Source organism: Pleurodeles waltl, chromosome 7, assembly GCF_031143425.1.
Source record: "Pleurodeles waltl isolate 20211129_DDA chromosome 7, aPleWal1.hap1.20221129, whole genome shotgun sequence".
In the NCBI taxonomy this organism is placed as follows: domain Eukaryota; kingdom Metazoa; phylum Chordata; class Amphibia; order Caudata; family Salamandridae; genus Pleurodeles; species Pleurodeles waltl.
This window is the reverse complement of record NC_090446.1, coordinates 911,061,294-911,133,382: the sequence shown is the minus strand read 5'-3', so window position 1 is coordinate 911,133,382 and position 72,089 is coordinate 911,061,294. Positions and strand designations below refer to the sequence as shown.

General features: G+C 46.1%; 1 protein-coding gene across 1 annotated transcript; it reads right to left on the bottom strand.

Moving 5' to 3' along the window:
- Positions 1–11,934: 11,934 nt before the first annotated feature.
- Positions 11,935–62,835, bottom strand: MYOZ3 (myozenin 3). Its single transcript, XM_069199559.1, has 6 exons — positions 62,677–62,835; positions 54,058–54,147; positions 49,937–50,103; positions 47,583–47,814; positions 44,888–45,074; positions 11,935–16,528 (listed from the first exon to the last, which is right to left on the bottom strand). The coding sequence occupies exons 2-6, from the start codon at positions 54,137–54,139 to the stop codon at positions 16,345–16,347; spliced, it is 852 nt and encodes a 283-aa protein (XP_069055660.1). The 5' UTR covers positions 54,140–54,147; positions 62,677–62,835; the 3' UTR covers positions 11,935–16,344.
- Positions 62,836–72,089: the final 9,254 nt, after the last annotated feature.

The following is a 72,089-nucleotide window of genomic DNA, read 5'->3' as shown; positions in this document are numbered from 1 at the left end:
GCTGCTTCTGCCAGAGTAAGAGGGCAAAGACTGGATTTTGTGTGCTTTCCATCTTGTGAAGAAATCTCCAAGGGCTTGATGTAGAACTTGCCTCCTGTTGTTTGAAGTCTCAGGGACAGCAAAGGCTTCTCTCTGCCAGCACCTGGAGTCTCTGGAGAGACTCCTGCTCTGACAAGTGGTGCCCTATCCAGTCCCTGGGCCCTTGAAAAGAAAGCTGGTGGAAATCCAAGGAAATCGACTTCGGACGACTCCGGACCGACGCCGCTGCTGAATCCGGTAACGCCGCCTGCACCTGACGCCGTGACCTTCGCTGGAACGCGACGCTCTTCGCAGGCCCGACGCCGCTGCAGCCCCGCTGAAGTCCGCGGCTCCGTGGAAGTCGGCGCACCCCGTCGTGACCGACGCCGTTCGAAGCGCGTGGATTCAACGTTTCGCACAGACGCCGCGATCCCCGACTTGGCGTCACCGCTTGTTTTCACTCTTCACCAAAGGTACTGTACTTGAGGGTCTACACTACTCCGTGTCCGGCGCCACTGGTGTCGGCTTGTAGGGAACGACTTCGTCACAACGCCGTGTTAACACCTCATCGAAGCATTTTTGTTTCTAAACGCTATTTTTGAGTTTAATCTTTAAAAATTAATAACTTGACTTGTGTATGTCGGATTTTTGTTGTTTTGGTCTTGTTTTTGTTTAGATAAATATTTCCTATTTTTCTAAACTGGTGTTGTGTCATTTTGTAGTGTTTTCATTAAGTTACTGTGTGTGTTGGTACAAATACTTTACACCTAGCACTCTGAAGTTAAGCCTACTGCTCTGCCAAGCTACCAAGAGGGTAAGCAGGGGTTAGCTGAGGGTGATTCTCTTTTACCCTGACTAGAGTGAGGGTCCTTGCTTGAACAGGGGGTAACCTGACTGTCAAACAAAGACCCCATTTCTAACATTGGTGATCAGCGGTTGGGATTTGTACTTGTATTTGTACTTGACATACAGTAATTATGTTTACACTACTGTTTGAGTTCAGACCACTACGTGACCACGTACTACTTGTTTGGTGATCTTTTGCTTTTTATCTTAAGGACTCCTTTTTGTTCTACTTCCATGATTTTGCTGATCCCTTGATGGATTCTTTTTACTTCATTGGGAACTTATTTTCTGCCTTTGGAACTTTGCACTTGTGACCATCATGTCTCAATCTGGAGATGCAACAGCTGGAGCTGTGTTCGAAATAGAGAAACTGAAGGAGTACTCAGTTGCTCAATTGAAACAGTTCCTTAAAGATCTTGACTGTCCCACTGAGAGCTCCACCAGGGAGGGGGAGCTGCAAAAGGCACAGAGGGCCTGGGAGACAGTCAAGGAGGCTGGAGGGCACACAGAGGAGGAGAATGTGAGTGGGGAAGTGCAGAGGATACACAGTGGTGTAGTGGAGGTACCTGTTACGCCTTGGGGGAGGGTCCCCAGGAGGGGTAGCAGGGTGTCATCCAAGGGTCTGACTCCTGAAGAGTTACAGGACAGACAGGCAGAGAAGGCTCACCGGTTGAGGTTCAAGGAGTTGAGGTTGCGAAGGGAGAAGGAGTTGGAACAAAGGAGGAGGGACTTAGAGATCAAAAAAAGAATTTGGGCTTATGAGCTCATAATGAAGGAGCTGGAAGTCATAAGGGCTGAGTCCAGCTGGAATAGTGGCAGCAACAATTTTATATCCAGTGCTGCTGAAGAAGTGCACATGCCCAGAGATGTGGTGCCCTACTTGAGGGAGGGAGTTAGCACACGCCAGGAGGTTCAGGGGTATGAGGTAGCTCCAGTGATGCACAGGGTCCCTGAGGTGGATTGGGGAACTGGCATGGGGAGTCATATTCCTACTGGTGGGAGGGACACTCTACTGACTCTAGGTGAGAGTGACAGGGAGAGGGGTTCCCCCCAGGTAGAAGTCCTGGTTATGGAGCGTGAAGACATCCCAGAAGAGTGTGGGTTGAGTGTCAGGGACAGTCAGGTACTGTCTCACCAGTCTCAGGAGGGTGATGTGGGCTGCTTTTTCAAAGCAGAGTCACTGGATGGTTGGGTGAAGGGTACTTTGGTTAATTCATGTGAGGGGCTGAGTGATGTAATTGCTGGAGAGCATATGTCTAGTCCTTATTTTCCAGAGCTACGCCAACACTAGGTGGAGTGTGAGTTCTCTGACCCCAGGGAGCTTACAATAGAGGCAGACTTCTGGGTGAGTACCAGAGAGTCTGAAGAGGCATTTAGGGGTGCTCCTGAGAGGAGTGGTCTAGGTAGTTCCCAACCAGGTGAGGTAGGGAAGGATTGTAGTGTCCCAGGTAGGTCCCAGTGTAGTGGGATGGGTGAGGGACCCCATGTCCAGTCTCAGAGGAGAGGGAATGGGGATGGGTTGAGGCCCAAGGTGCCCGAGATCCGGTCTCAGGTCCTGGAGGGTTCCACGAGGGAACACCAGGAGGGGAGCCTAGCCTGTACCATAGGGCCATCTGTTGAGGGAGACCCCACAGTGTCAGGAGAACTTGGGGGGGGGGCGGCTGTAGCCAGCGTCCCACCAGTTCTGGTGTCTGGCAGTACCACTCCTAGTGAGGGGGTGCAGAAGTCCAGACAGAGGGTTGAGAGGGAGTGGCGGACCCCAGTGGAGAACCTGGAGGGTCAGGGGTCAGCTCTGAGAGCAGAGCCCCCAGGAATGACCTTGGTGAGACCATTTCTGGGTTGGGGGGAATCCAGACTCTGTCAGATGGGCAGAGGTCAGGGGACCTGCGCCAGCCAGACTCTTGTGTGGCCCTTGGGGACAGTGTGTCCCTTGAGGGGGGTAAGTGTGCCCCCCTGGAAGTCCTGGGGTGCCAGGCAAAGGTTCAACCACAGGGTGGTGACTCTGGGTTGGATGACCAGGTTCAGAGGGTAAACTCTGACCTGGTGGGGGGTAGGTATGCCCCCCAGGAAGTCCTGGGTTGCCAGGCGGTGGTCCAGTCTGTGGCTACAGACCCTGGATTGGAAGGCCAGGTTCAGGGTGCCCCCCCCTGACCTGGAGGAAGGGGCTACTGCTAACAGTGCCCGTACCATGTTGTCTTCTGGGGGGTCCACTCCTAGTTGGGGGGTGCAGGACCCCAGAAGAGAGGGCAGGGGGAGGGAAGCATCACCCCTGGCCCTGGCCCTGGTCCAACATGAAGGTACAGACCCCAGGTTGGAGGACCAGTTGTAGGTTAACATCCCTGCACTGGTGGGAGAATTTTGCAGGACTGCTTCTACAAGCATCCTGACAAATGGGTACTCTGGGGGTGCCGCTCCTAGAGGGAGGGTACAGAGCCCCAGAGGGGAGGACCAGGGTCAGGTTGTCATCCCTGACTTGGTGGAAGGGAGAGTGGTCAAAGGGTGCAGGCACCTGGGGCTACCGCCCCCCACTCTCCAGTCACAGTGGTTGGAGAGGCCTGGCTCTCATCCCTGACAGTTGTCAGGGGTCACTGTGACTTGCTGTCCTGGTGGACAGAGTTGCTCCTGGGGGGGGACGAGAGTCACACCCCAGGGGTGGAGTGGGCAACACCACTGTGTTGGCCCTAGTGGTGCTATCTGCCCATTGGGATACATCTGTGAGCAAAGTAAAGTTAGGTGCTGGACAGATGGTGTCTGCAGATGTGGAGAAGGATTCTCCATGGGTTAGCTTAGTGGACCCTGAGAGTATGGACAGAGCGTATGGATCCCAACTGGAGTCAGGAAGGCGTAGAACTGGAACATGCCCCTGCTGTTGTGGGCCTGGGTCCTTGTTCTATCGCCCCAATCAGGGAAGTACATCAAGGTATTGATTGTTCTCCCCTGGCTTTAGGCTGGTAGGGGGTCGTGTTGGACTTTTTTGCTTATGCAGGGTCATCCTCAATCTTTTTTGCCTCCTGCCTCCTATTTTTCTGACCTGTTGCTGTTGGATTTTGAACTCTGAGCACTTTACCACTGCTAACCAGGGCTAAAGTGCATATGCTCTCTCTGTAAAATGTGTATGTGATTGGTTTATCTGTGATTGGCATATTTGATTTACTAGTAAGTCCCTAGTAAAGTGCACTAGAGGTGCCAGGGCCTGTAAATCAAATGCTACTAGTGGGCCTGCAGCACTGGTTGTGCCACCCACATAAGTAGCTCTGTAATCATGTCTCAGACTTGCCACTGCAGTGTCTGTGTGTGCAGTTTTAACTTTAAATTCGACTTGGCAAGTGTACCCACTTGCCAGGCCTAAACCTTCCCTTTCCTTACATGTAAGGCACCCCTAAGGTAGGCCCTAGGTAGCCCCAAGGGCAGGGTGCAGTGTATGGATAAGGTAGGACATATAGTAATGTGGTTTATATGTCCTGACAGTGAAATACTGCCAACTTCGTTTTTCACTGTTGCAAGGCCTGTCTCTCTCATAGGATAACATGGGGGCTACCTTTAAATATGATTAAAGTGTAGATTCCCCTAGAGAGTAGATGGACATGTGGAGTTTGGGGTCCCTGAACTCACAATTTAAAAATACATCTTTTAGTAGAGTTGATTTTAAGATTGTGCGTTTGAAAATGCCACTTTTAGAAAGTGAGCATTTTCTTGCTTAAACCATTCTGTGACTCTGCCTTGTTTGTGGATTCCCTGTCTGGGTCAGTTTGACAGTTGGGTTGTTTTTCACCTCGCACTAGACAGATACACAAAGGGGGCTGGGGTGTAACCTGCATTTCCTGATTAGCCATCTCTGCTAGGAGGGAGGGGTGGAGTGGTCACTCTCATCTGAAAGGACTGTGCCTGCCTCTGACAATGTCGGCTCCAACCCCCTGCTGTGTGTCTGAGGCCTTGCCTGGGCAAGGCAGGATTTCTCAAGTAGGTGTGAGTCCCCTTTGAAGCAAGGTGACTTCAGAGACTAAAATGGGTATAATGGCACCCAAATCTACAGACTTTAGCAACACTTCTGGAACCAAGAGGAACCTCTGCCTGGAGAAGAGCTGATAGCTGAGGAAGAAGTGCTGCCCTGCCTGTGACTGTGCTTTGTGGAGCTTTCCTGCAGTGCTGCTTCTGCCAGAGTAAGAGGGCAAAGACTGGACTTTGTGTGCTTTCCATCTTGTGAAGAAATCTCCAAGGGCTTGATGTAGAACTTGCCTCCTGTTGTTTGAAGTCTCAGGGACAGCAAAGAATTCTCTCTGCCAGCACCTGGAGTCTCTGGAGAGACGCCTGCTCTGACAAGTGGTGCCCTATCCAGTCCCTGGGCCCGTGAAAAGAAAGCTGGTGTAAATCCAAGGAAATCGACTTCGGACGACTGCGGACCGATGCCGCTGCTGAATCAGGTAACGCCGCCTGCACCTGACGCCGTGACCTTCGCTGGAACGCGACGCTCTTCGCAGGCTCGACGCTGCTGCAGCCCCGCTGAAGTCCGCGGCTCCGTGGAAGTCGCCGCACCCCGTCGTGACCGACGCCGCTCGAAGCGCGTGGATTCAACGTTTCGCACAGACGCCGCGATTCCCGACTTCGCGTCACGGCTTGTTTTCACTCTTCACCAAAGGTACTGTACTTGGGGGTCTACACGACTCCCTGTCCGGCGCCGCTGGTGTCGGCTTGTTGGGAACGACTTCGTCACGACGCCGTGTTAACACCTCATCAAAGCATTTTTGTTTCTAAACGCTATTTTTGAGTTTAATCTTAAAAAATTCATAACCTGACTTGTGTATGTCGGATTTTTGTTGTTTTGGTCTTGTTTTGTTTAGATAAATATTTCCTATTTTTCTAAACTGGTGTTGTGTCATTTTGTAGTGTTTTCATTAAGTTACTGTGTGTGTTGGTACAAATACTTTACACTTAGCGCTCTGAAGTTAAGCCTACTGCTCTGCCAAGCTACCAAGGGGGTAAGCAGGGGTTAGCTGAAGGTGATTCTCTTTTACCATGACTAGAGTGAGGGTCCTTGCTTGAACAGGGGGTAACCTGACTGTCAACCAAAGACCCCATTTCTAACAGTATCCATATTTATTTTGTGCTTAGTGTTAAAAATTAAGCTGCGATGAATATATTTCCTCAGTTATTTAACCAACAAATATTTACTGATGTTTGATCGTGTAGTGGGTTTTGATATTTACAGTTCAATACGTTCATCGGAAAACCTTTGCATTGTAGAACAGCTAAACCCACTGTACTGCTGCAGTTACTTAAGCTTGTTAGGAAATATGTTTTCTTCTCTACACAGCCCACCGCTAAATCTGTCAGTATTTTCCACAGGTAAAAATAAATACAGACAGGGTAATAAATGGCTTCCTGTCTGTTTTTAAAACATGGAAAACTGTTTGTCTTAATTATAATGGCAAAACTACCAGAAAGCCAATGAAAAGGAGGAGCTGGTAAACTGATGCGCCTGGGGTCGGAGGGCAGGGTCGGACCTACCTCTGAGGCATCCAGGCAGCGCCCCAAGGGCTGCTCTGACAGGTCAATTGGGAGTGAGGTTTATGGCCGACCGTGAGCCTGTTTTATTGTCTGACGAGCTGGTATTTAGTGTTGATTTCCGCCCGCCGAAAGCTCCAATCCACGCAGTCCCCACACATAGCAAAACACTCACGCGGCGTGTCTTTGCCAGTTGGAAACTGCCCCGTGTGCAAACATAGACCACTTTTTTAGCTATTTACGCGGACTCTTTTATTTGGATGCAGGCCCTGTTTTCTCCACCAGTCCAAACCTGTCTGTTAGAGACCCAGAGAGCTGTGATGCAATTATGCTGACTACGCAATGAGATTCAACATGAAATGGGCCCATTTTTCAGAGCTGATATATAGAAAAGTGCAAACCACTGTTAGCTGATCCTAAGTAGAAATAATTTTAGTGCCCCATTTTATAATAAGCCCAAAGAGCAAGCTTAGCCTCGGCTGATGGGCTTCTGTGACACTGATCCCGCCCTCCTTGGAACGTGCTGCGCCGCATGAATTTGATGTGGCGCCACAGGAAGTGACTCTTTAAAGCAGCAGGTTCTGTCCTTGGTGAGGTGAGAGGGCCATGGAAACCTGAGCCTGCACAACACTTGTGAATACCCTGCGGCCTCGGAGTTTGTGGGTATTTTTGCATTCTGCATGGCCACCTGTTGAGACTCACCATTTCCCAACTGCAATCCTAAATATACAACAGTTGGGAAACTGCCAAACTCGTTGGTGGTGCATCTAAACTTACACCGATTCACACCTCTGATGTGACATTTAGAATCATCGCTGCTTTTTTTGTGCAAATAGACCCAGATTTACTAAACTTTCATGCAATGCAACTTAATGTGCTGTGTTGCACGGAAGGGAGAGAGCAGAAACGTGCCGTATTCATTAAGATATGGTGCACTTCTATTCTCTCCTTGCGCTGGCGCACTTGTGTCAGCCTAGCCCTAACGAAGGCACTCGTGTCATGCCGTAAGTGTGCCTGCATAGCGGTCAGTATAGTTTTTGTCCGGGAAGGAATACCTTTCTGCACAAAAACTATCCTTAGAGTCGGACTCCTCTGCAGCACACATATAAATAGGAAGCAAATGTAGATATGTCTGCTTGCTACACCAAGGTCAATTAGGTGCACCGTTTTGGTGCAAGCCCAGGTTTACTGACTTTAGTAAATCTGAATTTACGTCAAAATACGTGGGTGGATGCACAGGTACGCCCATGCTCCCCCTACATAAGGCCTCCCATACGCAGGGTAATGCAATGCAGTGAAAAGAGTTTCATTGTATTACTTTGTGGGTGAAAAGTCATGCAAGACCATGAAAATATCGATTTGCGTAGCTTTGTAAATGTCACTTAAGCACTTGGGCTGCCTTTCATCAACTTGTGTGATGCAAAGACAACGCAAGTGCTTAGTAAATCTGGTCCCTAATTTGTATTAACATAAAAAGTAGCGAAATGGACCAGTTGGTTCTTTTCTTCTCTTTGAACTGTTTTGCTGTGCTCGATTTCCTCTTGGTCAGTATTGATTGAATAATCTGGAGAAGAGAGATATCTTCCAAGTTAGTGGGTATGTTTCACACAGAGTTGACAGATTAGTGCAATCCTTGCTTAAATAATATGTCTTCCTACTCCATCTCTGTTTATCTCATTAGTAGGGTCAGTGCCAGTGTTGGACTGGCCTGGTGAGCATTCTGTCACCAACAGATGAGTCGACTTGATAGGGCCTGTGGGTGGATATTTTTAATATACTGTCACTGTCCATTAGACCAGTAATCCGACCTACACATTGGCTCTTCCAAGCCAACTCTTCTGGCGGTGTCAGAGTTCCCTATAGGCCAGTCCAACACTGGTCACTGCCTGCTTGTCTGATGTAAAACAAAAAAGGTGTTTTTTATGATTGTAGCAGAGGCAGGGAAAACAACCCATCAATCACAATTTTGAGAACATTTCCCTCCAGTGGCTCCTCTGTTTCTAATCACATCGAAGGCAGTCTCTGGGCTGAGTTGGGTGTTTAAAACCTCTCTCACCATGCCATGCTCCAGAGAGAGGCATCTTATTTTGGAACTTTATATAGTACAAACTAGACCCTACCAGTGTCAGAGTGTTGTTTTTATAAAAAACAATTACAACACATAAGCTCTTTAGGGTAAGATTCAAGTTCCAAGTTACTGTCAAGAAAATCCGATTATTTGAGGCAATTCTTAAATAGACTTCATTGTCCTCTCTAACTCAGATTGTATTGTATGCCATTTTCCTATTTCTTGTCGAGACCAAAATGTGCTTTCCAGGTCAGGCGAGTGACTACTACATCTGTAGGGCATGGATGGGAGAAGGGTGTTGGTAGAAAGTACACCTTGTTCGTTGAGCTTTGGTGTCTTGAGTGAGGTTTGTCCGTAGTGCACCCCAGACATGGGCAGCATTATGAAGAAGCTGCTTATGCTTGTAGTTGTAAGCAAAGGATCTCACAAGCATCTTCAAACCACTCAAAGCTTTTGGCATGGGTTCCCTTGATCCCAGCCTATGGTAAAAAACCCAAGCCTTTGTTTAACTCTGAATTCTAGATGGTTGATGATGGGTCCTTATCTCCTTCCGAGAGCCTGCATGACAGAACAGGCAGGGATCTCACACCCAGACCAGGGTTTTTTCCTTAAAATAAATTGGGGATTATCAGCTGTGGAGGTTATGCATGATGTAAGCATTCTCCTTTGGTTATATGATCTAAGTTTGGAAGTATGCCAAATTCTGCAATAAAAGAAAAAGTCAAAATGTCATTAAAAGATTAGCAGAAAATAGATGAGTTATAGAAACACAGAAGGCAATCGAGCTTTCATTTTTATTTGTTACCACTTATATTTTTGTCTTGTATGTAAAGTGGTTTCTAAAGCTAGAAGCGGATTAAATACTAATATGTTGTTAAGCACCAGAGGTTTCACTTATTACATTTTTGGATAGGCGAACAATTTAAATTATCAGGACACTGAGGATGACTCGTTAGCACTAGAGAGGATAACTTTACATTATGGGTAGTTAACAGAAACACATCTGCCAAAGCAGCCTGAGAAGGTCACGGTGCCACAGAAGTGCCAGGGTACTGCTGCTGTGATCCTTCAGTCGGGAGAAGGCACTGCTGGAAGAAACCTGCACCGCTGGGGTCTACACTCAGCAGAGGGAAGTTTTGGTGTCCCACTGAAGCGACTGGGCACTGCTCTTGGGAGGTTTCAGTAGGGCTGCTGGGAGCGGGTGACACTGTGGTCCCTTGTAACAGGCCATGGCCCAGCATGGATAGAGGAAGCATATGCTGCTGGGTGCTAGTGGAATGGGTGAGGTGAGGGCATTACTGAAAAAAGCTTGCTTGTGGGGTCTTATAGCAGCGAGATGGCACTACTGTACTGAGCTCGCAGTGCTAGAGGACTTTGTCAGTGAGAAGGCATTGATAGCGGAAGCGGTGGAGACTAGCTGTGGCAAGAGGGCACTGCAAGGTGAATTTTGCACTTGTGCAATCTCGCAGCACTGACAAGCCTCTGCTGGAGTACAGACACACCGTGGTGTCCCATAGCAGTGACATGGCACTGCTGAGGGAAGCTCACACTTGTGGGGTTCTTTGAAACTGACATGGCACCACTGGAGGCTGCAACCACTGGTGATGGCCACCAGCTGCCAGCTCACCACTATCCTCAATGCTTCGTTAAACATGGCCCCTTTTCCAGAAGCCTGGAAACAGACCTCTCCCCAAGAAGCCCTCTGCAGACGCCAGCGAGCTCCTGATTTACAGCCTGATCTCTTCGCTCCCGTTCCCCAAAGGGTGTAGGAGCCCTAGGAGCTGTTGTGAGATAGAATAGCTACCCCCTCCTCCAGGGGGTTCATTGGCTGTTCTGTGATGTTTCAGCAGCATTGGGTGCTACACTCCAGGTGATTGATTGGCAGCTTCTTGATCTCTGCCCCATCTAGGGGTTGTCAGTGCCTGGTGTTTGGTTGAAAGCTTGACACACATCCTGAAGGTCTAGCAGGAAACAGAGGAGTAGACTTTCACTCAGCTTATCTCCAATCTGATACATTCAGACAGATATAAATAATAACAAAATATAATGTTTATTGAGTTTGTATTCTTTTCAGACCAGTAAATATTAGTTAACACACAGACAGACATGGGGGTCCATTTCAGAGCAGCTTTGGAGGATGCTAAATTCAGACTGCCCTCGTGATCGCTGGAGACATTCGTGTGCATCGTGAAATTGAGGTTGTGAGCCAGTAATCCTGCCTGCTGTGGATATAGCGGTACCCCGAGCTGTAAATAGGTCTTGGTGCCTCTAATGAGACACGCATAGATGAGCTGGAGATAGAACCACACCTGAAATATATTCCCCAGAACGTTAGGCATCCCTTGCAGCGAGCCAATCGGTAAGCCATCCCAAATGACCCGAGTGTACCCGAGCTTGGGTTACCCTGGTGAAATCGTATTCCACCGCTGGCGCTTCTTGACAGAGATGGTGACGCACAGATATATTTCGGACAAATGTCTGAGAGGAAACGCTTACTTGGTACTTTACTATTTATTGCATGCTAAGAGTGTCCAAGAAGGAGTATTGAACTCTGGTCCTAAAGTATGCCGGATTTTCAGGATAAAAACTGCAAAAATAATTTCCATTCAATTACTTGCATGGTCACTTCTCTTATGTGATTATCACGACGTACAAATATGACTCTGGACCACTGCAGTTGGGCAGCCCTGTGTGAAACATGATTGATTTGGAAAGTGAGGATGCAATGACGAACTTCACTTACTAAGGCCCATGGTGTCAAAGGTGCTTAGCTGCTGGACAAAGTGAATGTGATTCTCACCTGGAATGGAGTGGCCAATTGAAATATTTGGTATTTTCAGTGCATTCGCTTTCTTTTCTCTTCAAATGAAATAAGACTCTAAACATGAAAATGCATGAAGCCAAAACCAGATTTTCAGATCTGCATGGTATATAAGGGAAGTTACACCTCTTAACTGTATGATTTGTTTATGTTTTTTGCATTGGGGGCTAAACAGGAAGCTGACCCAACAATGAATGGAGTGGTACTCATAAAAGAGGCCATCTTTCACCTTGAGATTTAACCTAGTAGGCCAATCGCACCTTCTTGTGGCTGTTTCTGGGACACTACCACCGTTATAAAAGCGGTGTTCTTTTCCAGATGGAATTACCCTAGACCTTATGAAAAATGGCAAAAGTTCTTGAGAGCCATGGAAACAGACTTCCATGGGCGTAAAAGAGGGAGCAGAGAGGAATCCATGAATTTTGTGTAATGAGAGAAGTTAGTGATTGCCTTCTGATCAAGAAGGATATACAAATATAATCTTTAAAATTCAGGAAAAAACAAGGCAAAGGTTTCTTCTCTGGGAAGGTGACTACACAGGTACTTGCAGTAGTTGGTGTACTTTCTGGGCACTGAAACCTTGGGCACTTCCTTCTGTTTTCTGCAATTCATTCAAATAGCATTCATAATAATTTACACATAATAATATTATCACAAAGTACATGTAACGGCCCACGCCTTTCTTAAATCTTTGTATTGTTTATTTTGTACATTAAAACAGGGTTTTGGAAAAACTGAAGATGGTGGTCCTGTGATTTCTAATGGTGTAATTGGTGCTCCGTTGTTCCACACGTTGATAAATATTGTCCTTTTCCACGACGAGAAGAATCAAATTATGCAGACCGTGCTTCTGAGGTGCCCGGGTAGAGCTGAGATTCGGGGAGAAGGAGCTCAATCAGTCACAGGTACATTACTGAGCGCATCAGGCCGGGAGTGACCTGCAGTTCTTTGCAGTTGTGGATCCACAAATGACCATATTGTATGTCTTGGATTCAAAGTAAGCAGGCACAGGAAGAGACTAGAAGGGATGTCCAGAAGGCAAATTGCCAAGAAGGGCTGTATCGGCAACCAGTGAATCTCGAAGGAATGTCCAGGCACCCAAAGAGCCTAGAACGGATGTGAAAACAACTAAAACCCTTAGAAGGAACCATTCAAGGTTCTGAATCTAGCATTCATATTATTAGCTGCAAAAATGTAGGCGACACTGATGTCCACCAGACGTGGTGTTCTAAACATGCTGCTTGCTTGCCACTAGATGGAATAAGGAGCACGTGAGCGTCCCTAACTATTCACCACAGAGGCCCTTGTTACCCTTAGTAATAGCCATCAGTGCTTCAGTGTCTTTTGTCTTATGTACTGAGTCTGACATAAGTTATTAGCACCAAAAGCAGTCAGAGAGACTGCTGTCAAAATTGGAAAATAACAAAGAGATCATGCAGAATTTACCTGCTCAAGCAGATTTCGGGACAGTGGGAAAGGTAGGCCTTTTTTCAGATGCCCCACACCCCTGGCTTTAGACAGATAGCTGCCTCCATGCAAGTGTCTTAACTCAAAAGTATTGCCCTTGTATGGTTTTACCTGCTGGACCTTTTCATTTGATAAGTGGGTGTGGGGGACCAGGCCCTCAACCTTGGCATTGGATCAGCACCATAAAAATCAGTAATGATGTCTATTTTATCGACATAACTTTGTTCCATCACCTGATAATAGCCTGATGCATAATAATGAAAAATTGTGATGGGAGACATGTTCCATAAGTTACATTGTAATGAGCCGGCTCATTTAAAAACACTTCTTCAAAAGCAGATTACAGTCTCGCTGCTGATGACTTGCCCAAGGCCAAAAACCATCAGAAGAAACTGTTACATTTAACAGATGTCTACAACACGTTAATTCTTGCACCTCATCTTTTTCCAAACTGCCTTTGAAGTTTCCCAGGTCGTCTGCCTTTTTTTACTTCAATTTCCAGTTAGAGGTGGGCGAGCCAGAGAATTTCCTGGATGAGCCGAGCCAGTGGTCAAGCTTGGCTCTAGTAGCCTAAATACGAGCTGAGCCAGAAACAAAGAAGATTGAGGCGGTGAAAGGGATATGGACCCACATTTACAACTTATGGATGTTTCGGCATCTTCTCCCTGCCATCTCCTTTTATGCCTCCTTGCCCCTTAGTGCAGAACAAACTTCACTGAGACTTCAACGTGCCCTTCCTCCTTTCCAACACCCAGAATGACCCAATGATGAAGTTTTTGGTGCTGACTCGAATGACTGTGTTTGCAGTATGTTGGGCACACACCACATGCATAGGCAAGGTAGTTCCTGGTTAGTGCACTCGCCTCAGAAGTTTGAGTATGAGCTGCGGGTCACTGGTTTCAGTTCCTACACTTCCAAGGTCACTGTATGCACCAATGAGCGCAATAACAGTTAACTCTGTGGGTTAGCACACCTGCGACAGAAGTCTGTTCCATCTTCAGGTTGTAAGCTCAGCTAGGCATATTCAACCTTTTATACTTCCAAGGACATATGTACCAAGGACCTTTGTAACAGCAAAGCAGTAATCACAAAGGTGTGAGGCTTTTTCATGCTGAAGTTTAGAATTAAGGGTCCTGTGAGGTTTGACCATTATTGAGGGGTCAACCTCAGCTCGTTTTGCGCTCGAGGGCACAAAATGACCCCGAGAGTAGCCAGAGCCAGGCATCTGGCTCTAGCTTGGCTTAAGCCTTCAAGGGCTCGCCCACCTCTATTTCCGGTTGACCTTCTCATCTTCCTTGCTATAATACATACACTTCCTCACTCTGTTCTACCAGTGGCACCTTTGCGGCATCCGCCTGGCTTGGTTGGGATGACTTCACCAAAACACTGCTTCTGAAAAAACGTGTTTCTTTCTAAATAAACCACTGACACTCAAAACTGAAGATATATCTTGGCTCTGCCGGTGCTAGCCCTCTTGTCTCCTCGTCCTCTATTCTCACTCTTTTTAAAATCGTGCACTGCAGAAGGACATCTACAATGTGGAAACTGGACAAAACATTTCTTTTTCCTGTCATGCCCAAGAAATGGGCCAACGCAGGCTCCAAGCAATGATTGCACCACATCAAAGAACTGATGTTTGTTTGAAACATATTTAGGGGCCAATTAACTAAAAGCATTTAGAAATATGGGAAATAATACTACAGGAGTGATTTTATGTACTCTTCCACCCCTTTGCAAGTGAGACCTGAAATGTCCATCATCCTATTAGCAAAAGTGCAAATAGTTCACCATCCTTTCTATTTGTTCTAAATATTCCTATATTTCCTGAATATTTCCACTTTACATGTTTTGAGGCCAATTCAGATAGGCATGTAGAGAACGTAAAAGAGTACTCCTGGTGTACTACTTTACTTCATAGGTTTCATTGGCTGTGTGTTCACAAACTCTCCTATCATTGTAGGAAACCTCTGTGCTAGTTCAATATTTGTGGGCCCTGTGGGGATAGAAAGGCGAGGTAATTGATTTGTCCAGGGTAGATGACAGGGAGAAAACCCGAGCTTAGCAGGATCTTTATAAGCGCTTTAGGAGATATGTTTAATGGACCTGAGCGGTGCTTCAATAGGGATCTACCACTTTTTTACAGAAAGATTTGGTGCCCACATTTCTAGGTAATGTTAATGACTGTGAAGTTTTCTCAATACTGACCATTTATGAAACACATGCACCATTTGTGTAAATACTGACGCCGCTAATGTGTCCCACCACACCTCTCATCTCCAGATACTTGGATTCTAGAGGATGGATTTATGAAATTGTTTTATTTTCACTAAAATATCTAAGCTAATCTGAGGGAATAGTGTAAGTTATTTTCTTTGCATTTATCACCCAGTCATGATGAAGTTTGCCTAAAAAATTATTTCTCTATACATCAAGCGACCACTAGTGCAGCAAAATATTTTGCAGCTCTGCCATTTAGGGGACCGATAATTGGCCTTCTCAGTCTTTTGAGGAACAGGTTACTAAGCAAAGGAGGCCAGGCACCAGTCCACTCTTCTCACCCTCTTTCACTATTCCTCTTGTGTCTTGAATATGATTAACTCCCCTTTTGTAGAGAATACAAGCAAACAGGATAAGATGGCTATGTTGTTGTCATGATTGTGTCACAGCTGAAGTACATACTATTTCCTGGTGTCTAGGTTGGCTGTTTATTTGCATTGTATTGAGCACAGTCTCCAGTGTCTTGAGCTACAGATCAGTCAGTATATATACATCCTTCACAGAAAGACTTCCTTTGTGTGACAGGCAGTCACAGAACCCACTTCCTTCAATCTGGAACACTAAGCAAAATGGTGGAGCATTAACCATGTTCTTGTGAGACTCCAGTAGAAGACTTATATGTAAGATGTGTCCCTGGTTTCAAGCTAGGACTAGAACTGTTGCTTTGGAAGGAAGTACAACCAGGGGCAGAAACTAAAGTGAGAATCTAAAAAGCAATGCTTGCACAGATGTATGTGATGCCTGACAGCAACAGTCTGTGTGTAAGTTTAGTCAGAGTCCTTGTATGAACCGTGATCTGAGGGCTCATTGTCATAGTGATACACCATACCTATTAGCAGCAGCAGTCTACATGACTCCAGTGTGGAGCTGGGAGATAACATTTAATGTAAAAGATCCTCTTATGTCAAATGGTCGAGCAGGGGTTTGCACAGCATAGAGAAGAATGTTCGATGTGGCCCCTGAAGATGGGTAGTTTAAGGTAGTTATCAGAGCAGGATGCGCTGTTGGAGAGTTGGCCTTCAAGCTCTTGGCACACGTGTGGGTAAGTATATGCTTTGCTCCCAAATAGAACATTTGAATTTGGGGAAAATTAGATAGCTTCACAACTTCACATTCTAATTAAAATGGACTGCAGTCTTTTCAAGTTGAGTCCATGAAAGCGTCTTTCAAGGAAGCAAAAAATTTAGTCCTACTCCGTCAGAGCAAGACTGGTCATAGCTTATGCAGCACCTTCCCTTCCCCACTCTGTTATGATCTCTGCAGCCATTGCTTGGTGATGACTTGCATCCGGGGGAGGGAGGAGTCCCTTAGGCCCTTGAGTGGTCTATCTCATAGAGGGCCACAGCTACAAGTCGTCTGACTCTGGGATGTTCTTCATATTCCATCCTCGGGGCGCTTGGTTGAAGCTTCGTCTCTTGCCCATGAGTTCCAGGCTCGATGGGGGTTCTGGCTGTGGTGAGGGCTCTTCAAACAAAGGTAAGAGCACCATCCTCTGCCTGGGTGTGCTCCCTCCAAATGGAATCGGGGCCCTGAAACAAACAAGTGAAAACAGTCAAGTTAGCACCGTCCATAGCCACTGGTTCCCTGGCCACATTGCCAAGCTGGGAGGCTAAAGTCACAACTCAAGACCTTGTTTCCTCTCCTGGCCAATCTCTTTCCTAGCCAGTGTGTTCTGTTCAACATATCAGAGAGTTGGTTATTTCAGTATGTTCATTACTTTCCCTTCTTTCTGTAGAGGTACATAGCAGTGTCTTAATAATGGGTATTTTTCAGGCTGCATCAGATATTAGCTGATTGTGTTCAAAGAAACATGTCTGCAAACAACCTGATAAAAGCTACTTCTTTCTCATCAAGGGTGAGTGGTGGAGTTCTATGCCTGCTGGTATTTGCCTCTAGAGCAGTTTCTACTCTGACTTCGGCTGTGCTCCCAAACCATCGTGTGGAAAATACATTCAAATTACACAAGTCTCAAAGCTGGACTTTATCTGTTAAGTTAAACATTGTACTTTTCAAGATTGTCTTGGGTCGTTATAAAGTTACAAGTCTTTAGGATGGTCTGTGATTAAAACTACTAAATCCACACTCTTCTACAAAGCTCTGCGTTCAAGGTAGAAGGCTCACGTTGCCCTGTTACCAAACCACAAGACCTGCACTGTCCCACCAAGGTCTCTTACCAACCTCTACCTTTACTACTGTCCTGAAGTGCACTTACCTTACCAAGCTACATGTCTAAGACTCTTCAACAATGCTACAACTTCAACCTGGAAGGGTGATATTTTCCAGTAATGCTCTCTTACTGGAACTGAAGCTTAGCACTGTCCCTTACTGTTCACGTATGAGGCTAGAAGGTGTGCACTGCCCCTCCATGTATTTTACCTACCCAGGAGGCTCAGACTAGCCCACGGGGTGAGGGGATCCACAATTTTCTCATTCTAATCTAGACGTCTAGCATTATTCTGTGGTGCTCTCTTGAAATAATGTGTATTCAATCAAGGGTTCAAAGAGTCACATAAAATCAATGTTACCAGATTTGAGTGAATCAATGAATATTTAAGGTTGGTGAAAGATACACTAAGGGGCTGCAGCAGGTGCAAGCAACCTGTTCAGGGGGAGGGCAGCAAGCTGCCATTGCATCTCCTCCTGAAAGGATGGGTAAGGATAATGCAAGAGTTGATCAGGTTATGCGTTCGTGGACGGCTGAGGGTGGCGCTGGGATCTGATTTGTTGGCCCACATAGGTGTGTATATGAGAGTAGAACTTGATAGTAGAAGTTAGTCCTGATGGGAGTCAAGAGCTAATCTCTTGAGGGAGAGGATGGTGCACACAAAAGATGCATAGTCCGTCCTACCAAGCTAGGCATGGGTAGCAGAGTCCTAACATCAATTCTGACAGTAAGGGTCTTGTTAGTCTAGGGTCCCCAGGAAGACTAAATGGCTCTACTGAAGAGAACCCAGTGGCTGGAGAGTCAGGCACTAATCCTTGTTAAGCCACTCGTGGGCTGACTTCCTGCATCACCCAGTGTTAAGCAGCCTGCCCTCAAGAGGCACATGGAGGGGTTGACAATGGAGAGTAGTTCTCAGCCTTGGCAGTGAAGACATTGAGGGCGGGATGCAGAGCTAGTTACCTCTAAGAGAGGCACACCCTGTGCCTTAGTTACTGGGCACAGGGTGTGACTTATTTTCCTAAGGGGGTTGATTCCCACAAAACCTTGACACTACATCTCTTTCAAGTATCTTGTATTTCTTGATTTGGGAGCAAAGGCAGAGCCCTAAATTGTGGTGAATCGAAGAGGGATAAATGGGCTAGCACACAGAACACAACAGGCTTAGGACACTTCTAGGAGCTATTTTGCCATCCATCAGGAAGGTATGTGGGTCCGGCCAAGGGCTGATTGAAAAGCAGAGATATTACTTCACTATTGTGTGTAAGCCGATAGACCAAAGAGAGACATAATAAGTGCGTAATTTACTATGAATGCATGTTGTACCTGGCTTTCAGAAGTTATGTGGTCATAAGGAGTTTTCTGCATCAAAACCCAGAGTAGAGGTACTAAGATAGTTTACTAAGGCATATCATGGCCTTATATTACATTTAAAATGTACAATGAAGTGTGAACGCAGCTGTAAAGGTTAGTTCAAACTAGGTCCATGTGCAATTTTTATTATAAGAGCCTGCACTTGTGTAATTCAAGGTACTACGCTACCTGTAATTTCTGTAATCTCCTCTTTTCCTTACACCTATGCAGACCGCGTAGCTTTCGATAATAGGAGAGTTCATTCTAGCAGAAATGGTTCACGGCATTGAACAGTTGTAAGGGAGAGGTATATGAGGTGAATAATTCTCATGATCCAGTTATGACAATATTGATATTGCAACGAAAAGTATAGTAAAAGTAATATTTGTGTGGATGGAGCACTTGAACTAAAGCTCGCAGTTCTCACGAGCGCTATGTGTGCTAACCAAGAAAAAATACCTCACTTTCCAAACTCTGGGGTGCCATCTCTCGGTGTGGTGGGGAAGCCAGAGCCACCACTGGAATAGTTCAATCATCTACATCAGTTGTTCGCAAACTTTTGACTTCTGTGGACCACCACTTTATCATTACTGGAACCCGGGGACCCATAATGAATTATTATTGAAATCCAGGGACCCCCCCCCACGGAGTCATTACTGAAAGTTGGGGATCTAATCTGTTAATACTATTTAATTTTTTAAGCAGTTGCGGACCTCCTGAGGAGGCTTCATGGACCCCCAGTGGCCTCCGGACCTAAGGATGGGAACCACTGATCTACATCGGTACCTGTAATCATGTGAAATGCGTTCTGACAGACTTCAATGTATCAATGGTTGCTCGTGTAAGTTATTGTACTGGATTCACAATGGAATGGTTAACAGTGGAAAGTGTGATAATAATATATGTTGGATCTGTACATTGGAAGCAGAAAACCCTTTAGCGTATGGTGGTGTTAAGTGAAACAACTTTAGGAAGGAAGTCTTCATCAGAACCAAGGCCCATCTCTCATGCTTTAATTATTGTCGAGGCCCTGTCTGGGCTGGAGACTCCAACTGCAGATAAATGCCCCTTTGTTCCGACAAGTACCGTGGTTAACAATCGTTCTTACATGTTGAACGTATTATTGACACTTGGGTGGAACTTTAAGTGAACAATTGGCGTCTAAGGGCTGTTTTGAACAACTAGTCACATTTTTCCTTGGGGTGTATTGCTGATCAGAAAGCAAAGCTCTTCTTATATCTTCCTACCACATTCATAGGGGACTGTTATCTCTACCCCTTTTTCCACTTAGTTTATTTATTACTTAGATTTTTTTCTTTCATTATAAGCGAAAGCGTTTTTAAAGCTACTAACGTTTGTAATTATGAAAAATAAAAAAACAGCCCGGTCATTGGGTTGGATTGGTGGACTCTTGAAAAAAGCAGACGGATTGTCGACTATCACTCGGTCTCCTCCTCTGGTCCTCAGTCACGCTTCGAGGAAAAGGTGCTGAATGCAGGGAAGTAAAGAATTCTTTCTGTGCCTAAACCCTCATGTGAAGCGGTTCTTTAAGGCCTTAGTCCCTCTGGAGGAGGGCACAAGACACCTGGCGTGGAGGGCTAATGGCCATACTCATGCCATACCCATGGGCAAAGCAGAGGTTGCTGCCTCCTAGACCTATCCTCCGAGGGCATGGAGGGAAGGGGTCTGTCTGGGCCATGGGGTTTATCACGGAGTAGTTTAATGAGCTTTGTAACTATTTTTCCTTTCTATCAAATTTTGATTTGCTGTGATCAACACCGAGGCAATGAACAATAATAAGGTAGGCATAGTTTGGATCTCGGTTTTGATGTTTTTGGACAAGCTTGGCTCCCCATCTTATATCTGTCTATTAAGGCATAAGGAAAGGCCCCAAATCTGCCATCTAATAGAACGTTAGATGGGTGGACCCCGAAATGCAAACATAGAGCAGTAACAGTGAAGACTCATGTGAGCCTAACCTCTAAGATGTTCTTGTAGCCTTTTTATTCTTTTCCATGGATAAAGTACTTTCTCCCTACGGGTTTGTGGCTAAACGAATTGGACAATTACACAGAAGGTATATTCCTGAGCGGAATAAGGAAGCAGCACAAGGCAATGAAAAGTCATCTACATTGTACCTGTGCATAACGAAAGAAGCACCAACTAACTATCTTTCTCCAGGGTGAGAGTACAGATCATTTCTGCAGTAGGGGTGTGGGCTGTTGACAAGAGGAATTGAGATTCTGTGCACCATACAAGATCTCCATTTGTTCATCCTATCCCTCCCCAATGAGGCCCTCACTGATCCAATCGTGGTTCAGATGGCTTAGATCCTCTTTCATGAGAAGAATGTAGATTGACTGAATGAGGTATACTTCCACGTTCCCATCTGGGAGTCCTGTACAATGCTCCTGTAGTTTACGGCAGACAGTCAACGATTATAAGATATTCAAAGTCATATTTATGCTTGTTTTGCACCAAATTTGCATCATTTTTTTTAACGCAAATTCGGTGCAAAACTAACTCCGTATTTATACTTTGGCCCAAGATCCGTCTAGTGCCAAAGTTATGGAGTTAAAGTCATTTTTTGGACGTGGAATGCCTACCTTGCGTCAATGAGATGCAAGGTAGGCATTCCCGTGCAAAAAATGACTCTATGGCTATAGCACCATATTTATCCCCGCATGCTAAAATCATGTATGGGGGTGAGGAGAGGTCAACTATGGTGCAAAGCTTGCCTTGGTCAGGACAGGCGTTAGGGAACCTGGGGGCCTATTTCCATGGTGGAACACCATGGAATAAGCCCACAGGTGCCCTCCCCAGGCCAGAGGGACACCCCCACCCACACCAGAGAGACAGCAGAGGATGGGGGACCCCATCCCATGTAAGTATAGGAAAGTAGAGGTAAGTATATATTTTTTTAAGTGCCATTGGGGTCCCTGAAATGGGCCCCCCTACATGGCTCTGAGTGCAATGACCATGCCAAGGGGACCCTGGTCCCCTGTGCTGGCCATTGGGGTGGTGGGCATGACTCCTGTCTTTTCTAAGTCAGGAGTTGGGTGGTATGGATGGTTTTGCATCAGAAAATGAAGCTAGGTTAGTTAGAGTCATTTTTTTTACTCTAACGTGCCTAACGTCATTTTTTGGTGCAAAACCCCCTTCTCCCATATCGCCACCCCACCCGGCTAATGTCATTTTCTTTGACGCTAGTCTACCCTTAACGCCGCCTTGCACCATTCCATAAATATGGTGCTCAGCTGGCGCTCAAGAATGGTGAAAGCCAGTGCAAAACATTTTGATGCAAAACTGAGTTAGTGCAGATTTGCACCAAAAAGTATAAATATACCCCTCACTCTCTGACTTACTTCAGAATCTTCTTTGTGTTTTTAGCAAGGAGATGACTTCACAGATAGACTCTGTCTCTCATCAGGTATCCACATCTACCACATCTACCCCTACGTGGATATACACATCCCCTTGGGAGCCCCTTTTCAACTCCATCATGTTATTTCTCTTCTACTTGACCTTGAACTCTCAGCTTGCAGCCAAACTTTCATGGTTTCAGCCTAGTGCACTTCCATCCTCTAGGTCACCCTGGTCAGAACTGCGGCTAGAATACTTTCTTCTAGACAGTATTCTACCTCTCTGCAATCTTAAACATGATTCTGGTCACAGGACAACCCAGTGGTTTAGGATAAAGTTTAGAAGGCCAAGCCACACTGACTGCAGGCTGTCAATTGAAAATATTAGCATTGTAGAACAGAATTTAGGGATGCACAGAAAACTACTCCCATTGGCATGTCAGGAATTACTGGCATTGGACCTCCACTCTGATCAGGTCACCACTTTGTGGGCAGTACAGTGGGGCAGCCTGCGTCATCAGAAGTAGCTTGGTTTCACTCTACGGACCCCTAAGTAGTTTCCCTTACCTCGGGCTCCATGGATGCAATTGGGGAGACCCCTAGATGATGTTTTACATATAAACAGTTTGGAACTCAAGACCAGGATTGAACCTTTTAGTACCCCCAAACAACAGCTCATTAATAATTTACAGTAATAAATAAGTCAAAAGTCCATTGCACAATTTGCACCAGCTGAATGTTGAAGTGTACTCTGATACGAGTTTGCTGCTTATTGTTAATACATCTAGTGGGCACCTCCAACACACAAGCACAGCGTCTAAGCAGGGCGACCTATGTCCAACACGAGTACAAATTCAGCAACTCAGTGGTGTCATTGCAGCCAAGCATGTCACTGCTTTCCTATAGAGACCCTCTCTCTGGCAGATGTGCCTATGGACTTATCCCGTAGCCCAGGTTTAATGCAGACCTCAGTTATGCTCTTATGAACTGCTCTTGTAGTGTGCAACATAAAAAAGTAGCAGAGTTTTTATTGGACCCTATGTCCTATTCTTTGGATGATGTATTGCCATTTGTACCATGCCATTTGTACCACCCTGGCATGGCCATGTGTGCAGCTAGACTCCTATCGGATCCATCTAGCTGAAAAAGGGTTATGGAGAAACTCAGACATTTTCTTCATTGTTGTACAGGGGCTCCTGTATTTATTTCTCTGTATCCGGAGTCCTCACTGAGATTAGGACTAACTCTGTTAGTTCTGTGTTGATTCATACACCCTTTGAACCCATGGCTCCCACTGATATTAAACTGCTGACTGGGAAACCTGTTTCCTTGGAATGCTTTTATATCTATCAGGATTGCCAGTAGGTTGTATGTGGTAACTTTAATAAAGCATGTTAATGTGTACCATAAAGTTGAAGAGGGTGTGAGTACTCATCTTTATACTTTCCCAAGGTTCCTTCCATTCTCCATATTACGTGGTACATCTATAGTCCCTCCTTCTCCTTTACCCCTGGTTTGAAGAGGAGACGACATAGCATAACTGTCCCGTCTCCAGATCTCTCAAATTCTTTCTAGATGGCACTATGCCCATTTGCTATTCTGAAAGATCCTAATCAGTGTATGGTGGTGCCTCTGATAACAAGTGGGCCTTAATAAATCCATTGTTTTATAGATGGTGTTCCATATTCAAGTATGCTGTGCACAGAGCGGAATCTCTCCTCAGAGGATATCCAATTACAAATGAGTGGCAAGTTAGCTTCTACGTCTTTATAGACAGACCCCATAGAGCATTGTTCCTAGGACAATTTAAACCCCATAGGGCATATTCTCTAAGGTAAATTTAAAAATGAATACATCTACATGTGTAAATTTACTCATACACTTTGTAGCAAATTTTGGCTATTCACCATTTGAATGTAAAGTTACTACAAAGTGTAGACCTGAATTCAGAGGGTAGCGTCAAATTTACAAGTGTAAAGTTACTGCTAGTAACTTTTCACACATATGGGGACATCACTGCCAGCTAGGCGGAGATCTCCCCATGGTAAAGTATAGGTCAATTGTAAAACATTTGTTTCACTTTGTGGAAAAAATAGTAAAAATATTTTTACTTCACATTTTCATTGTAAATAAAAATTGTATATATTTACTTTATATGAAGAACAAAAGAAAAAGGCTACAGCAATATTAACTTAATTTTTAATTAAATATTTATTTAATTAAAAAAAAAGTTACATTGTATTACATATTTTTGAAGATTTATTAAAAAGATGCTCACCTAAAGAAAAATATTTATATTTATTTATTATGTAACACAAATACTAAAAGTTATGTATAGAAGAAATGTAAACTAATGTAATCATTTTTTAAAACAAACTTAAATTTATTTTTAAATTAAAAATGATTATTAAAATATTTCAAATAAATATTATTTGATTTTTATAAGTTTTTTAATATTAAATTAAATGTCTCTATATTTTTAAAAAGTAGAAATAAATGAATGAAGCACAGTTACAATTGTTTGGGGTCCATTTCGGCAGTGATATCTTTAGAAGCGCAGTTTTGTGAATAGGAATGGGCTTACTCTTGTCGGTAGGTGCATCTACATCCATCAATTTGTCCTTAATCCTTGCTACACCACTTCTTACTCTTCCGTAACCCCTTCCCGTTTTCTAGTATTTCCTACTTTTCTCCCACATTTACCATAAAACGTAGGCATGGTGTGCATGGATCTCAGCAGTTGGGGCAGAGCTCTCTACACATAAATGATAAGAGAGGCAGAGACCTCTGCATGTCGGTTCGTAAGTTGCATTCTGTAGTACACGAGTAGCACTATTGTAGTACCACTAAACGTACTACACAACGCAGTTTGTGAATAGGCTCCTGTGTGCTTTGCAATTTCAAGCTCTGCACTTTGCATGTTAGTACTAGGTGTGGTGCTGAGTTTGGCAAAGCTCTTCTAAATAATATTTTAAAGGCTCCCAGTTTTCAGTTCTTACTGATTTTTACAGATAAATACAGATGGAAAACCATCTATTTTCCTATCTGTATTTATTTTTAAATATGGATAAATACAGAAAATGCATTTTCTTTTGGATGATACACACTACTGTCAATCATGAGTGCTAGGTCAATAGCTGTGTAGACTGACAGGTAGGGAAGATAGAAAATAAAAATATTTCCTAATGTGTCTTAAATAACTGCAGCAGTACAATAACTTATTCTGTTCTACAATGCAAATATTTTTAAACGACTGTATTGTACGAAATGGCTAAAATATACTGGGCATTCAAACATGAGTAAACATTTGCCTGTTAAATAAATGTGGAAATATACCCATTGCAGCTTCATTGTCAACATTAAACACAAAATAAGCAAAAAAGAAATATGGATAAATGCAGATATAATGCCCAAAAATAAATATGGACAAATACAGATGGAAATGTCAAAAAAGTGAATACCATAAAACTGGTTGCCTTAAATATTTTTTGATACATTTGGTTTATTTGACTGGATCCGACCATACATGGGCTTTCCAATCTTTCCATAAGTCTGAAGGAACAGTAGCTAAATGCACAAGTAAATGTAAATAGCACACTACTGTAACGTTTTTACTGACAGTGCTTAGTTTCCCTTCCTTCTTCCTCCAGACAATCCCACAACTTCTTGTCTCCTTTGTGTCCTTTTGGCATACACAATGGGAAAGGACTGAGTTAATGGGACCCTGGTGGATTGAAGGCATAAGGGGGGAGACCCTGGCTGCCGAGCATCCACAGTAGGCTCCCAAGCAAACGTTTTATTCATTCTGAGCCACTGCAAACCTAGGTTTTGGTGGAATGAGAACTAAAGGTTATCAGTACAATGCACAATACTCAGGATAGTCTCCAATATAGGTAAAGAAATCTCACTGCACCTTGATTATATAATCTATAATAGATAGGACTCCCTTCTTTTTGGTATTTATGTTTTTTAACAATTCCATCTGTATTTATCCATATTTTTTTTTGTTGCCATTTTATTGGTATTCATTTATATTTATTTTATGTTTTGAGAATAAATGGAGTCATAAAATAGTATGGGCCATATTTATACTTTTTGACGCAAAACTGCGCTAACGCAGTTTTGCGCCAAAAAAATTAGCGCCGGCTAACGCCATTCTGAAGCGCCATGCGGGCGCCGTATTTATTCAATAACGTTAGCCGGCGTTAGCCGCCGGCGCTGTCTGGTGTGCGTTAAAAAAAACGACGTACACCAGGCAGCGCCGGCGTAGGGGGAAAATGGCGTATGGGCGTCCACAAATGGTGCAAGTCAGGCTGAGGCAGAAAAATCGCCACAACCCGATTTGCGCCATTTTTTTACGACGCCCATCCCCCATTGAAATGACTCCTGTCTTAGCAAAGACAGGAGTCATGCCCCCTTGCCCAATGGCCATGCCCAGGGGACTTCTGTCCCCTGGGCATGGTCATTGGGCATAGTGGCATGTAGGGGGGCACAAATCAGGCCCCCCTATGCCACAAAAAAAAAGAAGAAAAAATACTTACTTGGACTTACCTTAATGTCCCTGGGGTGGGTCCCTCCATCCTTGGGTGTCCTCCTGGGGTGGGCAAGGGTGGCAGGGGGTGTCCCTGGGGGCAGGGGAGGGCACCTCTGGGCTCATTCAGAGCCCACAGGTCCCTTAACGCCTGCCCTGACCCAGGCGCTAAAATCCGGCGCTAATGCGGGTTTTTTAGACCCGCCCACTCCCGGGCGTCATTTTTGCCCGGGAGTATAAATACGACGCATATGCATCGGAGTCATTTTTTAAGACGGGAACGCCTACCTTGCATATCATTAACGCAAGGAAGGTGTTCACGCAAAAAAATGACGCTAACTCCATGAACTTTGGCGCTAGACGCGTCTACCGCCAAAGTATAAATATGGAGTTAGTTTTGCGTTGAATTTGCGTCGAAAAAAACGACGCAAATTCGGCGCAAACGGAGTATAAATATGCCCCTATATTTCCACATTTAACTGATAAACATGCACTCATACTTTGATGCCTGTCACGTTTTAGCAAATTAAGCAGCCAAGTATAGCCAAACACTACAGAGCAAGGCAAATATTAGCATTATATACAAATATATGTTAACATATGCCGGTATTTACAGGAATCTCATTCTGTTTTTAAAGCCCCATGGTGTCTATTGGTTTACCAGTTGATCTGGATTTCATGAAGGACATGAAGAGTCCCTCAAAAGAAGCACAATTTGCTGTATTTTTCCACTTTTAAAAATAAATACAGATGGAGATGACTATCTCTACGACAGAAAAAAGAACACAAGGAATGCTGGGTCCTTCCACCCACTCCCTCCATTTTGTAATACATAAACTTTACTTACCCAGCATTCTGCCTGGACTACCCAGCCACAGAACAGAAGGCCGCTGTACGGGAGGGAGAGCGGGGTGTGATGAATGGGACAAGGACAACAGGAGTAATGAAGATTACTGGTAAGTAATAGGACATTAGCCCTGGTCCCTCTCATCCTCGTCCGATTCATCACGGTATGGAGAATACACAAGCAGTCAGAACCATCCTTCTGAGAACCGGACACCACTGAAAATAAACCACAAGAAGGGAGACCATACAACAAATGCAGTAACCAAAACAGTGCTTCATTAACAAGAGAAAAAACACCAAAAAAGTCAAGAACAGACTGCTCTCAGAAGCCATAGGCCAAACTTATGGCCTGATTATGACCTTGGCGGATGGGATACTCTGTCCCAAGCGTGACGGATATCTCGCCCGCCATTTTACAAGTTTCATGGGATATTATGGAACTTGTAATACGGCGGGCTGGATATCTGTCACGTTTGGGACAGAGTATCCCATCCGCCAAGGTCGTATTGAGCCCCTTAGTGTCAGTAACCAAAATATTCTGTAACCAATAGTGCCTGACAAAAGTATTTGAGGAAGCCCAGGTAGAAGCCCGACAAATCTCATGACTGGACACTTTTGCGTAGTTCAACCCAGGAGACTGCCACCCCTGTGTAGACCTGCCCTGGACCCCAGCAGGAGGAGGAAACCCTGACACAGAATAGGTCAGCGCAATAGTCTGCTTGATCCACCGGCCAATAGAAACAGAAGAGGCCTTATTATCCCAAGAGGCAGCCCCAAAAGAAACAAAGAGAGATTCAAATTTTTGGAAAACCTGGGTATGATCCAAATACAATCGTAGAGCCCTCTTCACGTCCAGCAAAGACCAGTCCAACTCAGAGGCCTCCCCAACCTCCGACCCCAAGGCAGGTAAAATAACTTAATTTGAACAATGAAACTGGGAGGGAACCTTAGAAACAAAGGAAGAGTCCAAATGCAAAACCCACCCCATCCTCTGTGAAAGGCAAGAAAGCTTCCCTGGCCATGAGGGCACTCAGATCCCCAAGACATCGGGCCGAAGTCATGGCCACCAAAAAAATCAACCCTAAAGGTGGCAAATTTAATATCAGCCCCCTCTAGAGGCTCAAAGGGAGACAAAACCTAAACCCTCAAAACCAAAGTCAAATTCCAAAAGGGGAAAGAAGGCTTCATCACTGGCCGCTCCAGAGAAAAACTCCTGAGCACGCAAACCACCAAATCATCCACATCCTGCAGATTTCCCTAAGGAGACCGGAAAGCTTTGATTGCAGTCCACTGTGCACAGAAAGTGGATACTGCCAACCTCTTCTCAAACCCCTCCCACAAAAACTGAAGGACTATGGGCAGAGAACAATCCAAAGGAGAGACCCCCCACAGGTTCACACCACTTCTGAAAATTGTTCCTCCCATGCATGCCCAGAACACTATCTGTCTGGTAGAGGAGGTCAAGTAAGTCCCAGGCTTCCTGTTTCCTCTGCACGTCTCCCAGCAGCCCAGCCGGTTGGGAGATGTACTTGTGTGCCACAATGCTCATCGCCTCCTTGGCTCCCCAGAAGAATGGCCCGACCAGTGGCCACATCCGGGCACATACAGCACTTCCCCAGTAAGCCCGGCAGACAGTGGGGAAGCACAACAACCACACGAGCAGCCGCCCAAGCACAGCAGGAACGACTCCATGAAGTTCCCGGTTCCCATTTGTAGGAAGACAGAAAAAAAACAGGGGGAATGCTGGGTAAGTACGGTTTATGTGGCACCAGAAGGAGGGGGTGGGTTGGAGGACCCAGCATTCCTAGTGTTCTTTTTTTTGTGTTGTGAAGATCGTTATCTTCTTACCATGATGAATGGGACAAGGACTAGAGGGACCAGGGGGTAATAGATTGTTTTCTGTCTGCATTTATCTGTACAAATCAGTGAAAAAGGAAAACTGGAAGCCTTTATAATAGACTATGGCCCAGATTTATGAAACGTTTGAGCTGGCACTCACATGATGGAATCTGGCACAAAGTAATGCAAAACTTCACAAGCAGCAGCAACAATCAACTACTGTGTGTAAACCATATGTGCGCTGAAAGATGACCCATGTGCAGCAAAAGGTGGGAATGTCTGGAACAGGACAGCACTAAGACCACAGAGGTTTGGCTCAAAGACAGATCTACGAAAGTAGAGTGATCTGGTTTTGTACCAAGTCCTAGTGCCAAATAAAACCAGGTGCACGCAAGGGGGAAGCACACAACATGATAGACCTATGTGCAACGGGTGCTTTACACTATCTCATATGTTTTGACCCCCTCTTGTGCTGTTGTCTTCACATATAATTTGTACAGGTGGGTGTACCTACAAACTGTCCACTTCTGGCTTGTCTCTGTGTCACAGTGCGAAGCTACATGTCATGCAGAAAGAGACCATTTTTAGCACGTGTGGTGCAGATGAGGTCATCAGTAAGTGACCCTTCCTGGGGCTATTGCTATTTCTGTCCTTTGGAATGCGACACTGCAATTTTTCACTCAGCGCTCCAGTACTTGTAAATTGTAAATCTGGGCCTATGTGCCTTGCAGCGGTGCACCCCAATCCAATCCAATGCACCCCACTCCAATCTGCCCTACTCCAATCCAAAACAATTTGCCCCAATCCAATATGCCCACTCTAATCTGCCCGCTCTAATCTGGCCCATTCCAATCTACTCCATTCTAATCCAAAACAGTCTGCCCACTTCAATCCAAAATAATCTGCCTCACTCCAATCTACCCACTCCCATCTAAAACAATCTGCCCCACTCCAATCCACTCCAATATGCCCCACTTTAATCCAAAACAAGCATCGCCACTCATACCTACCCCACTCCCACCTAACCCACTCCAATCCCAAACAACCCACTCAAATCCAAATATAATCTTCCCCAGCCCAATCCAATCCACCCCATTCCATCCCAAATCACCCCACCCCACTCCAATCCACCACAACTCACTCCATTACAAACCAGTCCATCCCAAATAAATCCAATCCACCCCCCACCAATCCATTCCACCCCAATCCAGCTAAATCCAATCTACCCCACTCTAGTCCAATACACCTCACCCCAATCCAATCCACCCCTCCCTACTCCAATAAACTCCATTCCAAAACACCCCACCGCTCAAGTCCAGTCACACCTACTCCATGTCAATCCACCCCACTCAAGTCCAGTCCACCCCAATTAAGTCAAGTCCAATCCACCCCGTTCGAGTCCAGTCCACCCCGTCCAATCCAACCTACTCCAATCCATCTGACCACAGTCCAATCCACCCCACCTCAGTTCAGTTCACCACACTCCAATCCAATCCATCTAGCCTACCCCGCGCCAATCCACCCCGTGCCAATCCAATTCACTCCGCTCCAATCTCCTTCGCTACAACCCACCACACCCCAATCCAATCCACCACACCCCATCCCAGTTTGGTCCACCCCACTCCAATCCAATCCATCCACACCACCACACTCCAAACCACCCCACCTCAATGCAATCCGCCCCAATCCAATCAAACACACTACCTCAATCCAATCTACCCCACCCCACTCCAGTCCAATCCAATCCATCCCACTGCAGCCCATTACACCTTAATCCAATCCACCCCACTCCACTCCAATCCAAATCACTCCACTCTAATCCCCTCCACTACAACCCACATCACCCACCCCACCCCAATCCACCACACCACACCACATCCCAGGTAGGTCCACCCCACTCCATTCCAATCCATTCACCCCACCCCACTCCAATCCACCCCACCTCAATGTAATCCGCCCAATCAAATCAAACAAACACAACCTCAATCCATTCTACCCCACCCCACTCCAATCCATCCCACTGCAGCCCACTACACCATAATCCAATCCACCCCACTTCAATCCACCCCACTCAGTCCAATCCAATCCACCCCACCCCACTCCAATCCACCCCACCACAATCCAATCCACCCCACCCCATCCAAGCTCAGTCACCCACTCCAATCCATCCATCCCATCCCACCCCGCTCCAATCCATCCAGCCCAGCCCAAAGCAATCTACCCACCCTACTCCAAACCCATCCACCCAATTCCAATCCAATCCAGCCCACCCCACTCCAATCCAAACCACCTCACTCCAGATCAATCCATCCCACTCCAGATCAATCCATCCCACTCCAATCCAGTGAATCCAATCCACCCCACTCCAATCCAATCCACGCCTGTACAGTCCAAACTAATCCACCCCCCTCCACTCCAATCCAATCCACCCCACCTCAATCTACCCCACCCCGGCCCTATCACTCCAATCCAAACCATCCACCCCAGTCCAATCTAATCCACCTCAATCCCATCCACCTCACCCCTTTACAATCCACCCTACTCCACTCCATTCCAATCAATCCACCCTACCCCACACCAATCCACCCCACTCCGCTCAATCCACCCCACTCTACCCCAATCAAATCCACCCCACTCCACTCCAATGTAATCCACCCAACTGCCTTAATCCACTAAAACACACTCCACTCTATTCCAAACCATTCCACTCTACAACACTCTCTGCCACTGAACCACTGAACTCTACTCCCCTCTACTCAACTCTAAGACACTCTACTCCTGCGACCCCACTCTACGACATTCAAACAAATCCACTGTAGGACACTCTACTTTCCCACTCCACTCTGACACTCCACGCCACTAACTTTTAGCCATGCTGAACATCAGCCACACTCATGTACGACATGGCAAAACACATTGCCAAAGCTAATAACTCTTGTATAGGCGAGACCTATTGGCTTTGCCAATGCTTGTTGTTGAAGTACCCTGGTTAGGAGCTAACGGGAGCCTCACACCTAAAAGCAATGGAGGGGAAACAAAGGCACACAGCTTATCTCTTCACAGGTAGTTGAGAGGGATGTTTTGGCTTAGTTCAGCCCCTGCATTTAAGACATACGCATGCACTGTAAGAATGTCAGTTGTGTTGGTCTGTCCCAGCATTGACAATAAATCATATGTATGTAAATCAATGTATAGGATGTGTTACATAAGATAGTGAGGGCTACAAGGTGTAAGAGTGACGTCCTTGTAGCTTACTGTGACTTACAATTTGTGAACTGCAAGTAACAAAAGGATATCAGTGTTAAAAGCAGTACCCCATTTATCCATTTACATAATATAAAAATATGTTATCTGCGTATTACATAATGTGCTTTGCAGGAGACATATTAATTCTCTATGCTACTTTGATTCAAAATTGGGATTAGACAAAACACAGATAATTCTCTCCAGCAAATGCATTAACCACCAGAGTTATCTTACCATTGTTATTAGTCTCTGAGATTTAGTTGGCACACTTTACAACCAAATAAGCACAACATATTTCTCCTTGTTTCCAGTTTCTTTTTGGCAGAGTTTTAAAAAATAAATGAAAAAGCTGCGACCCAGATTTTGAGTTGGGGTTGCTTCAGTTTTTTTGGCACAACCCTGGTGCAAAATCGTATTTGCTGAAATGTACTCCTGTTAAACATATGTGAGGTGTGAGGTCTTAAGGTTTGATGTCAGTCCCTAAGAGGGTACTACCTGTGATTCCACGTGCAATGTCACGCGCCGTACTGTCACGCACCATGATGTCACTTGCATACCGCATAACTTGGTTAGTACCCCCACTTCTTTTTTAGGACTTCTGCCCTGGCAGAGTATGCAGTCACTAGATTTCACAGTTTGGATTGCAGGCTGTCATTGGTAAATTAAAGGTCACGAGTCGTGAAGCTTTGAAACGTTAGAGATACTCAGCAAGAGCACACCCAGGCAGCGAAACACAACACCCCCACAACCCACACACACACATGCACGCACACGCCCAGCAGTAAATTTAAACCTCATGCTGTGAAATCAGATCTGCCATAACATACACATGACGTGAAACCAATGGTATAGGATTTTGAGCGGATTGACAGCTGGCAAGTTAACACCAGAGGGGATTGCCCTGGGCAGGGACGGCCTGCTCTATAGGGAAATTGAGCTAATTTCCAAGCATGCCTCAGGCCTGCAAAAGTGGGTTAAGGAGAACCGGGAAGGTCGATCATACATCTTCCTGACGTCTGTGAACTCCCCTGCTACCAGCGGTCCCTCAGAAGCCGCAAACTGAGACTGAGTTTCTTGACATTTCCACACATGCCAGGCCTCCTCTGAGCCTTGGGTCACTAGTAAAATGGTAGACAGATGAGACTTGGAGCCAAGATGGCTGCCAGATCCTTAGCCTAGGAAGTCATGGGTAGCATGCAGTCCTGAAAAAGGATCAAGGCTGTTAGACCTCCAAGCAGACAGGCAAATGACAGGTGCCAGGTCACGGGCCTGCACTCCTTGTAATCAATCTTTCATTGATGAGAGGTCTGGTTGGTGTAAAATGGCGAGACCGCATTAGAAACGGGAACCCCACAGCGAGACAGAACAACCAGGCACTCTTGCCGTTACCAGATTATAGCAAGCCACTATGCTTCAATCTGCTTTTTCTTTTATAACTCATTAATTGGGTAATTTCTGTTACTTTGGAAAGAATACAGACTACAACTCCCACAATCCGGGTTGGCTTTTTGGAGAGATCAACAGAAAACAAGGCTCCATTTGTGTTATTACTGCTCGGACAGGAGACTTCTTGCAGCACATTTATTCCCAGTTAGGTTTACTTTCTGATGTCATATTTCCCTAATATATTGTAGTTGTATGTTTGCATTTCAATTGACAAAATAATGCTTTTTGGCAATTGTAGCACTGCATGAATTAAAGTACAATATGGTAGCGGGTTGTGAAGGTTAAGTCCAAGGTTGAAGATAGGAAAAACCAATGACATACAGCAATTTGTACCTTCTGCGTGGGATACATGTGACATGTGACTGACTGTGACTGCCTGCACTACCGGCCTATCAGTGGTGCCAGTCTTTCTGAGATGCACATATCCACCAAGGGTCAGTTTGCTGTTGTCACCCACCTTCCATGCTCCAATCCCAAACGCCCGATCCTGATCCCCACCTCCATACGGTGACATGTTACAGCATGACCATGATTTTGTTGGCTTGGTTCATGCGTTGGATCTTAGAGCTAAGGAAGCCCCTGGCTCGGCTTTTTTATTACATTCTCTGACTTGCCCATCTCTACCTTTGTGCGAAAACCAGGCCAACGAGTATCTGAGTTGATGCGAGCAATAGCTTGCAATGGTTCCGCTGACAATGAAATGCAGGTTTGGACATGGATTCTCTTTAGGTGGCCCAGTTTAGTTGTTGCATTGCTGCCATGTGGCCCCATGCCTTCTGCAATGCTCTCAAGTTCCCCCATTCCATGCTTGAGTGTCTTATGCAGGCCAAGTTTTTTCTATTCATTCTAGTACATTGGCCATGTTTATCCCACTTTAAATTCAGTACCGCAACTACCGGAATGTTAAGTTCTCCAGATCCATGCACAACTAGCAGCTCCATGACAGACCTTTTTTTTGTATTCTGGGGCTTGCAGTATTATTGTAGTAATGGGTTAACCAAGACTGACCTGGGAAACTTGGCAGGGTTGAATGCAAAGGAATAGCCTAGAGTTGGTGTGATAGTCAGCTAGTCACTCCAGAAAATTGAGAGTTCTGCATGTGTGATTCTTTCAGGCAGATATGTCTTTGAGAAAACAGCATTATATGCATGCTAGGTTTTAAAACACAAAACTACATGTCCTAGAAAGCAAGGAATGTTAGCTTAAATGCAAACCCTGGTTGATGGTGCTATGATTAGACAGTTGTTACAAATTGAAGGAACACGATATGTGACACAATCTAATGCAATAGGATGCTCTCCCCCACTTTGCACTTTCAGTTTAACAATGTTTAAAACAACTGTCACTTCACATCATAAGATAGAGTTATCAGGTGAATTCATGTCATCTGGTAACCTTTTAAGTAGCAGGGTTTATTTTTACAAATCATTGATTTCAGGTGTGTTCTTTATTTTGTTTCATTACATTATAACTTCCATAAAGCATGTTTTTAGGTTTCACCTTCAGACAGCGTTAAATCTAGATCGATCGTATATAATAAAATAAATATAAGGCTCCACTACAAGTTGCCCAGAATGGTACCCCCTGTTGCGGATACCACTCCTGGCAATAATTTGTACCCGGCCTTGAAATTATCTGGTCCACAAACTGTGGAAGTGATCAATTTAGGGCCAACAGACCTCAGGCACAGGTTTCCCTGTGGAGCTACAGAGGCTGCAGGCATCTGTTGCACCTGGGCCCTGCCTGCCTGCCTGAATGGGTGAATCAGAAGATACTTCTCCCAGCTGAAGTAAAAGGAGAACAGTCTTCCCGCCATCCCTTGTCCCCCATCCACTCTCCATGGTAACACAAGGAAAATCCTACCAACTATTTACCACCTGGGACAAGCAGGTGTTAGATAGCTGTGGATTTGGACCCATTGTTTCTCATGGATGGGGAAAACATGCGGATTTGGACCTGGTATTCAAAGTTCCAACTGTTATTCTCCGATTTGTAATCCCCATGATGTCATGGGCAGATACCAACAGGTACAATAAAGGCCACCCTATCATCCCCACAGGAGATAATGGGGAACTTGTAATGGAGTCAATAGTGTGTGTTGGGTCTTGCTCGTGAGTGGAAGGCTTTCATGTGTATCTCAATTCCGTGTTCTTTGTTCAATGGCTTTCCTCCCTCTTCTTGTTCGTCTTGCCCCTGAAACAATACTGTTTCACATTGTTTCTATTGCATTAGTTGTTTACTTCCACTGCTGACTTGGAGGGGCTCTTTTCCTTTTCAACTCTGCACTCCATGGGAGAAATTTCTTTCCTTCTTCTTTCCCCTGTATACTTCTTTCCACTCATAAACACAACTCTCTCTTCCTTCTACGTTTATCTCACTTTGCTGTTTATTAGGGGCACATTTCTTCAGTGTCTCTCTCCACCACGCTCTACCTGCCTCGCTACCACTTCTCGCACCACTGCTCACTCATTGCTCCTTGGGTCTCCCATCCTGCTTCCAGTCCCACTCCCTGTTTTCACATTTTTAATTTTCCATTTTTATAGGACCCTGCATCTGTTATGTACCACCAAGCCTCTCACTTCCTTTATTGTCTCACTCATGCACACTTTATTTTTTCTTTTTCATATACTGCTCTAAAACGGCCATCAGCCATATTGGAATCAGTAAATTTAAAAAGAATGGCTGCTGATGCATTCTGATTCATATACATGCATTATTGGACATTTTGAAATGGATTTTCTTGATTAGGAAACTCTTTGCAAGAGGGCCACTCTTTATCCAAATGCAGTGTCATGTACCAGTGTCCATTTTCAACTTTGCTTATGCCAATGCAAACACGCATAGGCAATGAAATAACCTGGGGCCTGATTTAGATGTTGGCGGTAATGGGTTTGCTGCCACTTTTTCAACAGGAATCCCGTCTGCCGACTTGGCGGTCCGCCCGCCCAATTTAGATGTTGGCGGACGCATCAACGATAACCCGCCCAAGTCCCATTGACTTCGTCAAGGATTCCCATCCGCCACCACGGGGCCATAGGAAAGAGTGGCTGGTGGCGGGACTCCAGTCACACTTACTGCCATGCAGATTTGGATGTGCCTTACCGCCAAGCAAAATGTGGCAGTCTGACCTCCATTTCTGCCTTGGTGGATTGGGGGGGAAACTGGGTGAAAACTTACCTTTTTTCCTAATTCCATTTTAGTTTTTGGCTGGATATGACTGGAACACTCTCAGTCGTTGCTGCCACTGGACAACAGACAAAACACGATCCCCATCTCTGGACACAAAGGTAGGAACCGGCATTGGCTGTGTACATTGGGGGAGGGGGGTCACTGCACATGAGCTCGGGACCACTGCAGACATATACATGTCACAGTAATGTTTTTAGATTACTTTTACATGCGTATGTCGGGGACATGAGTGGGTCAGACAGGGATGGGGACACACTGCTAGACAACACATATCACACACATAGACAAATGTAATTTTAGTGTCAGTATTCATTGGCAAGTGAACACTGGCACCACAACGACAGTACAATCACACCTGTGAAATGTGTCCATGTGTGCACATTACAAGGGGAGCTGTTCCTGTCATGTTGTGCTTCGAGTTGTGTGTGTGAGTCAGTATGTGTATATGTGTGTGTGCAGTACGATTGGCTGGGTGGAGGAAGCTTGAGTGGGTGCTGTGGTTGTGTCAGTATGTGTGTGTCACTTGCACATGGCATTAATGTTGTGGTGTATGTTGTGTTGTCCTGTGTGTTATGTTGCTGAATACAACATTCAGGTGAGTGTTGCTGTGTGGTGGTCATTGTTGTGATGTATATAGTTGTGACATTGTGTGAGTGTGTTGGTGTAGATGAGTGTGTAGATTTGTTGGTTAATGTGCTTGTGTTGTGCGTGGGTGCAACATCAGTAATGTGTGTATGCTGTGTCCTGGATGTATGGCAATGTGTGTTTGTGGCATGTATATGTTGTGTTGTGGTGGAATTGCAATGGATAATAGTGTGTATGTGGTGTGTTGTGTGTGATGCAGGGGGACAAATATGGCAGAGGCACAGTGTGTGTGCGTGACTTACCTATATTCCACAGCCACTGCTGTCCGATGTACATTGGGTCCTGCGATGTCCTCCCTCCATCAGCAAACCCTTGCCAGTACACCACCTGCAAGACTGTAACATCTAAATACGGCAGGAGGAATACCTACCTCCAACTTGATGATCTTCTTGGCCCACCACCATGGTGGTTTGGTGGTAATACTGCCAAGGTCGAAATCAGGCCCCTAGGGGCATATTTACAAGCCCCTAGTGCCTCCTTGCGCCACATTGGCGTCATTCTTTTTACGCTAATGTGACATTAGGAAGGCATTTTTTGCCACGCCAGATTTACAAAGTGGTGCAATGTATGCATTGTGCCACTTTGCACCCCCTTGCACTACATTATGCCTGCACCAGGCATAATGTATGCAAAGGGGGCATTCCGGCGCAGGAAGGCCCGACAAAATGCAGCAGTGAAATCTACAGGACTTCACTCCACAATTTTTTCCGTCCTTTTTAACACCTGCTAAGAGATGGCGTTAAGATGACACACCCATTGAAATCAATGGGTCTCCCTGCACTTGGCTGCACTAGCGTTACCATTTTTGATGCTAGTGCGTCAAAGCACCACAATAGCGTCAAAGATTTTGACACTATTGTCCTAATGACTGCCATGGTGCACCGTATGGTAAATTGTATTGTGTATTGCAAATATGGCGCACCCATGGTGTTGTTAGGTGGGGCACAGGTGGCGCAAGAAAATTGGTGCATCAGTGCTGAAGCGCCAGTTTCTTGTAAATCTGCCCCCCAGTCTTTTAAAGGTGTAACTTATGCTTGCTTTTAAAGTGACAGTCCAGGTAAACATGCATTTGCAATACAATAGGCCTCGCATTTGTGAAAGTTAGAGCTATTGGTGGTGTAAATGACAATGGGGGTCATTCCGACCCTGGCGGTCCATGACCGCCAGGGCCGGGGACCGCGGAAGCACCGCCAACAGGCTGGCGGTGCTTCCAGGGCTATTCTGACCGCAGCGGTAAAGCCGCGGTCAGAAAGGGGAACCAGCGGTTTCCCGCCGGTTTTCCCCTGGCCCAGGGAATCCTCCATGGCGGCGCTGCTTGCAGCGCCGCCATGGGGATTCCGACCCCCTTCCCGCCACCCTGTTTCTGGCGGTTTTCACTGCCAGAACCAGGATGGCGGGAACGGGTGTCGTGGGGCCCCTGGGGGCCCCTGCACTGCCCATGCCACTGGCATGGGCAGTGCAGGGGCCCCCTAACAGGGCCCCACAAAGATTTTCACTGTCTGCTTAGCAGACAGTGAAAATCGCGACGGGTGCCACTGCACCCGTCGCACCCCTGCAACTCCGCCGGCTCCATTCGGAGCCGGCTTCCTCGTTGCAGGGGCTTTCCCGCTGGGCCGGCGGGCGGCCTTTTGGCGGTCGCCCGCCAGCCCAGCGGGAAAGTTGGAATGGCCGCCGCGGTCTTTTGGCCGCGGGGCGGTCATTCGGCGGTGACCGCATGGCGGCCGGCGACCGCCGCCCGCCGCGGTCAGAATGACCGCCAATGTCTTTTACCTATGTGTTTTGGTGTGGAGTGTAGTGGGTGTATGCCAAGTGCCACAGCAACCCTTCCAGGCCTGTCACTGCAGGAGAAAGGACACAACAAGGCCACCATCTTGGGAGTGTATTTGCCTCATTCCTACAGACTGGCTGTGATACCCTACGGATGCAACCCTTTCTAGTGTCTTTACATAAACTTTTATAGCACCAAACAAGCCACAAAGAGGCACCTTCGTGGCATATTAACCCGGAGAATGAGGGATGTCAAGAGAGTTAGGAGCAAAGAAAAGGGGGCAGTCATATATTTATGTGTGTTAAACTTTCAAAGGAATTATTCCTCTATTTTGGCAATACCAGCCTAACTTTTGAAAATATTAACTGTATACATAAAGAATAATAGAAGAGGCAGCTTAACCACAAATTAATTATAGCAATTTTGTTAACAAAAGCACCTGCTTTACAGAACCTGTATTACCAAGCGCTATATTGAAAAGAAACAAGTTAATCCCAGACTGCCCCAACAAGCACCAGACAAAGAACTGTCGGGGAGAGGATGTGGCGTAAGGTCCAGAGCTGCCGACTTTGGAGCTGGGGAACACAGTTTGAGTCTTGGCGCCAGCTCAACATCCTGTGATTGTGGGCAAATCACTTAACCTCCCCTTGCTACCGAAAATGAATGTATTCTTGTGTAATGTAACCAGTTCTCATGTAAAGCGCTGTAGTACCGTTGTATTGAGTTCATGCTGTATAAAACTGCAAAAATTAAATAAAACGCTCCAATAACTTTGTGTTGACTTTGAGCTACATAAAGCTGAAAATATATATATATTTTTTTAATGCCCCTACAGACATTGCGAAGAAACAGCAAGATGCCCGAAACCAAGGAAGACGAAAAAACTGCATACCGCCATGAGCGAAGCAGCAAGGAAAAGAAAAAATAGTGTGCTGACACAAAGCTATCTGGCAGATCGTGCAATAATTCAGGTTACAGGGTCAGTCTCCATGACGGTAACAAAACAGCCTCAAGACAGGAAAAACGTAAAGCATTTACCAATGACATCAAGGGATTTTGAAAGGCAGGCCCAGGAAGGAATGAAAGTGATGGGTGTGAGATAGGCGTGGTAGAGCCCTCACAATAGATGACAACATGTCGAGAAGAGCAGCGCTTGCGCCCTGCTATGCCCAACCTAAAAATGAGTTGTGGATAAGTAAATACCAGAGCACACCAAGTACATCCAATTAGCTTCCGTATGTGTCAATGAAGATTCCAATTTGAAACTGATGTGTCACATTTATTGTTCATCAAAAAGTATTCCATAGGGTAGTATCCATCATACATCAAGAGGAACAACAGCCAACACGTGTTTTGTCATTATCAAGCCTAAAAGGGGAGTATCCTATAACCCTCGCCTGCTTAGGATATCAACCTAAACATACTCACAAAAATTAGCAGGCAAGGGACAAATTCAATAATTATTTCGAACAACCAATATTAACTCTTGGTTTCAAGGGGTAAATTATTTACCCTTATTTATTCCATTTAATTACAAACAACAGCATCCGACTCATAGGAGAGCAACCTATCTCTAATTCTATCACAATAGCGAAGATATATACAAATATATATACATTTACATTTATAACAAACGTTTATAACAAACAATACATGAAGGATCTCAAAAATAAGAAAACATGTGCCCAACTACAAAACTTTATATGATAGTCACAATAACACAATAAACAATGTGATCTGATACCATATAGTGACCAAGGGTCTTGCACCCAGCTGTACAATACCTAATTGTTTTTTTGGAAAGGTATTATGTAGTGCTAAACAAATTTTGTTTATCAATTCATTATCACTCCAGAACCCTTGGTCCCACTACAAAGATGTCGACGTGTTTCGGCCTTAACACTCAGACCCTCATCAGGATTGTCGGAGGGCACTGGCACCACTATTTGTTCAAGCCACTCAGTCTAAATATCAGCATGTATATGCTAGAACGTTGTATTCTCTCCTATTACTCCACTCCATATGCGTTCACGGCCCTCGCGTTGCCGGAAGACACCAAGAAGCTGCTTTCACTATTTCGTGAGTCACGTGTTTTGTCAACATGACTTTTTCAAGGCAAAGCAAAATAAGTTCTAAATGCCAAACGTGTCGAAGAAAAATATTCTAGTGCACCAAGGCGACTGTTGGTGCAAATCTTGAAACCAATAGGTAGGATTCAGGTAAGTTTACATGAAAGCAGACACGACCATGGTAAGCCTGTCAATGCATGTAGATTTGTTTTATCGCCAAGTCTCGAACCATGAGTTGTCTTGATGACATGGAGTCATCTGCTAATTACACAACAATAGCATTTAGATGGAAATCTTTAAAATACAATTGTGGAGCACTGGGGAACTGGGAATCCAAAAGAAACACTTAATTTTGCTATGGAGTTGAAGATGTCAAATGTTCCACAGCCCCACCCCGGCATCTGCATACCAATTAGTCCCATCCTTAGAACTAGATCTCTTATTAGGGAAGATAAAATCTTCAATGTGTTCAACTAGATATCATTGGGTTGAGGTCCACACCATTATTGAAGGTCCATCTTATCTAATGTATGGAATGGAATGGTCTGTCAAAGATCTCAGGTTGTCGCATGTTAGATATAAATAGCTCATTTGTCCGGTCCTGTTTTTCTGTGAATTCACTAACGTGTAGATGTGTTGCTAATCAATAAGCAGAAGACTACACAGGAGGTTTCCAGATGACTCCATGTCATGGTGAGTCCTGCATTTTTAATTTCGAAATCATTATTTTAAGGTGTGGTACTTCATGTGTTTCAATTTAAAGGAATAATAATACTTCTTCCTGAATAAATTAAATTGTTAAAGGAAAGACAAGAAATAGAAAATTGTGCCCACTGTGATATGAGGTCATTTAGTGTCCAGAAGGCTTGACAATATTCTACACGAGGTGTCTCCACCCAGTCGATCATGAACTACCAGTAGCTCCCGGACACCTTTAGAGTAGCTCACAGCCTTGAGTTCATTTATAAATAATTACAAGGTCATATTTTCCTTTTAAAGCTAAGGAAAGGCTGTGTTTATTTTACATTATTATCATCAGGCTGCAGATAATAAGATGATAATGAGCAGTGCTCAGTCATATTTATGCCCAGTCTAGGGCTGGTGAACAACTGAAGCACTGAGGTATTTAACTCTTAAATAAAAGTCCTTGTCAACTCACTATTGGAGTTGTGAACAAAATGATTTTTCTGAATGCTTTTAAATGGAAGAAAGTTAAAATGAAAAGTTAACTCTTCATTTCAATTGTCTCCCATTTCAAAGTGGCACAGTTACAAATAGCAGGCCTGTTGCTCCCAGTGGCCAGTAAACACTGTGCCATAAGTATATTTGAAAAATACAGCCATTTTTTTAAATAAGAGAAATTTCAAGGGCAGAGAAATGTTCCATATTATGAGCATTTTTAGAGAACAGTTATACATGTAATGGTGAAAGGTTTGTCCTGTGCTGAAAGTACTTATGACACAGGCTCTCATTCACCCATACAAATATATCCCATTTATACATACACATGTTCATACATCCCCAAAGACCATGCTGTCACTGACAGACATGGCAGCCTTGTCATAGTGCCCCTAGTCAAAGTATTTTGCTCAAACAATAGTATCTGGCTCTTTGGGCATTAGACTTAACGTCAATGAAGCTGAGTGTGGGGGTGTCTGGTAACAGATAATTTCCACTGATCAGAAGTAGCTTTCACTGCAGAAAAGGTTGGAGACTCCTACCCAACACTTTGCAACTGATCAGCCAAACCACACATATTCAAGTCTGAAGTTGGATATTGGCAATGCATTGCTCCTATGTTGAAATCTTTGCATTTGCCACTGTTAAGGATTGTACAGCAGTGAGCCCATATAAGTGTAGTCTGAGCTGACAGAAAGACTGGCTGGGATAATCTCATTCACCTCGATATAGCCCTAATCAGACGAAAATGGCATACCTACCAGGTGATCAGAATGATGTGGCTCACTCTAAGCCAATGCTTTTTTGTCCGATAACACTCAGGCTTGTACGATCACAACTAGAATAACACAAACCCTCAGAATACAAATATTGGCTAAAAGGTCTGGGCTGACAGAAGATGAAGCAAGACATAGGAGTACCTGGGTATTATAAGACAGTGCCACTCGCTTGGTGTGGTCATCAAAGATACCACATGCTGCCCTAAAACGAGCAGTCTCATGCAAAATAGCATACATGCTCCTGGTTACAAGGACTGATTGCTGGCTGGTTGATTAGGCTTCAAAGTAGAACCAAGGCCAAAGCAGAAATGCAGTTGTATTCAGATGCATCATCAGTCCATGTGACAGGTTTCAACAAATCTAGTTTTGGTCTTTTTTTTAGTCAATCAATGCATCCTAGGAATTGTAGCCCAAGATCATTGTAATTGCAGTGATTAGTCTGAAGAGAAGCCCAGGACTGGAAACTCTGATCACTGTATTTTGACTAGGCAAAAATATGGACAACTCTGAGAACACTGGCTCAGATAGCTGAGGGTAAATTAGAAATTCCTGGGGCGTGGCATAAGTGTTCTCCTATTTAGACGTTGTGGAGGTCGCTCATGGCAGAGGGCCCACAATGAATACACGCTTTAGGCAATTTAAGGAACTCACATATGCTGGAGAAAGGATGCTCTGAATGAATAATAAGGTGCTGCCATCAGGAAATGTTTGCTACAATATCCTCAGAAATGATAAGTGTCCTTCTATCACAAGTAAACATAATTGTTTATTGTTAATGTGAGCAGCTTGTAAAAATAGTCTCTCATGCGGATACATCAAGCTGCCCCATGTTGGCTAAGTTTCAGAAAGCAACGCACCTCTCAGTTAGATCCATAAACATCCCCTTACCTTTTGGAATGCACTGTTTATGTCTACAGACCCTCTCCTCTGCCCACTTACCTTCTGGAAGGCAATGAAAACGTCTGTGCCTGCAGGCCCTCTGCTCTGTCCCCTGGCCATCTGGACAACACTGAAAGCATCTGTCTTCGGGCCCTCTCCTTTCTCCCCTTACCTTCTGGAAAGTACTGAAAACTCCTACGTCTTCAGGCCCTCTCCTGCATCCCAATGCCTTTCTGGGGGCACTGAAAGCGTCTGTGTCTTCAAGCCCTCCCTTCCGTTCTCCCACAGAGTCCTATTGTATCTACTGTGTCAGAGCCCAGATGTTTTTTGTTATCACCAGAACCATCAAATACTCGTCCTACTTCTTCATTCCAGTCTTGAGCAACTCAGGTGAGCTCACCTCTCAGGGAGATGTAACCCTTGATTCCTTTCACATGAAAAAGACATGGTTTTGACATTCAAGTACTACTGAAATGAGTGCTACCTGAGTTTGTCCTACAAATAAGGGGTGTTATTAACCTTTCCAAGATGATCGTAGCCTGTGCCAAACCATTCTGAACACCAGCTCCCCGGTGGAATATCTCCAACCAACTCACCGGTTGAAGGACCTGTGCTCCACATCTAGAGAATTTGGGGAGGGCTCTGGAAGATCCACTGGGACATTCGCTGTGACTGCATAGCCATGGTTGTCCAGTTCCTCACACCACGGAGAGCGGTAGGATTTGGGGATGGCTGTGACGTTGAACTTCTCCGGTGGAACTTCCATGAGGGGCCCAGAGTAACCTAAGATGAAGCGAGAGGAAACTGCTTGTTAGCATCTGAGAGTGGGAATACAACCAACCCTGCTCTCTGTATCCCTAGGAAGCAGACTTTGCTTGCACAAACTGATCAGTCCCTCAACTTTTCTACCCTCAACGCTGCCCTTAAAATGTTCTGAGCCTTTTTTCCTTGTTGCTTTAGCGTGCACTTTAGGGAGCATTTGGGGTATGAATCTTTCTAGCTCCTACAATTTGCCTGATCAGCACTACAAGCAACGCAGTGCAGGGGCTTGTACTATCTTCATGAACTGGAGGGAAAAACTACAACCAGTCAGTACTCAACTGCACACCTCAAGATCCTGACTAGAGTTGAAAAACTGTGCCATTTTCAAACTGAGAAGTTTTATTCCACTAAGGCAAAATTTTCCAGATGAAATTAAATTTGTGACTTTTTTTTTTCACTGAGCATACCCAGCAATTGTTTTAAATGACTAAAGGTTATTTCAGGAGTTTTCACTACACAGGCCCAGCTTTGTTTGAAGGTTCTAAAAGTTATTTAGGAATTTAAGAAAAGCTGAAATTGTACAAAAAGATATAATCACAGTTGTTTGGTATTTAATGCTCCATTCTGGTGAAATTAAAACTTAAAATGTTACCATGTTTAATTCGGTCAAATGTACTGCGGATAAAAGATGATTTACACCAACGGTACTCAAAGTACGGCCCGCGGGCCGCCAGCGGCCCCACGGACCTAGCTTGGCGGCCCGCGAGACCTACGCCAAACGCCATATCATAATGGCAGCAGTATGTAAACATAGAAGAGGGCCGCGGGAGCATGCTCCCGCGGCCCTCCTCTATGTTTACATACGGCGGCCATTGTTTATGGCGTTGCCCTGACGATCCTGGAAGCCAAAGCCCCATAAAAGTCAGCGCTTGCAGCTAACTTTTATGGGGCTTTGGTCGTCTGCTTCCTGTCACCGGCTCCACGTCTGCTGCCCGCTGTTCCACATTTGTGGCATCTTTACAGTGCTTTGAGTCAGGTAAGGCTCTTTGGTTTTTTATTTATTTGTTTTTAATGTAGTGTGTGTTACTGGGGTAGGCGTGAGAGCAGATTGCGCTGTGTGTGTGCGCTGTGTGTGTGTGTTACTGGGGTAGGGGTGAGAGCAGATGGCGCTGTGTGTGTGCGCGCTGTGTGTGTTACTGGGGTAGGGGTGAGAGCAGATGGCGCTGTGTGCAGATGGCGCTGTGTGTGTTACTGGGGTAGGGGTGGGAGCAGATGGCGCAGTGTGTGTTACTGGGGTAGGGGTGAGAGCAGATGGCGCTGTGTGTGTTACTGGGGTAGGGGTGGGAGCAGATGGCGCTGTGTGCAGATGGCGCAGTGTGTGTTACTGGGGTAGGGGTGAGAGCAGATGGCGCTGTGTGTGTTACTGGGGTAGGGGTGGGAGCAGATGGCGCTGTGTGCAGATGGCGCAGTGTGTGTTACTGGGGTAGGGGTGGGAGCAGATGGCGCTGTGTGCAGATGGCGCAGTGTGTGTTACTGGGGTAGGGGTGAGAGCAGATGGCGCTGTGTGTGTTACTGGGGTAGGGGTGAGAGCAGATGGCGCTGTGTGTGTGCGCGCTGTGTGTTACTGGGGTAGGGGTGAGAGCAGATGGCGCTGTATGTGTGCGCGCTGTGTGTGTTACTGGGGTAGGGGTGAGAGCAGATGGCGCTGTATGTGTGCGCGCTGTGTGTGTTACTGGGGTAGGGGCATTGTTTTGAAAAAGGGGGTGGGGTGGTTGTTCCCCCTCTAAGCCCCGCCCCCTCTAAGCCCCGCCCCCCGCTGTCACTTCAGTGCGGCCCTCGGCCGCAAACCATACTGCAATTTTGGCCCCCGAGAAAAAGTTTGTGAGTACCCATGATTTACACCATAGCCATTGTCATGAAGGGATTTCCCTCAGGCTCGGGGACATGGAGGAGACCATGATTAATCACTGTGTACCTCGATGCTTTCAATCCTTCTTACGTTAGTATTTCCCTCTTTCTAAGACCAAATCTTCTAGGACTTAGTATCATACATGTCCCCAGCTTTACTAAGGCCCATATGTATACTTTTTTAGCACCGCATTTGCGTCATTATTTGACGCAAAAGCAGCGTAAACTTACAAAATACAAATGTATTTTGTAAGTTTGCACCGATTTTGCGTCAAAAAACTACACAAATGTCGCGCTAAAAAAAAGTATAAATATGGCCCTAAACACCTGAACTAGACCCCAGACGTGTCAGCTGAGGTCGGCCTGTGTTAACATAAATCAGTGGCGTAAGGGAGCTTGAAGAGGCCCCCTACAAAGTAAATGGAGGGGGCCCTCCCAGTGAGGAGCCCTCAGCCCAGGAAGCTGCTGCTCGTGCACAGTGTACTGTGCTGAGCTGGAGGGGGGCTTGGAGCTTGGACCCCCGCCCCGTCCCCGGCTGCGAAGGCCATAGTTACGCTAGTGCATACGATCTTTTCTTTCACCACTGTATCATTTAATTTCCAAACGCCTTGGCTGCCTCACCTGGAGCGATAGCCCCCGGGTTTTGAGACGCCATCTTCTGCAATGATTTTATCAGTTTCTTTGGCGCCGTGGGCGGAGCCCTCCTGCCGGACGGTGGAACGTAGACCTCCGCCCTGTAGTTCTCCTTGCCCGGTGCTCCATCAGTGTACCCATCCACGAGCTCAGGTCCTGCTGTCCCCGCGGAGCCTCCAGCGGCCGATGCAATCTGAGCAGTTGTTAAATGTTTCCCAGCCTGAGAAAGACATCAACAAGGTTCAGCTTAATAATGCCACGTGATAATGCATTGCAATCGAGCACTTTCCCCAGTGGGTTTTGGCCACATCTCGAGCATCTTTGGTCATATTATCTCTTGGGGGGGGGGGGGGGGGGATGGAAGTGAGGATGAAACTGGAAATGGTTCCGGTGAGATCCAAAGTATTCTTTCTTTTGCCTCAAATCCATAGGTCTAAATCTGGACCGGTCTAATGCAGAGAGGAGGATGACACTTTTATTGAGTCCACATTGTAGAAATACACTTTTGTTGAATTATTTTTGACATGCTAATTAAGGTTTAGCTGCACCACGACAGAAAGCTGCATCACTGTAAGCAGTACTAGACCGATATGTCCGTCATCAAAAATCATTGTTACTCTGATAAGCATTAGGGGCCTAATTGGTGACACCTAGGTACTCATTACGAGCCAAGCAAAGCGGGGATTAGCTCAAGGAGTTCAGGCCTGCCTGATTCCAACAGGCTGTTTTTTTCCCAATACCCAGATCACAATGTGGAAATTCAACACACTTACATTGCATGCCGAGATGAGCAGCCGGACATCCTTCTGCTTTCCCTCTGACAGGAGAATCCCTGTCACAAAATGCTTCCCCCTTCCTTCCCCAACTCCCTCTACCCCACTACCCCACTTACTCACCCCCCACCCCAACTAAGGGATACCAAAGCCATAATAATGACTTAGGCCCTCATTTTGATCTTGGCGGTCTGGGCCGCCATGCCGGCAGTGGCAGGAAATACCGCCATCTGGCATGGCGTCCCAAACCGCCACATAATGAAGACAGGGAGGGCCGCCATAGGCAGCCCTCCTCTACCGCCAGGCTGCCTCCGACAGGCAGCCTGACGGTGGACGGCATCATTATCCGATAGGGCAGCGCTGCTGCCCCTCGGATAATGATCCTATTTCCTCCAGCCTTTCCCTGGCGGGTTCCCCTGCCAGGCAAAAGGCTGGCAGTAGGGGTGCTCGGGGGCCCCCCTGGGGGCCTCTGCACCGCCCATGCACTTGGCATGGGCAGTGCAGGGGCCCCTTTGCAGTGTCCCATCGCACAGGTCACTGCCCGATTTACGGGCAGTGATCTGCGCGACCGGTGTATCTGCACCCGCTGCACAGAGGCATTGACGGCGGCAATGTCCCGGCCAAGCATTCTGCTGGGCCGGCGGGTGGAAATAATGTTTCCGCCCACCGGCCCAGCAAAATGTTTATTATGCGGCGGCGGGATTCCAGGGAGGCTGGTGGTCAGTAGAATGACCGCCGGCCTGAACACGGCAGTGAAAACCGCCGTGTTCATAATGAGGGCCTTAATGGAAACCTCAAATCACACTACACTTCAACATTCGAACAAAAGCGTTTCTCACATTATATTTCAATGAAAGTGTTATTTACAAACCATTCCTTACTTTTCAAACATTTTCATTCAGTCAATTGTACTTGAGCAAAGTACATTTCAGTCAAATGTGTTGGACTTCTTCACCGGACCCACTCAGGCATCTTGTGAGTGACCCACAACTGCAGTCAAAAGAACTGAAGTGACTTTATAGAAACGCGCAAACACACGACTCTGGCTTTTGCGGGAGTGCGCTGACTCTCAAAAGGATAAGAATTTGTTTCGGGAATGATGAAGAGCTATCTGCTACTAGACCTAGGTGATTTGCTTTTTAGATGCACGTTGCTCTACAAAAACCTGAGCCTTCTAGTGCTTTACTCACAATGCCAGAGTGACAAGTAGTTTCTTCACCAACATAGTATATTACAAGGGGGGTGGATATTTTGCCTACAAATTGCTCACATAGTTTGGTGTGTTTGAGGAGATCAGAGATTCTGCTGCAGGGGATCAGAAGCAAAACGCTGTGACTGCCAGGTGTTGAGATAGGCAAGCATTAAGCATTATTAAACTTGAAAGATACTCATTAATTAAATTACTTCTGTTGCAACCTTTCAATGAGTGCAAGGTCGCTAGATGTGATCGGTAAGTATTTTCACCAGGATCTTGTCTCTTGTTCTTGTTAGCACTGTGATGATGGGTGTAGTTACTCTTCATAGCGATGCAGCTCTATCTTGTATGGTGTAAGAGCAGTGGGGACTCACCGGCCTCGTGCTGTCGGGATACTCTAGGATAAAGCGATCCACCCTCTTTTGCCGCTTTTGGTACATCAACGAGCCTCTGTTGTTCTGCAGCGACAGCTCCTCCATCATCACATCCTGGGGGGTGCTGACCTTCTTACCTAGGTCCAGCTGGACATTTGTGGACATACCTAGAGAATAAACAAAAAGGCAATGTTTCATTTGAGGGGTTAATGTAATGGAGCTGCTTGTCTTCCTGTCCACCGGTCTTGTTGATGTTCCTTTATTCTAATCATAGTTTTCTGCTACTGCCACAAACTTTCTTGCAATAAAACGTAAGTGTGACATTACTGCTACTCTAATTAAGCACTCCTTTTTGAGCTTACAGCATTCTCCCTATGCAGTCAGCGCTTCCTTCGCCAAGCACTTCTGTGTCAGTTAATTATGTCAAGCGTAAGCGTACAACCTCTTGTATACTTTTAAGTGTACTTCTTCTGTGGGCTTCCAGCTATTTCATTTGTTAGTTTCAGTGTCATTTACAAAACCTTGCTTGCTAGTGGTCAGTGATGCCTCTTTGTCCCTCCTTCTTCTGTGCGGGAGCAGGGGCCAACTACGGTATAATTATGCTTTGTCCTGTTTATCTGGTTTGTCAGGGACTTTTTTTTTTACTTTGTTTCTTGCTCCTGTCCAGGGAAGCTCCTATTTTAATTTGTAGAACATTCTTCCTCTGAGCTTAGCAGTAAACAAGACTATAAATCAGGCTGTTATTTTGGTCACATTTGGAGCCATATTTATACTTTTTGACGCAAAACTGCGCTAACGCAGTTTTGCGTCAAAAAAATTAGCGCCGGCTAACGCCATTCTGAAGCACCATGCGGGCGCAGTATTTAATCAATGAGGTTAGCCGGCGTTAGCCGCCGGCGCTGCCTGGTGTGCGTGAAAAAAAACGACGTACACCAGGCAGCGCCGGCGTAGGGGGATATGGAGCTGGGCGTCAAAAAATGGGGCAAGTCAGGCTGAGGCAAATTTTTCGCCTCAACCCGATTTGCGCTATTTTTTTCGACTCCCAACCCCCATAGAAATTACTCCTGTCTTAGCAAAGACAGGAGTCATGCCCCCTTGCCCAATGGCCATGCCCAGGGGACTTCTGTCCCCTGGGCATGGTCATTGGGCATAGTGGCATGTAGGGGGGCACAAATCAGGCCCCCCTATGCCACAAAAAAAAAAAAAAAAAAATACTTACCTGAACTTACCTTAATGTCCCTGGGATGGGTCCCTCCAGCCTTGGGTTCCTCCTGGGGTGGGCAAGGGTGACAGGGGGTGTCCCTGGGGGCATCGGGGGGCACCTCTGGGCTCCTTCAGAGCCCACAGGTCCCTTAACGCCTGCCTTTTCCAGGTGCTAAAAAACGGCGCAAAAGCGGCCGTACGCCATTTTTTTTTACCCGCCCACTCCCGGGAGTGAATTTTGCCCGGGAGTGTAAATACGGCGCACATGCCTCGGAGTCAATTTTTTTGACGGGAACGCCTACCTTGCATATCATTAACGCAAAGTAGGTGTCCACGCTAAAAAATGAAGCAAACTCCATGGACTTTGGCGCTAGACGCGTCTAACGCCAAAGTATAAATATGGAGTTAGTTTTGCGTCGAAATTGCGTCAAAAAAAATGACGCAATTCCGGCGCAAACAGAGTATAAATATGCCCCTTGGTCCTTGTGGGCTCTAAGCACCCTCTCTCATCCGCCCTTCCTTGGCTTGGATTTTCTTATGCCTGTGTGCTGAGAGCAAGGGCAGAGGACCGCTTGTAATTGCTTATAGCCTAGGTAGACAGCTCTACCAGGGCTCTGTAATCCTTAGAGGCAGTGCCCATTTCTGCTCCATACTAGGATCCCACTCGCAGCTCCATCAGTGCACCTCAGTTCACACACTGCAAGCCCCAGCCATGCCAGTGCCAGAAATCCCATACACGCTGTCTGACAGAGCACCTCAGTTCTTGCAGTCAGTACACTCTGCTGTTCCAGTACTGGAACCTTGGGCACAGCTCCATCATTGGACCTCAGTTCACACACTTCAAGCCCCTCAGCCGTGCTAGAACCCCACACGCACTGTCTGCCAGAGTACCTCAGTTCTTACAGTCAGTACACACTGCTTTTCCAGTACTAGGACCTCGGGCGCAGCTCCATCAGTGCTTCTCAGTTCACACACTCCAAGCCCCTCAGCCATGCCAGGACCCCACACACACTGTCTGCCAGAACACCTCAGTTCTTACTGTCAGTACACACTGCTGTTCCAGTACTGGTACCTCGGGCACAGCTCCATCAGTGCACTTCAGTTCACACACTCCAAACCCCTCAGCCATGCCCATGCCAGGACCCCACATGCTGTCATGCTGTCTGCTAGAGAACCTCAGTTCTTGAAGTCAGTACATGCTGCAGTTGCATTGCAGTACTGGGACCTCGGGCGCAGCTCCATCAGTGCACCTCAATTCACACACTCCAAGCCCCTCAGCTGTGCCTGTGCCAAGACTTCACACATGCTGTCTGCCAGAGCACCTCAGTATTTAACAGTCAGTCCACTCTGCTGTTCCAGTACTAGGACCTCAGGCACAGCTCCATCAGTGCACCTCAGTACTACACCAGCGAGTTCACTTCCTTTCCTATAATGGGACCCCACTCACATACAATTCCCCATTACAGCAGCTTAATTCTATTATTCAGTCCCACTGCCAAGCCAATAATGGACCCAAAAGAGCAAAGCACAACTCAGTCAATGCACCTCAAGTCTAACATCCAATGCCACTGTTGATGGGAACCACCACTACTCCATCAGAATCCATCAATTCTAACATTCATGCACATTTCTTCTCAGTACTAAGGCCCACACACCCGCCCTTCAGGACTCCTCACTTCTGTGGTTCAGAGGCAATGCCACTCCCATTCTGGGCTCCACTCACAGCTTCACCAGGGCACCTCCAGGCTAACATAACAATACTGGTACCCCTTTCTGGATTCCACACATAGCTCCATTAACATACTTCACTTCTGAATTTGAGTGCCCGTTACTATTCCAGTACTGTAGCCCACATACAACTCTGTCAGTGCACCTCAACCCTAACCTGCAGCACCCAATTATTTCAATACCAGGAATTACACGGCGCTCCGTATCTCATGCCTCAGTTGCTGCCCTTCTGTTATTCCAGCACTGGGTCGGGACACAGCTCTGCCTAGCCCCCCAATCCCGATCGGAAGCGCCCCAATATTGATGTTTTGGGGTTCACATACAACTCTGCTAATGCATTTCTTACTGTTCTGCAGTTTCCTCTGCTGTTCTTACTCTGACTTCTGTTTGATGACATGTGGGGGGGGGCAATTAAATATATTCTTAGTTAAATGCTGGGCCACTGGAACTATATGGCAGGAAAAGACAAAATTATGAGGCAGGGTTGATCAATTTATGTGGTAAGAATAGTCCAGTTACGAATTTACAATGCCAATTGCTCTAACTCAGAAAATGCGACTCCTATTGCATGGCAAATGCTTATTGTTATTGCTCTCTGCTCCCCAAAATAGCCTTTTTCACTCTCCTGGGGTGAGCCATGTCTGGTGGCCATATACAGACTAAGGCAGGTCAAAGTGGACCTTTGCAAGGGGTGCTCCTAGGGACAGCACACTACTACTCTCCTCATTTGTAGAGCCAACCACCTCACCCAAGGATAACAAGAGGGCTGCAAGGAGAAAGTTAAAGGGAATCTTCAAACACATGCCTGTGAGCAAATCAGAAGAGAGACTGCCCTGTCCTTTGTACCCATGTTCCAGGAAGCAAGCCTTGGCAAGACTATGCTGCGAGGCAACAAGACTACCTTGGGGTGGTGAGAAAACATATTTTTTAGTCAAGGTTATTATTTCTTTATACATATGACCAGTCTCCCACTCTTTCTAATGTCATGGCCTAGTAAGGGTTGGTTGTTTGGGGAATCTATCACAGGTACTAGTCTAAAGATTAAGGAGAAATCCAGTGGCAGGACAACTTCAGGGTGGCACAAACACCAATATGCCCAAGTGTGATTCATGGTGATCTCTGGATGTATATATCCTGGCATAGTTGATAGAGGCAATCACACATCTCTGTTTAGAGGTGCTGTTTCTTACCTCGTCCTGTGATCTCTCTCACAATGGCCAAGGCTCTGTTCTTCTGCTGCCTTGTCCTCTCAGCATGAGATACTGAAATCATGGTCCTGTCTGAAATAAGAAGGTAAATACCTTATTGCAATGGTTGGAGGCCTGTTAGAGAAGTAGAAATTACTTACACAATTCCTCAATTCTTCCCAGGTAAGCTTCCTGATAAGTCTCTTTATATTTACAAGGTGGAGTAAGTGCCATTTCCCTCCCCTGGACCCCACTTTCATGCGAGTCTTCACTATGGTCCTCACGTCTACACTTTTAAAAAAAATGTTTCATTGTATGATTGCACAGCTAGTAAGAAATGACATGGTTCTTTACAGTATCATACATGAAGAACATACCATACAGCCGTCCACATTGTATAGACAAATGCGTAGCAGAGAAATTTCATTTGTACAATTTTTTATGGGCACATTGAAAAATAAAAAAAACAACTTATTTTAAACAGTAGCCTTCCTAACTCTCCCCCATCTCATTCCATTTACGGATGCAGCTTCCATGTCAGTTGTCTCCTTGGTGGTGATGACCACGCCTTTAAAGTAATTCTTTTCACAGATTGGTCACCCAGTCTAATCTAGGCACCCCTTTCTTTCTCCGCAGCAGCCCATGGTGTGAGTATTGTAAACTTTGGTTTGATCCATACAAGTGAAATATGTATGGATGTTAGAGGTGATTCATGGTGGGAGTCATCTTTAGTGACTGTTTTAAGACTTCCCACTAGGAAATCCCAGGCTTCTGCAATGTGGTGCTTCTGCAATCCTGCTTTTTCTTCCTTGTGCAATAATGCCACAAGATTTTTTAGTTAGTCCAGGCAGATGTGGTGGACAGGGGTTTGGCTTTTCCAGTAGAGCTTGATGCTACGCTTATCTAACAATGTCATATCTAGGATTCTGATAGTGTGTTTTTCTAATTTGGGTTGGAGAAATAAACCCCGGAGCACCGCTTCTGGGGAGTCCGGACAGGTCTTTGCTAGACACCTTCTTTAGTATAGCAAGGACTTCAGTTCAGTGGGAGTGAATGAACAGACAGGCCTATAAGGCCTTACTTTTAGACTTGTCGGGGGATCTGCTCCTAACCTCAACCGGAAGTCTCACAGCTAACCTTTTTAGAAGTCCTCACACTCAACGCTTCCTGGAGGCCTCAGCCACAGGTTCTTCCAGCCACATCAGTGCTAGGTTTGCCTGTGTTACTCACTTCTACTGCCATCCAGGGATCCTCACAACTGTGCTTTTGGTGGTGTCTCACTGCAAAACCTCTACAGGGGTCTTATCATTAGGTTTTCTGAAGGTGCTCGCTGCTAAATTTCTAACCAGGCCATACTTCTTTGTGTTTGCTGTGAGTTCATTGCTAAAGTTCTTTCTAGATTCATTAGCAATATTCCCATGTTGGCTCCCTCCTATGTTTTCAGAGGGACCTCAATCAATCAATCAGGATTTGTAGAGTGCACTTATCACCTGTGAGGGTATCCAGACGCTGCACTGCACTTCACTGTTAAACCCCTTTAGAGGTATTGTTACTAAGCTTACCCGGTGGCCTGCGCTTCCAAAGGAGTCTTGATAACAAGCTCCACGAGGGACCTCACAGTTACACTATCCCAGGATCTTATTGCTAAGGTTCTCCAAAGACCGCCCCTTTTGCTAACCTGCTCTGGAGGGACTATTACTAAAGTTGCCTAACAACTAAACTACCAGCAGGCTCTTTTTCTTAGGATTCCAAAAGACCTTATTTATATGCTTCCACATGGATCTTATTGCTAAACTTCTCCAGGAGCTTGTTATAACTGAGTGACTGAATGATGATGTGGATTATAAAGAATACATAGGTTCCATGCACCCTGGGGATGCTAGTAGTTAGTGAGTGAAGCTAGTAGTGTTAAGGATCCATCGTCTTTGAGCTTTTATGTATGCTGTATCGTGTCTTTAGCTGCAACCTGCTGCTAAAGGAATAATTGTCGGAGCTAAGAGACTCAAAGGGCTTCTTTATCACACCAGTGAAGAGGAGACCTTTAACTTCACATACCTGTCCACAATGTAATGAGGAATATTGCCAGAGTTAGGGAGGCCTTGACAAAGCTTAACAATGCACTGCTTCTGATGAGGTATGCCAAAGGTGCAATCCATCATGACTGACACGGATTGCTGTAATTTGATTGGCGTTTTGCTGGCCTCTCAGTGCCAAAGACAGGAGAGCCCATGTCTACAAACTCTAAGGCTGATGAGGAGCCAGAACCGGAATAACAAAGAGAACAAGCTCATTTATGATGGAGACAGTTTCTATTCTCAAGTCTTGAAGAGTTCAGGACCTACACTACTGTGCAGGTACACATCCACTGCTGAAATGTTGCTGTGAACCTTCCTATGGAAGGAGCAGAAGCGAAGCTGATAAGACTGCAAGTCACAGGAGAGTCTGCCACACTGAAGTATGCAGTAAAAAGTATGCAGTAAAACTACAAGAGGTGCTATTAAAGGGACCCAAGTGTCTTTGGCCCTTAGCACAAGGAACCTTCCAGGCTGGTCCAAGCATCACATCTTCACCACAAGAACAGGAAGAAGAAATACCAATACAGAGCCACTTAATCTTGAGTCTGAGGAGGGAACAATCAAGACGAGTCAATGAACACATTAAATGTACTTCTGCTGCATTACTTTACTTAAAATCTGGTCATGTAAGTGATGGTCCTGATTGTTGGACTATGAAGAAAGGTGCTGATGTTGCCATCCATGGGGAGAAGGCATTAGTCCTATCCAGCAGAGCATATAGACCCAAGCCATTTTCAAATCTGAGTAGAGTGGACAGAGAATGCAGATGGTTGGTATAAGCGATATGGATTCTGCATGCTGTGGGCCCCAAATGGGTTTTTACAAGGTGGTGCAGAAAGGAAAGACAATGGTGGGGCTCCATATTGAACAGTGACTTCAAGCTGGTAGAAGTTTTTCACTCCTCGACTGCCCGGATGAGCTCAGGAAGGATTCAGCATCAAGCATGGGTTCTGGGATCAGGGCAGATTTGGTAGCTGAATATGAGCTCCAGGCACATCTACCAGATGGCAGTCATGTTCAGTATCTATATACAAGTTAGTACCGAAGGCCACTTAGTGATGTCCCACAGACCTGAGAACTTTAAATCTTGCTTCCTGAAAAAAGACAGCCTTCCTGAGGCACTGAACAAAAATGAAAGCTAATGCTACGTGGAGTTCTGAATAGCATGCCCGGATTGAAGGGTCCACAAAGTACATGCTTTCATTTTTTATTCAGAATGCAGGCAATCTGTTTACTTCATTTTCCACCCCCGGAGCAATTGAACAGGTCCATATTAATATTTGTACTTTTGAGATTTTTTTGTGATGCAGAGTGCCCTGCATGGTAAACAGATGTGTACACCCAACACCAGTGTTTTGCAAAGTCGGTCCTGGAGAGCTGGGTCCATGCCAGCTTTTTAGCATATCCACATTTACAAAAAAGATGTTTCAGAAATCTACAGTTTTCTAAATGTGGATATGCTAAAAATCTGGCATGGACCGGCTCTCCAGGGCCGACTTTGCAGAACCCTGCCCTACACAAAGTGTCCGACTTCATGTGAAACTGCCATCCAGACTTTTCTTTTGGCCCTATTTTCACACACACAGAGCATGTGAGACATAGACTTGGCCCTGAGAATGTGAGGTCCAATGTCTGGCCTGTGAACTACAGGTGGGCACCTAGCGTGCCCTCATAGAAAGCAGCAGACTAATATTCATGTCCTGCATCTATCACATCAAATGGTGGTGTCAGTGTGCCATGTTTTTAAAGTCTATGTTACCAGATATTTTCCTGTGTCAGTATGCTGCAGACCCCACTAGTCTTGCTGGGATGTGAAACACAGAACCTGGCGCTGACATCCCATGTGCATGCTGAATGGGTATATGTGTGCAGTGCATGCAGCAGGAAGTAAGACTCTGTGTCTTGTTAGTTTGAGTACTGTGGCCAGTGTGATTCATTTTTGATGCCCCTGGTTGAGCAAGGCACAAGATAGAGGCTGAGGATAGAGTCTCCTTGAGAGTAGATGTGCATTGCCCGCATTCCGGTGGCTGAAAGTCAGAGAAGTTAAGGAGATGGATAGACGGCTGCCTTTAGAAATGCTGTGAGGGGCTTGTTAGCAAAGGGCTGCTGCTTAGTTCTTCGAGTTCACTCCTATTTGGTAGTGGGTAGTGGGTAGAGGTGAGGAGTAGGACTGTAATGTCTGTTGTTCAAGGTGCAGACGTTTCTAGGCAGGACCTGCCCTTTTGTCTGTCTCTGATCACTGCTTCCGCAAGGATGACAGCCACGTGTTCAGAGCTCACACTTCACTGAACTCATGTTTTGGATACTGCTGCTTAAATCCAGTTCCATTACTATCCGCTGTACAAAAGCTGTATCTAGAAAGCAGCCCGGAAATTACATTTGAAAGAAAACCAGCCAAAAGCGGTTCTGAAAGCTCAGACAGTGGGTTTGCAACCCCTTTAGAAGATGTTAAAAAAGTGGAATATAAACCAGCTCACTTTGTTCCACTCTCTGGTTCTACTTTACCAAAGTAGCTAGTGCTCCACACAGTACTTCAAGACCACTGTGTAACCAAGGCTGGCGTCTCTATGACAACAGGGCTCCCAGAGATGAGGGTACAACACCTGAAGTCTGCACTATTTTTCGGGAGAATCCAAAGGCCTGCCTCCCTGCTGACAGAGGCAAGGAGTGTGCTTGGCTCTTAAGGAGAGACTGGGGGAGAAGCCCAGCATGTCTACAGTGTGGGAAAGCCACAGAGAACTAGTGACTGCTAGGGAGCGAGCCAGGTGCACAATTGGCCGTCTGGTGCTGCTGCTGTGGTCATCGGAGCCTGAGTGGTCCTGCACTGCAGAGGTCTGCATCCTGACCAGCTTGGAGGCTACAACTGCCAAGACCATCTGCGAAGTCAAGATGCGCCTAGAGGCTGAACCTGCCCAGCCAGTGTCCCTTCAGTCCCTGGACTAGGGGGGCCACAACAACAGGTGACAGGAAGTTGCTGGAGGATGCACCCGCGCCTAGACTGTTGAATCTACATTCCAAAGTCGCCACTAGAGCTGGGCTGCATCGGTGCCATTCCTGCCAAGACTCCATCTGCTGAAAGCAGGTAACCGGGGCTGTGAGCCTGCGGGGATGCAGGGATGCAGGGCACAAATAGACCGAGAGGCGGGCAGAAGCCTTCTGCACAAACCTCTTTCATGCTAATGTAGCCTTCGAAAAAAAAGTTAACTGAACTCTTGGGGGTGACTAAGCCAATGCACCTATCCATAGCCAGGACCATGTCATTAACTAAATGCCAGGTTTCAGAGACTGGGGAACTTCATTAGCGCGGATGGATAAAGAAGTATGTAGTGCTTAGACTCAAACAGGATTTCAACTTGCCATTGCAATCCCCTACATGTGCTGCATACTATTGCGCAATGCTGTGTGATTAAAGTGCTCTCTTTTACTCAAAAGGCTAGCACTGGCTGGCCAATACTTTTTTGTGAGTGTTGGTTTGTTGCTGTGTTCTGTGTTCCTGCTCCCCAAACCACCTCCGAGAGAACCCTGCAACTACTAACTCTTGCTACCCTCAGACTCAGCTTGGAAAGGGTTGTACTTGTGTACTTGGGACGGTTGGCGGAGATGCAGTGGGATGGCCCCCACATCACCAGTGTAAAACGAACTCAACCACCAGTGTTGATGCCCAGTAACCTCTGCCTGCCCTGTGTCCCTCCCCCAACCCCTTTAGGATGGTTAAAGAAAAGCTGGGGTTGGGCATCCTCCGTAAGGACCCAGGCCTCCTGAAAAGAAGAAAAAGGATGAAACGTTTTCCAAAGCTCTATTCAGTTCTTAAAATACACTTAAAACAGCCACCAAATAGGATCCGAGCTACTGCAAGATGGGCATAAAGCACCCTCTGAGTATACCCAAAACTACTCATATAAATGTATGACTTACCACAAAAATAGTCTGAGTTACTGTAATGTTACCCAGAAGAACACTAAGGGGCATATTTACAAGCCCCTTGCGCCTCCTTGCGCCGCCCTAGTGTCATTTGTTTTTGCACTAAGGAGGCATTAAGGGGGCCCACACTGTGCGCCATATTTACAAAGTGGCGCAATGCGTGCATCGCGCCACTTTGTAAACCCTTGCACCACATTATACCTGTGCCAGGTAGAATTTATGCAAGGGGGCGTTCCCATAGAGAGAGCCCCAAAAAAGTGGTGCATAGAAATTTACAAGATTTCACTGTGCCATTTTTTCGGTCATTTTTAATGCCTGCTTTTAGGGTAGGTGTTAAACTGGCTGCTCCCATAAGAACCTCAGGGCCTTCTTGTGCTTTGCTGGACTAGCGCCATAATTCATGGCGCTAATCCAGCAAAGCTCCACAATAGCATCATTAATTATAACGCTATTGTGCTAACGTGCACTAACGTGTGCTGTATAGTAAATACAGCGCTATCATGGTAATGTTAGGGGGTGCAGGGCGATGCACGGAAAGTGGTGCATTACAGTTGATGCGCCACTTTCTTGTAAATACGCCTCTAAATGCCTCAACACTGCCCAAATACATTCGAAACTAACTAATTTTACTCCCCCAAATCGCCTTAATACAATCCGCACTATTGATGTACACTCTACTCTCAACACTTAAAGCTGGCCTCATAAACACTTTTTACTTTTCTCAAATACCCTCCCAGTTAGCCCTAAATAAAGTATATTTCTCAGCTGTACTCGTACCTTGAATACACTTCAAGTTGACATCCAATGCTCAATTTGATCTCAGCCCCACAAAATACTTTACAAGCTTCCCAAGTATACTACAGGTGACCATGAACACTCGTTTACCAAAATTCCAGGACAACAGCAGTGACATCACACACCGTTTGGTCTCCAATCACATCACATAGTTGCCCCCATGCCTCACCCTTATCCCCATAAAACATTGATTTGGTATACAGTGTCTAGGGCAAAGGCAAGGTGTGGAAACTACAGAGAGTAAGAGCCTTAAGTGCTGTGTTTATTTGTTGTTGCTGCCGGAGTGAAACGTAGCAATGGTAGGGCCAGGAGTAGCGTGCGCACACCATCCAATCCAATCTACCTCAAAATAAACTCCAAGCTACTCAGAGGCTACCCCAGTAAAATTCATTTTAGCCTCAAATACTCATCTCCAACCCAAGCCAATCTAGGCCAATTTAAAGACTGCTTCTGAAAGTTGACTCCCAGTGCTAAATATGTACCAAGCAGCCTCCTAAATAGTTCTCAAATACACTCTCCCAGCCATACCAATATACATTCAACGTACGAAAAAATACTCTGTCCTGGACTACCAAAACAGGTTGTGGCACAAATCTACCAAAGCACTTGGGCCTATATTTATACTTTTTTAGCGTCTCATTGTCGTCGTTTTTTTTACGCAAAATCGGCGCAAACTTACAAAATACAATTGTATTTTGTACATTTGCGCTGCTTTTGCGTCAAAAAAATGACACAAATGTGGTACTAAAAAAGTATAAATATGGGCCTTGGTTTCATCAGATCCATTTGTTTGCTCGGGGTAGAAAATGAAAACCCAGCAGGTCCTGAACGCGACAGTGGGCATCTTTCCAAGGTGGAAACAGGGATATCCACCAAAAACTGGCAAAGGCTCGTCTACCAACTCTAAGCATCCTACTCTTAGTTGGGGCATGCTCGTTTCAACGCTCCTGTGCCAAGTGTGGGGAATACCCCCACATCAGAGCATGCACCAGTGGACATAGAATGTGGAGTCCTGGTGCATGAACAGACTGTGCGAGGAGCATGGGGGACACGCACAGAGCAATGAGACTGCCGTGGCTCATGAAAGGCTCTACAGGGAACGCCCGGCACATGAACACTGCGAGCAACGTGGGACACCCGCATAAACTGCGAGACGCCCGGGGCAGCTGGACAGACAGTGCGACGAGAATGAGGCACGTGGGCCGACACGGAGTTTTGGCAATTTACAAAAAAAGTAGTAAGTGAGGTTTGAGTTCTGAGGAGAGTCTGTGGCGGGGCCCACACTGTAGAATACCTCAAACATCACACTCGCATTCCGATGATGATCCCCATGCATAATTTTATTCAGTGCTTAATTTGTAAATAAAAACGAGCCGAAGCCCAAAGCCCTCCTCTTAAACAGTGGCTGCTGCAATTAAATGTGGGAACACGGAATACTGAGGAGGCTTAATCCTGAAGCCATCTCGGGCCTCTTCAATCCATTAACAGCCCCTCCCTGCCCCTTCACCTCATTCCAGCAGTTTTCTACTTTCACCCTTTGTGACGCCTTTTCGTTTTTCCCTGTCTCGTCTTTCCCATATGTGTCTATTGCTCGCAGCAAATGCTTGAGGCAGAAGAATAAGCACCGGCCCTCAAAAATAAGTGCCGGTGCTCAGCACCGGAAACAACAAGCACAAATTAAGCACGGATTTTATTCCGTCGCTGGTGTGAGGATGCAGTGCGCTGAAGGCGCACACTTCAGGTCTGGTCCACCTCGCGGATGCGCCCCGAGAGTACTGACCTGTCTGTGCCGATGGCTGCTTCTGTACGGGCTCCCCAAAGGGGCACTCACCTGTTGTATCTACTTTGGGGTGCAGGATATTTTCCTGGTCGTGGGTCTCCCCTTTCTCTCTCGTTTCACGGGAGCTTCTCGCGAGGAGACTGTCTCCCGCCGGCACCTGTTTCGTCTCAGTCCCTGCTCCCTCTGCCAGCCTGGCCCGAGCACCGCTCCTCTGAGATGCCAAGGCTCCCAGGGCATTACCTCATAAACTTATTTCTGGCAGGGGCAGCGCAGGCGGGAGTAAGATCGATGGGGCAGGTGGTGCTAGGAAGAGCAGTGTGCGACCCCTGTGGACAGAAGTGACCCTTCACCCGCCTTTTAGACACGCACACCTAACTTCCAAAGTTTAGGAAAAATACTTCACCCTACCGATGACTCTGTGGACGCTTAAACCGAAATTGTCTTAGTATCTGAGAAATAACTCATAATTGTCGAAAGATGAGAGATAATACCTAACAACTGAAAGATGGCACCCTGATTTTAGCCGGAAGTGGCAATGGCGGCTCGATACCGTTCAAAGACTCTGCTTAGAGATTTCATACGTGTAAGCTGCTCCATAAGTTAGTTAAGTTTTAATTAAAAAAAATACCAGTATTTTTTAATACTGCTAAATATCTTTTATAATTTTAATTGAAACAAATCTTATTTTGTAAGGAAAATAGACCATTTTACTACTTAATTCATGTCAGCGTGTACACGTCATGCTCATCTAAACATACATACTTGCTTGTCACAAACACAATGGCATTTTCCAGCATTATTCATCCATTTTGTTATGTTACATACGTTTTTATATATCCAATTTTCCGTTTATTTCACCTATTGGCGCAGTTTTCTGTCCAGTTAGGATAGTTTAATCAACTGTTGGTGGGTTTCTCGGTTTGGGAAATCATTTGCACTTTGAGGTCATGTGAGTGAGATGTGCAGTTTTGTGGAGTTCAGTTATCATGTCCATGTGCCCCAGCCAGAGCAGCCATGACCGTGTCTCACGATTCATGTCTGTGTCGTCCTATCAAAGTTTGTGTCTTTTCGTAGCAAGTGCCCTCCCTATCCAAATCTGTCTTCCTAACCATGTATGTCTTGCTGTTCATTGAAGCGTCCCTCTATCCCGGCTGCGACGCTCGAGCCATGTCTGCCTTCCTGTCAATGTCTGCGTCTTCTTAGCAAGTGTCTACATAACCACGTGTGTAGCCCGTCCGTGTCTGTGTCTCTCGATCAATGTTTGTGTCTTCCTAGCAAGTGTCTCCCTATCCATTTCTGTCTCACTATCCATGCCTGTGCCCCACCATCCGTGCTAGTGTCCAGGCCCAGTTTTAGAGGGTAGGCCAGGTGGACCAGGCCCACCCAAGGATTACCCTGACCCACCCACGGCCATTTAGAACTAAGAAACGAATGTTTTTCACCTTAATGTTTGAAATGGGCGTGCATCCCCATGGGCTCTCCCTTATCGTTTATTTTAATGAGTAACACCATTGACATTGGACACTATCAGGCCTGGAGAGATGTGTGAAGTCAGCAGTTTAGTAGCTGCTGTGATGGCCAAATCACCAGCACGGATAGCCTGAAAACTGAATTAAGATTCTCGGCTTATTGCATCGGAATTTCAAACTTCAATGCTCTGCAAAGTAAAAATCTGGCAAAGTTTTTTAAAAACATGAAAAGCTGTAAAGTTGCCCTGTATGGAAGCAGAAACTTTTCTGCTGCTGCACATGACCAGGAGAAGCATGCCCCAGTCAAAGTTCTGCATCCTAAAGTTCTGACAAGGAGTTTCCCTCCCTTTCCCCAAAGCCATAGCACATCAGAGAAAGCGAAATAGGTAGCTCTTTGGGAGCTGATTATTGTGTTAAAAATGTCAAAAGTGGACAGATGCTAATACCTAAAATATCCGGTCATTAAATATACTTTTTTGTCCTCTTTACGGCCCTCCCAAACAAAAAATCCTAGAGCCGGGCCTGCTTGTGTCTCTCTACCCATCTCTGTGTCCCCTACAGTTGTGCCTGTTTCTCACGGCCCCTACCGTTATGTCTTCATGGCCCAATGTTGATCCTGTGCCTCCAAGCCACGAATTCTGTGTTAGGAATCCCCGGTGCTGGTGTTAGCGCTTCCCTGGCTTGCTGCAGTGCTTGTCTCCTGCTTCAGTGTTGATGCTGATGTTTCCACGCCTTTGTGTCTATGTCCTTGTTTCCCTGCTAGAGCAATCCCATCTAAACCCTGGCCCCACTGCTGAAGTCTGAGTCCTCCTGCCTTCCTGTGTGCGTTTATGTCATGTAGTTTGTGTTCAACAAGAGCAATGAGAATGACGTTCCAAAGGGGGAGAGAAACAAGGGTTTTTTGTTCCAGGTGAAACAAAATCATATTTTTGAAAGAAACATCTTTCTCCTTGTCCATGCATTTTGGTCCGCGCCCCTGTACGAGTGTCTGATGTATGTCTATATGTCCCAGGTTATGCATCTGTTTAAGCCCTAGAGTCAGACTGGACCTCTCGATGCTGCCCTGATGTACGCCAGTGACATCGTAAGTCAATGTCCAGGTTTGCACCTCCTTCTCCCAATGTATGTAAACCCCTATTGCCTCATGCACATTGGTGATTTCATGCCTATTTTTACTTCATGTATATTTGTTACATGATTTATGACCTCACCAAGGCTTGTGAAAGTGTGTCCACACTTACGCAGAGCTCTCCAGAAGCGTTTGCTTTAGATTGGTGTCATGTTCTCTGACCCCTTGGGCTTGTAAGGCCACAGGTGTCAGCCCATTACGTCATGTTCGAGCTGTCTATTCCTGCCTCCTGAGGTGGTGTTGGATTACTGGCTGTCCAGGCTGGTGAGGGAGGCTTTCTGGTCCTTCCTGAAAGAGTGAGGTGGGGGAAAAATTCAGTCCAGGGTGGGAAGGAGTTTGAGAGTTTCAGAACTTGAGCAATGAAGCGTCTCCCCTCTCCCCAATCCGCCCCCCGCCCACACATATTTCGATAGTGTGTGGCAAGAACAAAATTGCTGAAAAAGCAGAGTTGTTTGGGGGAAAGTTGGTATGTTTGGAAATAACTCTGATTTCAAACATTTCGCGTTTCCAGAAAAAGCCCGGCTGATCCCATCGATATTTGAGGTTTTGCAGCAAACATTAATTTTGTTAGAGCAATTCCATCGCACACGCTGGGGTAAGGAGCTGAAGTGAACAAAACTCTGAACTTTCTAGAAATTCTTTTTTTTTTAAATAAACCAAAGAGGTAGAAGGTCTCTGCTAGAAGGATTTCTTGATCAGGGACAGTCTATCTGGGGGACCCTGGGGTCGTGGGATATGTGGTTTCGTTTCCCCCTTGTGAAGCACTTCTGATTCATTGATGCCAAACTTCTCATAGTACTTCCCCTTAAGAGAAATATGACTCAACAAAATGCTTGTGATTGAATGGTCGTCGCAGGGAGGAGTCCAGCCTTATAAATGTTCTAAAATTGAATTAATTGTTGTAATGGGAATTATAGTCTCACTCAAATATTGCATGGATTGACTCTCATATAGTAGTGTAAAGCCTGACCTCTTATATGACACTGGCCACCCAGGTTTGCTTGCAGGTCATCACCCACTCTTCCCCTCATAAACCTAGTCCTCAACTGGACGATGACATGAGCATTGCATCACTCTAGGTGTCAGTAGATGCTGCAGGTGACAAGCCACGTACGTAAAGGTGCCAACAAGGATTTACTTAGCATCAATTTCTCAGTAAATTCATGTACATTTATGATGTCCAAATGTGACATAGCAACTGAATAGCTTGTACACGGTGCTTAAAAAAGCAAAGAAATATGGATGCAGATGTATGTTTCAAAGTTATATTTCACGAATATAACAAGTATAAAACACATGATCACAGGGGTTCCAGAACAAAAATTAATTGTCAAGACTTTAAAGCACTCTGAGTCTCCATTATCAAAGACAGTATTGATCCAGAATTTGGACTCATTTTAGGAGGGCTGATTCGTTCTAGATTTAGTGATATCTGATTCCCACGTATTGTGTCCTCTTAGCCCCAGCTGGATAGTGACTCTGTAGGGGGTCCTTCACCTCCAATAAAAGTCCCAGTCCTGAAGATGGTTTCACTGATGTACTACAACCGAGACTGCAACGTCGATGCAGAACCCATAACTGTTTGAAAATACTGCTAATATCTATGTAGAGTGAAGTTTTTCTGTTAAGGCAATCATTGACGCTCAAGAGAGGGTACTATGTACATTGATATATGACAGACAAGATTTTAAATGTCTCATGAGAAACATGGCCAATGCGCATTGAATTAGCAGTCTATTGTCGGCAAATACGTCCTGGGGAAGACGCAGAGACAACCTATTTCTTGCTACCGCGCTTACCGAATGTTCTGTGTGACAAGCTGGCACCCCCTTACTAACTGAAAAACAGTACCTCGAGCCTAATGCATTTCTAGGGATGGATGGAAGGTTTCAGTGCATGATTTTTGCCACCAGAACGATCAGGCGTCTGGCGTCTCCACAGAGAAGTTCTACACAGGAAGACCTGCATGCAACACAGTGTGCAATGTGTGACGAGTTACACTTGAGTCCACTGATTCTTGCAGGATGGGATGGCTTACGGAGTGTCAGGGATGGTCTAGCTCAGTTCCATAGGACTCAAAACAATACTTCAGGATTGGTCAGAATTTAATGAAAAGACCTCAACATTCTCTTACTCAGAACAAATTCATACCCAATTAGAGGAACGAAAAACAGAATCCAGTGGATCATAATATCATAAGATTCCGCAATTTGCTCAATTGTTTTGCAGTTTTTTAATATAGCATGAACTCGCACAAGGTACTTTGAGTATTTTACATGAGCAGCAGTCACATTGCACAAAGTCAGATTACTTTTTTTAGGACTGGGAAGATTACGCAATGTGCCCAGAATCATGGGATGTTGAGCCATCGTGGGACTCTAACCTTGTTCTCTTGAACGTGTTGCAGTTAATTATTCATAAATATGTACTCAGTGGGGGTCAACCCAAGACGCGTCAAGACCATCACTCATTTTTGAGCTCTGACAAACCGCTCCATGTGGTGCATCCTGGAGGGCATCCTGGACCCAACATTAGATGCGACCTAGAGTCTCCCTGGCCCCCACTGGCTGCCAGTGTTCATCCGGGCACTAACCACGATATAAAGTATCCAAATGTACAAGGTTGAGTAGAAAAAGGTGTCTTTATTGATCAACAGCACAGTACTCCTTCCCTCAAATCTCCACCAGCCTTAATGCCCATTCCCTTCCATCCCCACATTCTACATGCTACCACATAATTCCATAAAAGAGACACCACAATACAAATACACCTACTTAACCATGTTATGCTAACCTACAACACACAGGCCTGACATTCTTCATTTGCATGGGCACTCCCTAGCGAGGCCTGGAGACTGCACCCTTTGGTGCTGGCGCTACTTGCTGTTCACCCACGGCCCAAACAGGCTGGCTTTGCCTGCACCTGTTCTGCCTCTTCTCCCCAAAACAGAGATTAAAGTTGGGGCTGCTGGGTTGCCATCGCCTGCCGCCTGCTGCTGTGGCCCTCTGAGGACCCTCTCTGGCGACTGCCTGAGAATATCAGGGTTCTGATCACAGTCCCATAATTCCTTTGTGTGGGCCCACAATGCAGGTGTGTCTGTCGGGACCTGAAGGCTGTACTCTCAAGATTTGCTACTGCCCACTATCTACTCATCATCCAGGTGGCCCTTACCCGCACCTGCTGGGCCTCATCAAGCTGTGACAGAGCCTGAGGCTGAGACCTGCTGCGCTTCTGCCCTCCACGCTCCTGGGGTCCATAAGCCCGATATCTCCTCCCTCAAGAGAGAGGGGCCAATGAAGACTCTGCTACCTCGCCCTTTTCCCCATCTGGAACATATCAACAGAATGTCATCCTCCTGGCCACCGCCCCCTCCCCATGACAAACTAGGTGAGTGCTGGCTGGCCAGTGTCTCTAGGGGTTGCAAGTGGCTAGTTGGAGCAGTCACCTGAGTTGTGGGCCCTAGGCAAGCAAGCCTTGATAACGACTTCTGCCGTCTTCATCCTCCATGCTCAGAGGGACCGGTTAGTCCCAATAAGCTCACCACAGAGAAGACTGGGGAAATCTAAGGGCTGCAGGACACCCAGTCAGTAGGTTTGGGGGACATCACCACGACCCTAGAGGTCCCTTACCTCTACCACAGGGAAGAGGACACTTCAGGAACATACTGGGAAGTTCACAAGATTCTTGCAGCCATATTGGACCTTAAATCTACACTGGAACCCTAACTGGCTGCTTTCACAATAGACATGGGTCTCTTGCATGCCGACTATAACAAATTAAAAAAGAGGGTTGATGAAGATGAGTCCAACATGGCAGCCCTCCGTGAAAGATGCACAGTCACATATCAACGTCCTTGAAGAGGAGGTGCGCTACTTGCGAAAGAGGGTTGATGACATGGAAGGACACTCGTGTTTGAATGATATTTGGGTTGTTGGCCTGCCTGAATGCGCTGAAAGCCCTAGTATAGAACTCTTCCTGGAGCACTGGTTGGGTCACACTGTGCTGGGGAATAAACACTCTACCTTCTTCTCAGTGGACCAGGCCCACAGGATCCTTGCCAGATCTCTTCTCCCAGAGCTCTTTCCAAAACCGTCATGGCATGTTTGTTCAACTACTGGAACAAAGACCACATCCTTAAAGTGACCTGAAGAAAAGGCCCCCGCAAGTGGAAAACAACAAGGTTAGTATTTTTACGGATTACAGACCAGAACCCCAAAAACAGAGTGAATTTTTCTATAAGGTAAAGCAATATCTCAGGGAGTTGAACATTCACTATGACCTGCTGTTCCCCACCAAACTTAAGATCATGCACCAACACAACACCATGTTCTATGCTTCTCTGGATGAGGCCTAAGCTTGACTACTGAGCAGGGGGAGTCCCCATCAAAGGAGTGGAGGGGATACTGATAGATGGACCACAGTTCGAGGTGGGCGACTTTCCCGAAAAAAGCCAAAGACTGAACTGCCCAGGAAGCAGGCTATCAGGGGGTAGATGCAAGTGATTATAAAGGTGGAGCAGTGAACTGACTCACCTCCGGTGTCCCGAGGTTCAGTGGACTTAGAGAACTAGCCAACATACTACCCAAACTTTGCAGATTCTGTCAGGGGCAACTTCTTTACAATGGCGAAGGAGAGTCGCCCCTCAGCTAAGAGCAAGGAGCTGTAAAATAAAACTATATTTAATTATCATTTTAATTTACAGCTGCCTGGTCAGCCAGTGCAGGGAGGGGTGGGCTGGGCCATGGGAGGGGTGATGGGAGAGGGAGTGAAGTCTGTGCACTTTAAATGCACATGTGTTTTAAGAATTTAGAAAACTTTTCAAATTGCAAAAATCAATTTCTAATGACAATTTTGGAATTTGTCGTGTGATCAGGTATTGGCTGAGTAGTCCAGCAAATGCAAAGTCTTGTATCCCACCGCTGCCACCAATGTAGGAAGTTGGCTCTGTATGTGCTATTTCAAAGTAAGGAATAGCATGCACAGAGTCCAAGGGTTCCCCTTAGAGGTAAAATAGTGGTAAAAATAGATAATACTAATGCTCTATTTTGTGGTAGTGTGGTCGAGCAGTAGGCTTATCCAAGGAGTAGTGTTAAGCATTTGTTGTACATACACATAGACAATAAATGAGGTACACACACTCAGAGACAAATCCAGCCAATAGGTTTTTATATAGAAAAATATCTTTTCTTAGTTTATTTTAAGAACCACAGGTTCAAATTCTACATGTAATATCTCATTCGAAAGGTATTGCAGGTAAGTACTTTAGGAACTTCAAATCATCAAAATTGCAGGTATACTTTTCAAGTTATTGACAAATAGCTGTTTTAAAAGTGGACACTTAGTGCAATTTTCACAGTTCCTAGGGGAGGTAAGTTTTGATTAGTTTTACCAGGTAAGTAAGACACTTACAGGGTTCAGTTCTTGGTCCAAGGTAGCCCACCGTTGGGGGTTCAGAGCAACCCCAAAGTCACCACACCAGCAGCTCAGGGCCGGTCAGGTGCAGAGTTCAAAGTGGTGCCCAAAACACATAGGCTAGAATGGAGAGAAGGGGGTGCCCCGGTTCCGGTCTGCTTGCAGGTAAGTACCCGCGTCTTCGGAGGGCAGACCAGGGGGGTTTTGTAGGGCACCGGGGGAGACACAAGTCCACACAGAAATTTCACCCTCAGCAGCGCGGGGGCGGCCGGGTGCAGTGTAGAAACAAGCGTCGGGTTTTCAATGTTAGTCTATGAGAGATCTCGGGATCTCTTCAGCGCTGCAGGCAGGCAAGGGGGGGATTCCTCGGGGAAACCTCCACTTGGGCAAGGGAGAGGGACTCCTGGGGGTCACTTCTCCAGTGAAAGTCCGGTCCTTCAGGTCCTGGGGGCTGCGGGTGCAGGGTCTCTCCCAGGCGTCGGGACTTTAGGTTCAAAGAGTCGCGGTCAGGGGAAGCCTCGGGATTCCCTCTGCAGGCGGCGCTGTGGGGGCTCAGGGGGGACAGGTTTTGGTACTCACAGTATCAGAGTAGTCCTGGGGTCCCTCCTGAGGTGTTGGATCGCCACCAGCCGAGTCGGGGTCGCCGGGTGCAGTGTTGCAAGTCTCACGCCTTTTGCGGGGAGCTTGCAGGGTTCTTTAAAGCTGCTGGAAACAAAGTTGCAGCTTTTCTTGGAGCAGGTCCGCTGTCCTCGGGAGTTTCTTGTCTTTTCGAAGCAGGGGCAGTCCTCAGAGGATGTCGAGGTCGCTGGTCCCTTCGGAAGGCGTCGCTGGAGCAGGATCTTTGGAAGGCAGGAGACAGGCCGGTGAGTTTCTGGAGCCAAGGCAGTTGTCGTCTTCTGGTCTTCCGCTGCAGGGGTTTTCAGCTGGGCAGTCCTTCTTCTTGTTGCAGGAATCTAATTTTCTAGGGTTCAGGGTAGCCCTTAAATACTAAATTTAAGGGCGTGTTTAGGTCTGGGGGGTTAGTAGCCAATGGCTACTAGCCCTGAGGGTGGGTACACCCTCTTTGTGCCTCCTCCCAAGGGGAGGGGGTCACAATCCTAACCCTATTGGGGGAATCCTCCATCTGCAAGATGGAGGATTTCTAAAAGTTAGAGTCACCTCAGCTCAGGACACCTTAGGGGCTGTCCTGACTGGCCAGTGACTCCTCCTTGTTATTCTCATTATTTTCTCCGGCCTTGCCGCCAAAAGTGGGGCCTGGCCGGAGGGGGCGGGCAACTCCACTAGCTGGAGTGTCCTGCTGGGTTGGCACAAAGGAGGTGAGCCTTTGAGGCTCACCGCCAGGTGTGACAATTCCTGCCTGGGAGAGGTGTTAGCATCTCCACCCAGTGCAGGCTTTGTTACTGGCCTCAGAGTGACAAAGGCACTCTCCCCATGGGGCCAGCAACATGTCTCGG

Excerpts from the sequence above, each read along its gene's own strand:
- MYOZ3 (XM_069199559.1), bottom strand. The coding sequence starts at position 54,139 with ATGATTTCAGTATCTCATGCTGAGAGGACAAGGCAGCAGAAGAACAGA. Across the intron at positions 50,104-54,057 it reads GAGAGAGATCACAGGACGAG|GTATGTCCACAAATGTCCAG; the intron begins GTAAGAAACAGC and ends TTTATTCTCTAG. Across the intron at positions 16,529-44,887 it reads GAGCACAGGTCCTTCAACCG|GGCCCCGATTCCATTTGGAG; the intron begins GTGAGTTGGTTG and ends TGTTTGTTTCAG.